Source organism: Lygodium microphyllum, chromosome 5 (genome assembly GCF_053477565.2).
Source record: "Lygodium microphyllum isolate KBCC chromosome 5, Lygodium_microphyllum_v1.1.10, whole genome shotgun sequence".
NCBI classification, from domain to species: Eukaryota; Viridiplantae; Streptophyta; class Polypodiopsida; order Schizaeales; family Lygodiaceae; genus Lygodium; species Lygodium microphyllum.
Window position 1 is genome coordinate 70,237,469 of NC_141139.1, and position 72,089 is coordinate 70,309,557.

Sequence of the window (72,089 nt, forward strand, 5' to 3'; positions counted from 1 at the left end):
TCATAAGCCAATCAATTGAATTTGAGTTTTGAGGGCATCATGGCATGTCCTTACAACCCCATTTAGAGCTTTTCATGCCTATCAAGAAAATACCTAGGGGTTTGGTGTTAACGAAAATTTAGATTAGCATAAAGGAATCAGTAGAAATCTAGAATTTTGTAGACAATGTAAAGATGTTAGAAGTTGCTTGAAACATAGATGCCAAGCACGCAAAGATCTATAGTACAAGCCAACTCACTTTCCTATCAATATTATAGCATTTTGGTATATCAATGTTATAATAAAATCATTTACTTTATTTCTATGAAGAAGATCTTATTTATTCATTTATTTTGTGGATCTGCATTTGTCTACTTGCCATATACTAGTGACTTGTTGCATGTGTGCACATGCATGTGTGACACTAGTCGCATTGTGCATAGCAAATAGATGGCAAGGAGGAAATGACTTGTTGCACGTGTGCACATGCATGTGTGACACTAGTCTCATTGTGCATAGCAAATAGATGGCAAGGAGGAAATGACTTGTTGCACGTGTGCACATGCATGTGTGACACTAGTCGCATTGTGCATAGCAAATAGATGGCAAGGAGGAAATGTGTTTGTTGTTTTTGGTGCACATACTATTAGGAAAATTTATGCAAATGTAATTCTTTTTATATTTACCAATGGAATGCATTTTGGTGTGTGAGATTATTATTACTTGGGGTGCTACTATTGCATGGATTTATATATGCACTTATGAGCTTTTTTTTGTAACCTTGGTACTCAGGCCTAAGATCATGAAAAATATTTTTGTTATATTATATTTTAGTTAAGTGTTAGAAAAATATTCGGAAAAATCATATCATTCATGAAAGGAAACAAAATGAAAAAATGATGCTTTTCAATGATGTTTGAGCTTAAAAGCTAAGAATACAAATCCATAAGTACATGCACGAGGGAGGTGCTCACTCATGCATGGGGAGAGACTATACCCATTCTCTTGTTGTGCACTCTTGTCTCTATTTTTGTTACTGTGCAATTGGCGTTTAATGAATTTTGAGCTAATATTTTCTATTGTACAGTAAAAGGGTACAAAAATTTAGAGACTAGGTCAACCACCCATAACAATGTGATGAGTGCCATGGATTCAAGCTACTTTCACATCCTCATAAGTCTACTTATTATTCTATAAACATGCCACATGGATACAAGTCATCCAAGACATTTCTATTTTATTCCTCATGACACAAGGGCATTGTACCCCACTTTATGGCGATGATCTATGAACAGTTATATCTAGGGTTTTAGGTTCATGAGTATACATATATAGACTCTCTTATGTAGTAGAATACTAAAAATATTACCTTCCTCAATGATGCAGCACTCATTGTTGAAGAGCTAGTATGACATTTTTTCATTGTGAGCAAACCTTCTTCTTAAGCTTGAGTCTTCTCTTATTCTCTTATGAGCTTTGTGTTGATATTTTGAGGTGAGTGTTTATTACTTCCATTCCATTTATCTTGTTCTTCTCTTCTTGTTCTCTCTTATCCATGGCACTAATGAGAAAGGAGTAGGTGGGGAAACTTTACATGAAACAAGTTTATGGCACAAAGGTCAAGGTGGCTTTGAGAAGCACCAAGAGGAAGCAATTGAACTCTAAGGTGAGTTCAACAATTATTTTTCTCTTATATTCATCTCTATCTCACATATGAGGTATGCTCTCAAAGAAAAGCTTGTCCAAGATGACAAACTAGGAATTTTTTGCTCCACTCTTGCTCCCCACCAGTAAAGAATTGAGGCATATGGCCTTACAAAGGCCTTGATGTTTCATGCTCTATTTAGTGGCTTAGCTTGCCTAAGGAGTGAGCTCAAAGCCTATTCCATAAAGGTGAGGAAAATTAACCAATATTTTATTCCATTCCCAACATAATTTCTTGGAGTTGAGCATCCACAAGGCTTGATTTGCACTAGTTTAGAAAATGGAATAATGAAAGGTGTGGTCAAAGTGATGGGCGGAGGTCCAAGTGGAAATGTCTCCGCATCTACAAATACAGTAGTTCAAGGGTTTGAGATAAAGTGGAGTAAAATTTACAGGTGCAAATGAGAAAAACATTTGTGTTTTCTTTTTCTTTTCTTCCTTCACATTTATTGATGCATTGAAGTGGTAATCTAGCATGCAATGGGCATGATGGTGTGAAAACTTATGGATATAAGTGATAGTTTGGGAGGTGTAAGCCTCTATGCTGAGAATTACAAGTTTGCATAGGACTTGATTAAGTAAGAATGGGAATTTCAAGGGTTCTTCTTTGAAATTTTCCTATGATGTTTTTGTAGTACAAGGTTTGAAACATGGGTAATCATAGGTTAACCTAGCATTTGAAAAGCACTCCTATTAACTTGATCAATATTACTTAGAAGTTTTACAATCCTACTCCCTTGCTCAAAAATAGGTGCAAAATCACATCTATGATTAATCTAATCACATGACCAATGATAGCATACATTAGTAGTATCAAGAGAGCAACACTTTTTTCATTCAAGACTTGGGAATCCCTAAGAAGACTAAACCTTAAGCTAACAAGCCTTCGAGAGAAACCTAAAAGAGGTTCTTCTATGAGATTCAAGGAGAACCAAATGTCACTATCTTGATAGAAATAGAGATTATAAGTGTACAAAAAAATTTCTTGGCTCAAGAGGCCAAAAGTAATGAAAACGACATATTAGGAACAAAATGGCAAGATCGTATTATGTAAAAGCTATACTTCCAACTCCAAAGGGCTCAAAAAAGCTTACCTAAGGCTACCATGACAACAAGAATAAGATTAGACAAGTCAAGTACATCACATAATGCCTTGTAGATTGATATATTCAATTTAAAAATTCCACCTAGTGGCCTTATACAAGTGACTTGCATGTACACATAGTTTACATATATGTGCACATTCTCCTATGAAAGGGTTGTTTTTTTTGTAATACAGAGGTATCAATAAATATCATCTAGTAAAAAGAGATTTCTCTTCATTAAATACTTCACATATAAGTGCTTCAATGCACATGATATGTGCTAGCATTATTTCTACAAGATTCTTTACAATCTCTATCCTTCTTTAGAAACTCTTTCTATATGATGTTATTGTTTTCACTTCCAAATGAACATCACATAGCATGCTCACCATTGGGTTGTCTTAAGATCGTGGATTTTTACACATATATCCTATCATATGAGCTAACTGATGCATGTATTTAAGTTCTATGACTTGCAAATGGATTATGCATATATGAACATTCATCTACAAAGGAGTTTGTTGAATTCAAATATAGAGATGTGTATACAATGATAAAAACACTTTTCTCACTAAGTAAATATTAAGTTACCTCAAACACATATACAAGGTTTTTGCACATAAGAGCTTGAATGCAAATGATGTGGGTTGGCATTATTACCTTGATTTTCTTTACAAAGTCTCTCTCCTTCTTAACAAGCTCATTCTATGCATGGTTCCATCCAATTGACTATGGGCTACTTTGCTATTTTATAAGAAGGTCAAAGTCACATCTAACATTGGTAAATTAGCATATTGATTAGCAATGATATGTCATGATTGTGAGAAGCTTAGCATCATAGCTTGCACCAAGAGTTGGACAAGTAGGATAGCAAACTTAACTAAAGTGCTTACAAACCAATGGATGAGCTATAGTACAAATCCCAAACGATCTACCAAAAGTGCAATTGGACTACAAGTCCATGGCTGAGTAGTTGAGGACACAAAACAATAGTGGTTGGAATTTTCAAATGTCATAGATTATGAGCAAGCCAAACTAGAACTACCAGACCTAGCCATCTCGTATCAAATAGGAGCACCCAATGTGAATTCTACTCCTAACCAAGAAGAAATTCCTCAATTGGCCAAAACTAAACAAACCAAAATATATTTACCCTACCATTTAAGGTGATAAAAGCAAAGGCAAATGAGGGATACTAGGACTTTGAGCTTGAACTAGAGAAGTAACCCCACAATCTTTTGAAATTTTTTACGAAGTTCAAGAAAAGAGATCAAGTTTTGATGATGCTAGGGGCTAAACACAATGGAGAGACCATCAAGCCACTTAAATGCCTTGCCAATATGAATAAGCTAAGCCTAGCTACAAAGGGTTAAAAATCCCAATCTACCTTCATTGACAATGTCCTCACAATAGAATAGAAAACAAAACTATTAGATCTCTTAAGGGAACATTCAAATGTATTAAATCTCCTAAGGGAATATTATCAAACCACATGTAGTAGCACCTTCCCTAGCTTCATGTTCTTTACATCATGACTAAGGTTTTTGTTGGTATGCTCAAAAATAATGTGCAAGAACATGAGGAATAATGCTACAAAAAGTCATTGTATTCAAGCTATAGCTTAACACATTATTGTTACTACCTACTGGTTATTTCTGTCAACCTTCGCAATTCTTAGAGCTAATCCATAGCACATCACAATAAGTCAAATTATACATCATCAACTTTTTATTGCATTTAATTCCAAGTCAATATATAGTATTACAAAGCTAAATTTACTACACTATAACACTTGACTAGACTATCCAACAAAGACTCTTTGACATGCTAAAAGAAGGTTGATCAACAAAGAGAGAGGGAATCCGAGCCCTTGATGGCGCATCCAAAATCTGGACAAATAACCATTCTTAACCTTAAAGGGTCCAAAGACACACGGCAATGGATTTCAAACCAAGAATAGATGAACACAAAATGCTCAAAAAGTAACAAACAAAACAACAAGAAGGTAGGAAACAAATAAAATACATAAAACATTTTCTACATACTTCATTATGACACAAATATCACAAGTACCATCAACATCACATAAACAATTGCCATATCATACTCATTAACATAAAAAAATTGCAAGTCTCTAAAAGTAAATACTTTTAAAAATGTAATTTCTTATAGACATAAATAAGGATGATCTAAGGAACATGGACGCAAATCATCTCCTTACAAAAGATGTACAATCTAGAGAATGTTGCAATGTGTATAATGGCCCTCTAAATGCCTTAAAGGTGTTGGATGAAAAGGGCACCACCAAGAACCTAGAGTATGAAGCTTGCATACAATGAGAGGCACACAACAATTGTTGGATTTAGTATCATACTAAATGCAAGTACACAACTTTGAAGAAGAAGTGTGAGAGAGCACAACAGAAGGTATATTGAGAGGTATCAATAGAGAAGATTTACAAGGCTAAGTATTCCCTAAAAGTAAATAGGTATATATGCAAGGCCAAAGGAAAGAAACATCCTAAAGAGGGGAAAAAGTGCCCCACTGATCATAAGTGTATTCTCACACATTACCACCAAAATATAGTAGCAAATACCCCTTGGAAGTGATGCAGTGAGCAAGACTTGGCACTCATGTATAGCAAAGCGCCATGCCCAATGGACTAGATCAATCCACACAAGGGGAGTAAGCCTAAATCTTTGTGGAATGTTTCAAACTTCTTAGAGGCGAAGCCTTTGTGGAAAAATCTACAAGGTTGTCCTATATTGACATATAGGCCAAGTTGATCTCTCTTATAGAGAGTCTCTCCCTAACATAATGATAATGCATCTTAATGTGCTTAATCAGTGCATGGAACACTGAATTCCATGCAACTGCCAATGCACTATCATGAAGATAGTGGTGGCAGAGACAACTGTCCAACACCCAAATCAATGAAGAGGCTTTTAAGCCAAACACAGTTAAGCATAGTTGTAAAAGCTACCCTATACTCAACTTCAAAACTAGAACTGGCCACAATGGATGTTTCTTGCTCAAACACAATATGTATGAGCTGCCAAGCATGAAGCAAAAACCACTAATGGATACATGAGTATTCTAAACATCATCCCAATTAGAAGTCAAAAAACGTATAAATTTAGTAGTAATGATCCCCCCTTAGGTAAAACAACCCAAGTACCATGTACCACTCAAGTAGAGAAAGATCCACTTCAATATCTACCAATTCTTAGTACCTAGGCTATGCATAAACCTGCTCATCTGTGAGACTGCAAATTGAATGTCAGGCCTCATAATGCATACATAAATCAAGCATCCAACTATTTGTTGATAGATGCAGACATCAAAGCTATATTTGGCATCATAAAGGCTCAATTTCAAACCTATCTCCATAGTAGTAACAATGATACAAAGCACTACCTCCATCACATTACTTAAGTTGAATGTCCAAATAACAATGTAGTAGGGCCAAATTCGACATGTCAAAAGCTGAATTCAACTCTATCTTAATTTTAGCAATATGTATCTCATTAGGACCAATGAGAAATATGTTATCAACATAAAATACAGTTATCAAATATACATCACCCTCATGTCTAACATATAATTTACTAAGCATGGAATTATTCTAAAAAGCACAGGTAGTCCAAGCATGCATGTATCTTCTTATACCAAGCCCAAGATATGTACTTTAGACCATACAAAGCTTTTTTCAATATTCACACTTTATTTTCTTATTCCTTATGCACAAAACCACGAGACTGAAAAACATATACTTCCTCATATAAATCACCATTTAGAAATGTAGTGTTGATTTGATGTAAATTCAAACCATTATGAGCTACTTAGGCACAAATGTTTTGAATAGTTGTCACATGGCAAGTGGGACACATATAATCTGATATATGAGGCACTATGTGAGCATGAAAAAGATATAGGTTGATTTGTGTTTATCATGAGAAACCTACATAGATTGAAAAACTCTCTCATTTGGCACTACATGTGGCTGCACATCGCCTAAAAGAGGAAACAAAGCATCATACATAACATGTGAGCATGCATATGTCTCTTTTGTATATGAAAGTAAAGTCTAAAAAGCATCTTCCACAAATACGTCACAATTGACCAAGATATGGTTACTTTGTGAATAGTATAACTTTATAACCTTTGATTTCATTATTGTTGTGCCCAATAAAAATACGTTTTACAGCCTTGACATTCTATTTCTTGCATTGTTGCACTAGCACCAAAGCATAATCCAAGCAATCAAAAACATGCAAGTGAGCTGCATATGGCTTTTTACTATGCCAGGTCCCAAACTAAGTGATAGATTACAAAACCTTAATAGGACACCTATTAAATACATAGCCAGTACATAAAACAACTTCAAGCCAAAAACCATATGGCAAAGCTTAACTCTTAAACACACCTCATGTCATCTCCATATGTGATTTGTTTTTTCTCTAAGCTATAACATTGTGCTATAGGATAATGGTATTGTATATTAGTATTTTATCAAATGTTTAGCTAGATATGCATTAAATTCCTTAGACATATATCTCCTCCCCTCCCCCCCTCAATTAGAATAGAGAAGTCCACTTTACATCCTGACAAATTTTCAACTATATTAACAAATTGCTTGAGGCATAAACATACTGTAGAGTTAGCTTTTAAACTATACACCCATGCATGCCTAGAGTAGTTATTGATGAAAATTATGGAGTATAAGTAGTTGCCAAAAGATATCATTTACATTGGACTATTAACATCATTGTGTACAAGCAGCAATTTGTAAATAGCTCTCACTAAACTCTCTTTTGAAAATGGAGTATACTACATTTTGCCCAATATGCAATGTTCACAAATGCATTTTCTAGGTGTCTCAAGAGTAGACAATGAAGGCACCATATCAGATTTCTACGAACACAACAAACTAGAAAAATTCAGATGACCAAAACATGTATGCCAAACTTTTGCATCTGAAATTGCTTATGAATCTACAATAACACATGCTATTTCTGCCACACATTTTCCATATTTATTGAGCTTATACAACCCACATCATAGTGAACTAGATACAATAATGGTATCAATGTAACAGAGATCATGAACTATATACATGTCATCAAGAAACTTCATAATCAAGTAGTTAGCATTATTTTTTGAACTCCTTTAATAGGATATAGGAGTTATTTGCACATGTTACAATAGTACCCTTAGGGGCAAGCTAAAGAGAAGTGAACATACTACGCAGAGAAGGAATATGCTTCATGCCATCATTATCAATGTAATATACATTTGAATCCACAACAAACATGCAAGAATCATGTAAAGAAGGGTCATAATTGCATTGCGCACTAAATGCCCATTATGTATCCTGCACGACGTTTACAAATTTTGACTTAGAAGAAGAGGCATCTACAACAACCATGCTAGCCTATTTTTTGTTAGCCCCTTTCACAACCAATTTAGAATAGTCCTTTATAACATTATATTTTGTCTTACAATACCTACAAAACAACTGACTCTCTTTTTTCTTCTCATCCTTGTTAGGCTTCTTTGTCTGATCAACATTTGTAAATTTCGGTTGAGCTTTACCATTATCATTTTTAGTAGCTACAAAAACTTGGTATGTGATAGGCATAATGGACATGTTTTGCCTAGTGTTCTTCTTGCAATAAGATAGAAATCAACTCATCAAGTGACTAAACATTTAGATTGTCTTTTATTATCAAATTAAAAGTAGATGCAAAACTCTAATAAGAATTAAAAAGACCGTTGAGAATAATCTACACAAGTGAAATATTTGGCAAAATCTCATCTACAACAATCAACTGCTCCTAAAGGTATTCGATCTTTGTTAAAAAATTGTCCATGGAGTCACCAACATCCATTTGTTCACTTTCTAACTACTTACCTACTTACACAAGCAACACAAGTCTCATTTCTTCCTTAATGCAAACATGCAAAGAGCATCTCAAGCATCCTTAGATGGCTTACATGAACAAATGTGGGATCATGGTATATTTAACAATAATACATAAGTTTGCATCTTTGCCATCCCAACAAATCTACTCAAAAGTAGGTGGTGGTGGTGGTCTAGCATCAACTGGAGCAAATTTGAAACGTATAGCATCCTCAACAACACATGTTTTTGTTGCTTTTGTTGTGATTGCAACTATTGAGACACCACCAAAATGTCTTTCAATTTCACAATATTCTAAAGCCCCTTTGCAATCAATACATGATGTATTTTATAAATCCACAAAGAATAGTTGGTTCCATCCAACTTGTCCACAACAACCAACATACATAATACATTATTATTTCCAACCATGGCCCATTAACTATACTTCGTGCAAAAGTTGCATGCATAGATAAAAATATACCTACAATCAACTTGTGTTATGTAGTATAATATAAAGGAGACTATAATGGCTCTTATCTATAGATATCAATAATGTCAAATTTTATAGATATCAATAAAGGAGACTATAATGGGTCTTATCTATAGATATCAATAATGTCAAAATTTATAATTAAAAAAATATGCAATGTATTAATAGTTATGCGAATGGAGGCCAAATTAAATCCGACCAATCTAACAAAATTAAGCAAAGGATATTGAAAACTCTGCCCAAGAGGTCGAAGCCCACTCTAATGCCAATTGTTGTATTTAGGGTTCTAATAATACAAGTACACATCTTGGACAAGAAGCAACTTAAGAGAGCACAACTTGAAGTGTATCAAGAGGCATCAATAAAGAAGATTTACAAGACCCTAAAAGTAAATAGGCATATATATAAGGCCAAGAAAAAAAAACCTCCTAAAAAGGGAAAAAAGTACCCCAACAATCCAAAGTGGGTTCACACACATCACTACCAAAATATAAGAATAACAATAATATTTTTTTAAAAGCAGCTTATAACTTCAACAAAGATATGCATAATAAGAGGTTTGGAGTAAATAACCACCCACACATTAAGCATCATGAAAGAACAACTACGAGGTTCATCTTAATACCTTGTCTAACAACATTTTGAACTTTAAAAATGAAAAATAAGTTTTCTCAACACTCAAAATCTCATAGTACTATCCTCCTTTGTTTCAATGTAGGACAAGAAACCCAACTTTCTATCCTAGCCGCCAAGAAACCAAGAATGGCATCTTCATGATCTACTCAATTATGTGTAGAGAAAATTGACAAAAATACATAGGGGCAACAAATGATCACAAAAAGAGAGTGGCAATTCATACAAGATCACCAAATACAAGGACGGGAAATGATATGGACGCCTTCAAGCCTTCCAACAAAAAATTTTAGTCACAAGATATCCATCCTACCAAAAATCAAAACAGAATTACATAGCAAGATACTACACTACATGGCCTAAAAGGCCACCCCCCATTTTGTAAAGTATATCATTTCTTAAAGGACAAAGGAAAGATAACTCACCATTGCACAATCAATAAAACGCCTAACTACTTACATGTTTTTTGTATTCTCTCACCACTCTACAATACATCAAGTACTTTCAATAATTCTTCTTCGATGTACCAACACTGCAAGTACTCAAGACATGCACCGTTTCATACAATACTTCCTTCAAATTAGAATCGACACTAAAACAATCAATTGTACATCTAATAAAATCAAGAAGGGTCAAAAGCATTAGTCAAGCAAGGCATGTTTTTACATCATATCTCTTAAAAATACATAGATTCCCTTGCGAATTGGGATTCCTTTAAGACAGCTTATATATAGAATCATTAGAAAGACTAGATCCCAAATGTGTCTAGTGATCATGAAGTTATCTATCTGAAACCTCCAAAGGGAAAATCATTTGTGTCTTATTTCACTTGTAAATATGAATTATATTCTTTATGTAATCAAAGAGTTCCTATGCCTTCAACGTCACTACAAAATTTTGGAGCTCATTAGCAACTTTGTGCGGGGGCATATCTAGGAGGATTGCTTCTGAACAGGCTTCAATGATAAATGCTCTAGATATGCCACACTTATCCAGCCCTAATTTATTCTTATACACTCACTTGGAGAATGCTATGAGTAGATTCAAGGAGACTCCACACTGCAAGAGCTAAGATAGATACCCATTCACATCTGGGAATACCAAAGCATGTTCCACAACCATTATGAGATGGCACCCCAAGGTGGAGCTATACTCAGAAAGCCTAATCACTTAGTTGCATTAGCATCTTGTTGTGTCCAGTAACTTTTATAGCTTTAGCAATTGGTTTTCTTTAGTGCTAATGGCCCCCAAAAGTGGATTTCTTTTGCAGCCAATGGCACCCCAAAGTGTATTGTAACTAAGATATCGATGTGTTTCTCTTTGTCCTAGGTGCCTTTTAAGCATCTTTAAGGATGTTAATAGAACTTTTTTCCTTCTTTATTTCCTCTTTCCCCACCCTTGAGCCCCTGCACCTTTCTACTCTATGCTCCATCTTAGCTATCAAGCCCATGTATTTGTCATACTTTTGTCATAGTAATAAAAGTAGCTACCTTCTTTCACAAAAAAGCAGTAGACTTACATTACAATTTTGCCTACTTTCCAGCAGACTGACAAGAAAATGATTCGGAGTCCTCAACCGTAAGAAAGAGAAGTATGGCTATAATGCCCGAGTGTTAAAGCAAAGCCCACTAAACATGTGATCAAAATCATCCTCCCACTGAAGTACCTGGGTAAATGGGCCAATCATCACACAGGGCCAAGAAAAATTAACACTTTGGAGCATCAGCAGAGCAAAAATACAGCATAAGTAACAACACAAGTTGATTGGTGAGATGATCATATCTTGATCTGGCCATTTCTCATGAGCGTACACGATGGCACAAAAACCACTGAGGTGCTCTTGTCTGCTATCAAATGTAACTAGCCATGGGGCCTAAATTGTCACACATATTTTGTCTCACCTAATGTGCCCCTGATTGCCTTATCACACAGGCAGACAACTGTTTTGGAGGTGTCCCTTCGCCTTGTCTTCAGGGGCGCACCTGCAAATTTACTGTGTCAGAAGATTGTATGAGTCTGTCAAGTCTTACATCATTGGCCCCATTACCCACACTGGAGAATCTGTAAGTGCTTTCCCATGATGCAAACCAGATGTGATCCAAAAGTAAATCTAACCCTGAACATACATATATGATGCCTTGATCTCATTTTTCTACCCCAAGTTCTGTATCATTACTGGACAACCAACGGCCAGAGCAGCATATATGCAATGTATATAACCATTCGCTTTGCTCAGCTATTGCCTCTGGACCAGTCTCCGCTCTTTCCTCCAGTCTTTGACTCTAACTGAATGTTGCATATCTTTACGTACTTTGAAACAGCCTTGCACATGTCATATATGGTGAGAGCTGCGATGGAAACTGCTGTCAAAGCTTCCATTTCCACACCAGTAGTACCAATTGCAGTCGCCTGCGCTGTGATGTGCACTGCATTTTCATCACTGTCAAGTTTAAGGTCAATTTGTACATTGCTCAAAAATACATTGTGACACAGGGGAATGAGATTTCCAGTCTGCTTAGCTCCCTGGATACCAGCAATTTTGGCTACCGTTAAGACATCCCCCTTAGCAATCTGATTTGCAGAGACCAGCATAAACGCAGTTTGGCCTAGCATAACTTTCCCAGATGCCACTGCTACCCTTTTGCTCATAGACTTTTCAGAAACATTCACCATCGAGGCTTTACCATGAGCATCAACATGTGTGAGACTTTCGCTTTTGCAGGTCTGCTCCTTACTAACACAGGCAGACTTCAACGTGTCTGCAAGTCATTCATCAAATAATTAAAGGGTACAACCCATCAAACAAGCAAAGGAAAAAAGCATACACAAGTTAAAACAAACACTGTAGCTCAGTTTCTCCATTGACAACAATTATGATAAAATGATGCCAATAAATGCAGTCAAAAGTGGACTCAAATTAACTTAAAAGCTTATAAACAGTAACCAACCATGAGAATGCCACTAGACAGAAAATAAGTCGGCACCTGCAGCTGACTCTCCTTATTAGTCCCAGAAAGTTCTGTTATGGATGCTACTTAATAACAAACATTACATGATCCACACCTCTTTGAGTCTCCTTGAATGTGCAGTCATTCACTAATTTCTCAGTAGGTAAAGGTGAGTCTGCACTCATGGAGCCATCACAAGGACCAAAAACAGCTTCCAATTCCTGTCGCCATATTATAAAAAACAGATCAACAGTCAGCACTCCATTACAATTAGAACTTTTAACATTCAAGTCTCCCACAATCGTATATAAAGATATGATGCAAAAAAGCAGCTCGCCTTGTTGAGGTCAAGAATCTGCTTATCAATGTGGTCCTCTCCATGAGATAAGGATGAAAACCCACAAGAATTTGAGGAATACTGAAGTCGTATGCCTCTCGCCCTTCTCCACAAAGCCCTCAAAACTGCTCCATGATGAGCCACATTTCTGATTACCAGCATTGTATACGCAGCTTTATGTGAAGAAGAATTCCAGATCTTAAGGAAGATGGATTGCTTTCATTTATAGCCTGCACCACAAGAAGAGTTTAAGAACAGTAAAATGCATGTGTCACAGTGAATTACTCTGTCAATCAGGCTTTATCTGGATGCAATTATACCATCCAACCAGTGAATTCCATGATAATCAGCAGGGTTAAAAACTGAAATTCAGATGGCAAAATTAATAGGGGACAATACACCAGACTAAAATAAGAGGGGTCATCCAGTTAGAAGTACATCTAAATGTCATTTACTGGTTGTATCCCTATCACTAGCCAGTGGTGGACGTTTTGAAGATCCAACACTTTTTAGTCTGCTTATGGCCGGTTGGGTCATTTCTGTCCATTGCAGCCAGTTGTGTTGTGGCTGGACGTCTTAGCCCACCCAGCACTTTTAGTCCACCCTTAAAAGTGTCACGTTACTTGAGCTCACTCTCGACATGATCATCATGCAGGACATTGCATTGGAAACAATCTAAGATTGCCAGAAGCTTGGAAAGTCAATTGCCAAAGGTTAGAGGTGGACAATGTAGATAACATGAGTGAAACTAGGCAAGTTCTACTTGGTGATAAGAATTGCATACATGGAAAGAGCATTCAGTGATGTTTCATTTTGATGTGAACATGACCATGATCTACCATGATAATATGGCAGTGAAGCTGTGGGAGTTGGGACATTAAGCTGATGACATGACAATATGCATGTTGATGCAGCATTGCTGATATAGCATAAATTTAAGGTTAAAAGTCAAACTCTTGATTTTGGGCCAATGTTTGGGCAACAGAACGTTAAAGCTAATATTTGGGCAGCCATTTAAGTTTTTAAGTGTGACCAGCTCATTTGAAACTTCAGATAGACAAAAGCCGTAAAATTAATCCAAAATTTAGCGAAATTTTGATGGACCAGGTTGGCAAGTGCATCTTGCCTCTCTCACTAGAACTTGCTGAGACAGAGATACTCCAGCTCGCACTAGAGTCGTCTAGGCAGCTAGCATTACAGGGGGATATGGAGTGCTGGTATGCTCAGACAAAGGCATGGTTACCGCTACATGGTTTACACATGGATTGCCTCCCACCACTACACTACAGCTTGGATTGCCCTCACTTGGAGCTCAGCCAAGAGGAGCTGAACCACATCATCAGGGTGGACATTATTTAGATACACACAGCCAAGACATGGGTGACACCCATTGAGGATCTACGGACGAAGATGGCTTTCTACCGAAAGCTGGTATGCTCAAACAAAAGCATGGTTACCGCTACATGGTTTTCACATGGATTGCCTCCCACCACTACACTACAGCTTGGATTGCCCTCACTTGGAGCTCAGCTGAGAGGAGCTGAACCACTTCATCAGGGTGGACATTATTTAGATACACACAACCAAGACATGGGTGACACCCATTGAGGATCTACGGATGAAGATGGCTTTCTACCAAAAGCATATTCTATACATACCCCCCTAATGGCTTTGTTATCCGCTCGAGATGTGAGAAATCAAAATTAGCTATGGAGAAGAGAGAAACAAGACAGTGACAGTGAGTGAGCTGATGCAAGAGAGTAGAGTGTACTTGCTGAACTAAAAAGATAAGAGTGAAGGTACAACCTAAGTTAGCTCAAGGGTTGACCTAACCAACCCTCTGCCAACTGACTAGAGTTAAGCTAGCTAACTCTAGTCCCTAGTGTCACTACTTTTAAATGTGAAGACACTAGGTACATGTCAGAGTGAAGCAATGTGGAAGCGAATGACCGTGACAAAGAGTGAATAGAGAGAGAGGAGAGAGAAGAAGAGACAGTGAAAAGCAAAAAATCTGCAGTGAAGAATGCTGTATAAGGATGCAGAATTTTATACGGGTGCAGAGGAAATATCTGTGTATGTCTCCTCCATGAGGACCTTGATCTCCGTCAGCCCCAAGTGCAGTCTCCGTCACCAGCAAGCTAAAATCCGTCAGATACAAGTATCAAAGACTGCTGGAAACTCAGCCTTATAAAGGCTGAAAAGAATGCCTCAAAAATGACCCGAAATAACCAGGTTGGCTGCATGCAGTGGACAGCAGTCGGCAGAGTCCGACTGCTGCCACGTGGTAGCTACGTGGCACTGCTGACGTGGCAGGAGATGACTCGCAACACCCCCTCTCAGATCCTGAACAAGGCAACAGATGGAGGAATCTGGAATGTCGATGAAGTAAAGCCTAGGGAAGTGCCTTCGTAAACAAATCTGCAAGATTGTCTTCAGTCTTATAGTACTCCACATCAATGGTCGCATCCAAAAGCTTCTCCCTGATGAAGTGATACTAGATCTCTATGTGCTTCATCCGGGCATGGAATACGAGATTCCGTGCCAAGGCAATGCAACTCTCATTGTCGCACCAATCACCTTCTTATGAGAGGGACGAGGCACAAGGAACCAAGTGCCATTGCGCTCAATAGCCTCCAACTCACCTTCCGTCGCCTTCCGCCGATGATTAGACTATAAAGCCTCCTTCACTGATGTAGGCTCTCTATCTTGCATAACACGGGACATCAAACAATAGTTAGAGCAAACAAGCTCCGTAGAATGTGTCCGGTGCCTCCGTGACCTCCACGGTCCATCCTACGGTTCCCACTCCTCAAGGACCCCCCTCGATCCCTGAATCTCGAAGGGTGGCACGGGCTCGACGCGGAGGAGGATGGATCTCTCCGCGTCCCTTTTTATCTACTGAAGACTCGAGTACAACCACCGGTGGAATCTCCACTGGGGGGGGGAGGGGGGGCTAGTGGAAGAGAAGACTCAGAATCTAAAGAAGAATCTCCATCAAGAGGCTCCGGCTCCAAAGAAACTGTCTCGAGAGCCCAACTCTCCCCTGGATCTCCAAGTACCGGATGTTCTTCACGCCTTCTATGGCTGAAACTTCTACGAACCACACATCACTACTCATGTAGATATCCCGCTTCACGAGATCATGCAAGCAATAACCTTGGGATTGGGAGCTATATCCAACAAATACATGTCATCGAGAAGCCACTTCAAATTTGTCACGCTACGCCTTTTCGGAATGTGCGCATAGGCATCACACCCAAAGATCCTGAAATAAGAGACATCAGGCTTAGTCCCAAAGTAAGCCTCAAAAGGTGTCATCCTGGCAATGGCCGAAGTGGGGAATCGATTTAGGATATGGACTGCCGTAGCCACTGTCTCGGCCCACAAAAATTGAGGTGTCTATCGATGCTCCATCATGATGCATGCCATCTCGATCACACTTCGGTTCTTCTGCTCCAAAATGTCATTCTCTTGAGGAGTGTTGGTATTAGCAAACTCCTGATGAATGCCTCTATTTGCACAAAAACGAATAAACTCATTAGAAACAAATTCACCACCCTTATCTGATCGCAAGGTCTTCAATTTCCGGCCTAATCAGTTCTCCTCGAATAAAAGTCAATCCTTGAAGTGGAAGAAAGCCCGACTTCAGCGCCAAGAAATAAGTCCATGTCATCCTGATGTAGTCATCTACGATCAACATGAAGTACAAGCTCCCCTTCAAGGACTCATTCCTCATCGGGCCACAAAGATCCATAGAGACAAGCTCCATAGGTGAAGTAGACCGCCTCAAAGCTTTATTGGGAATCGCATCCCTATGTTGCTTCCCGCGAATGTAGGAGACGCATGGCTTAGTGGCCAAACCAAGCATGCCAGCTCGGACTGTGTCTGAGAGGTAAGAAGAAGAGAGATAAGAGCGGAAGAAGACTTCAATTAGTAGATGCCATTCTCCTCCTACCCTAAAGAGAGAACCTTCCTTGAACCACAATCAAGGACTCGAACAGCATTACTGTCAAACTCCACCAAGAGACCAAGAGAACAAATCTTATGTACCAAAAGCAAATGATATCCTAAACCTCACACATGCAACACCTCAGAAGTGTGGATACCACCACATCCATCTCGAATCAGCTGCATCTCACCCCGTGCAGCAATAGACACAAAAGAGCTCTCTCCTATGAGAATCTGCCCATGCGAGGGTCGCAAATGGGCAACACCAACTGTCAAAGGAGTCATGTGCCATGAGGCACCACTGTCCACGATCCACTCTCGAGCCTGGGAAGCTGTCATCGCAACATCAAAAGTCTTCGATGTAGTCCTTAATGACCACTAAGTGTAGAAAAGCAACTGATGAGGGTGCAGCTACCGCTCCAGAATCCTTCGTGTCCTTCTTCTTGGTGTCCTTATCCTTGTCGGGGCAATCCTTCTTCCAATGGCCAGTCTTACCACAAATATGGCATGTCGATTCTTTCTCTTTGTCCTTCTTGGATTTGTTGTCCTCCGTCTTCTTCTTTTGGTCCTTTCCCTTCTTTTGAGAGGCTTGACCAATCAATGCCTCCGATTTGGAAGCATTCTATCCCTTCAATTGTTCCTCTTGGTCCAAGACCATAGGAACTAACTCTTTCCAACGAAGAGTCGACTTCCACCTTGAAGCAATAAGAGCGGAATAAAAGATACCGAATCGTGGTGGCAACTGGGACAATAAGATGATCGCCATGTCTTCGAAGGAAATGGGCTTCCCCGCATTTTGAACTTGTATCTGAAGCTACCGAAGCTTGTTAATGTATTCCCAAAGCGAAGAAGACTTATTCACAAAGAGGGTCCGCATCTGCACCTCCAAAGAAACCATCTTCATAAGGGTCATCCGGTTATACATCTGGTCAAGTTCCAACCATATTTCGCGAGCCACCATCAAGTGCTCACTATGGGCTATCATGGCTATTGTACAAGACAAAAAGAAAAAAACGAATCCTGGCATTCAACTTGTCCCAAAGAGGCTGGGCCTTGGTCAACTCCGCAGGAGCATTTGAAGAGAGTTTGGGCTCATCTCTCATCAAGGGCCGATTGATCTCCTCCATCACAAGCTCACCAAATCATAAGACTCCAATATGGCCAACATCATCACACGCCAGATACAGTAATTGTTGCCATTGAGCTTTTGATTCGATGGAAGAGCCGGTAAGATAGGCACCTTCCGGTCCATGATCGCCTGGAACTCCACGTCAGTCTCTGTAGACATCTTCGCCTGCAACGCCTGCACAAACGCAAAAGAAACCCCCTTTGACTATAAGAACGCAGCCTGCTAGGGCTCTTTTCTCCGCTTCCCAAACCTTCTTCAACCACCGAAGGCGATGAAAAGGTAAAATCTGCACTTAAAGGCCATAAACGCAGCCTTCTTCCTTCTCTAATAGTAGCAGCTTCAACAAATCTTCTCTTTTCTCGCACATCCACGCTCGCCTCAGCCTTGTTTTGATGCGCAGCCCACTTGCTCGCACTTGAACGTTGAAAACACAACCTTATGTCGCACTGAAAACTCCTCTTCAGATAGGTCCACCCTAGGTTGTAAACGCCCCGAACAACGTAGTATGCTTAACAATTATGATATTCGCTTGTTTTCGAGATTTAATATAAAAGAGAATGAACACTTAAAGCTGAAAATGAAAATTACTCACAAAATTACAGCCATGAAAATGTAAAAGTAATGGAGACAAGATTGAGGGTTGAAGATGGGCAAACCCCCCCCCCCCCCGAAGGAATGTATTTCTGCTCAACCCAAGTCCCTTAGGGAAGAGCTCAGTTACAATCAACCTGAGAGTAAGAAGAAGTAATTCTCACTCTCACAAGATCATGCAAAGATGTACAAACACACATGCATTATCTATTATGCAATGATAAGAACTGATTTATTTACAGTATGAGAGAAGAAAAAGGGGAATTCAGCCTTTCTCCATCGTTGATCAGCAGTACATGGATAGGGCTTGCTTCTTGTAGCTAAAATGGAAGAAAGAGCTCGAGAAGGAGGTGCTGTAATGAATTTACAGGCTTGCTGTCCTGTAAAACAGCAGTGATACAAGAGGGAATATGGAGAAATTTGATAATGGAGAAGTGGGGGATGATGATGGGGATGAATGGGGCCAGTTTCTAGCTATCTGTGGGTGCTGTACATGAGTTTACAGCAAAGAAAAATGATGTTGAATGAAGAAAAACGAGCTCTTATTTATAGGAGAGGGGAGAGCTAGTACAAAAGGGGAAAGTGGAGTAGCACAAGACAAGTGTCCAGCCACATGTCATGAGATGTGACAAGTGGTGGGACACTTGGAAACTTGTGTGACAAGTGTCTTGACACTTGTCTCTTCTCTATGGCCTTCCTTTTGGGTTAAATACTGTCAAGAATAGAAACAACCAAATTTAGTAAGCACAGTCAGAGTACAGAACTTACTATTTTTAGAATGACATCCCTATTTTTTAGGACTAGCATTTTTAGGCTAATTCGAGGCTCCTAAATTTTAGGGACCTCCTAAAATTTAGGGATCTCCTAAAATTTAGGGACCCCCCCAATATGGGTGTCATATGAAAGCTTTTTCCGTGTACATCGCAAAAATGGTATACGAATCTTCATGTGACTTTCCTATGCAAAGAAATGTGCATTTCAAGCTTTCAGCCCACACATGTACATTATACAAGCATTTCATGATCATGCCATCTTGTTGATTGTAACTGTCTGTTCTAGTGGATCTAGCCCACACTTCAAGGCATCAATCCTTTCGGTGTGTGAGTCTAACCCTGATATGCGTGAGTTCTAGTCACAGGCGCCCAATCGGGCCATATAGATGGAAGTGTGAACTATCTTTTCTCTAACCCACCGCGTGGGTCCACCATAACCTGTGACCACTCATCAGTGGCCAGCTCCAATGCACTTTTCTTTATATCTAATTAGTGCAAAGGAAATAAATTTAATAAATCATTATATAGACAAATTAATGAAAAAGGATACAAATTCTGTTTCTATAGAGTTGTGACAGCCCTCTGGCTTTTATTCAGCTGTCCTCAGCTGAAAAGCTTCTTGATATTGCTGTAGAATATTTGGGTAATCCTTCATGAATTTTTCATCTACCCACTGTGCATCTGCTGTGGGTAGATTCTTGAATTTTAGTAAGAATTTTCGTGTCACAAGGCCACTTCTCGTGGTTCGATCCTTGAGAAACAAAATCTTTTCAGGTTCCAAGAGTTGCTCTGTTTCTTCAACTTTTGGGGGATCTTCAGTAATGGGTTCCTTTGGTTCTGGTCCTATGTAAGGTTTTAGTAAACTTACATGAAAAGCATTGTGTATTTTCCAATGAGCAGAAAGCTCAAGTCGATAAGAAACTTCATTTATTTTCTCAATCACTTTGAAGGGTCCAAAGTATCTACTGGAGAGCTTTGGAAAAGATGAATTTTGACCAAAACCTTGTTTGAGCCTGCTTTTATCAAACTTTAGCAAGACATATTGACCTTTTTCAAAAGCCAAAGGTCTTCTTCGTTTATCTGCTTGCTTCTTTTGTCGCTCTTGGGAAACTTTGATAGTGGCTCGAACTTGATCCATTGCGGTTTTTAAATCTAAAGCAAACTCATCAGCAGCAAAAATCTTATCTTTAGTGCGAATAATTGGAGGAGGAATCACTTTACCCTGTACTATTTCATTTGGAGCTTTCCCTATGGATGAGTGCACTGTATTGTTGTAAGCAAACTCCAATAATGGAAGATATTTCTCCCATTGTGACTTATGTTCACTGACATAAGCTTTCAACATATCCAAAAGAGTGAGATTCATCACCTCTGTTTGGCCGTCAGTTTGAGGATAAAAAGCTGAGGAGAACTTTAAAGTGGTTCCCAAATTCTCAAATAAAGCACGCCAAAAGTTACTTGTGAATTTGGAGTCTCTATCTGAAATGATCTCAGAAGGCATACCATGTAATCTGAAGATATGTTGAATGACAAGTCTTGCAGCTTGTGCGGATTTCAATGTTTTATGACATAGAATAAAATGTGATTGTTTGCTGAATCTATCAATTATGACCCAAATCATATCATGACCTTGAGGTGTTCTTGGAATACCTGAGATGAAATCCAGTGATAGATTCCCATAGATCTTTGGGCACTGGAAGAGGTTGCAACAATCCTGGAATCTTCTGCCTATCATATTTGGATTTTTGGCATACCAGACAAGCCTCAATGAAGTTATGTGTATCTCTTCGTAATGTTGGCCAATAAAAGTAGCGCTCAATTGCACACTGAGTGGCTGCCCTCCCTCTATGCCCTGCATAAGGGGGTTCATGACTTTCTTTAAGCACCTTTTGTCGAACAGGAAGAGTGACACAAAGGCGATTGTTCATGAGAAGGTAACCGTCTTTGATGGAATAATCTGGATGAGAATCTCCTTGCTGTAAATTTGACCAAATTGCTGCAAAATCAGTATCTTCATCATAAGTATTCTTCATCGTTTGAAAATCTTCATGATGAGCCACTGTAATAGTTGCAATGCGATGCACTCTAGAAAGTGCATCAGCAACTACATTTTGTTTCCCTGGAGTGTACATAATTTGAAAATGAAACATAGACAAGAAATTTTCCCATCTTGCATGTTTCTCCTGCAAATGCTTTTGAGTCTTGAAATACTTCAAGCTTTGATGATCAGTTTTAATAAGGAATTCATTGCCTAAAAGATAATGTTTCCATATCTTTAAAGCATGAACCACTGCTAAGAGCTCCTTTTCATAAATGTCATACCTTTTCTCCACATCATTTAGACGGCGGCTTTCAAAGGCTACGGCATGGCCTTCTTGATTTAGCACTGCACCAATACAATCACCGCAAGCATCTGCTTCCACCACAAATGGTTTTACCAGATCTGGAATGATAAGAACAGGTCCAGAAGTAAGAGCTGTTTTCAGCCTTGTGAAGGCTGTTCTCTTTTTCCTTCCATTGGAAAGAGATCTTCTTCTTTGTAAGGTCATGAAGTGGAGAAGCCATATGTGCAAAATGCTTGATGAAGCGGCGGTAATAAGAACATAAGCCAAGAAACGATCGCACCTCATGTACATCATGAAGATGAGGCCATTCTTGGATTATCCTGATCTTTTCAGGATCCATCTGAATCCCTTCAGAAGAGATGACATGCCCAAGGTAATTTATTTTATGCATGAAAAATTCACTCTTTTTACCATTTACCAAGAGTTGATTTTGTTGTAGTAATTGTAGAACAATTTCCAAGTGTTGATGATGCTCCTCTTCATTCTTGCTAAAGACAAGAATATCATCAAAGAAAGTACCGACATATTGTCGATGCTCTCTAAAGATGCGCTCCATCATTCGATTAAAGGTGGCTGGTGCATTGGTTAATCCGAAAGGAACCACCAAGAATTCATAAAGACCGTATGAAGTGCGGAAAGCAGTTTTGTGTACATCTTGCGGTATTACCCTAATTTGATGATAACCACTCTTTAGATCAATGCGGCTGAAAACCTTTGAGATTCCTAGACGATCCAAAATGTCGTCAATTCTGGGAATAGGAAACCGATTCTTCACAGTGATTTTGTTGAGGGCTCGATAATCAATGCACATCCTAAATGTGCCATCTTTCTTTTGAACAAGAAGAACTGGTGAACAAAATGGTGAGCTACTTGGCCTAATTAGCCCACGGTTGAGTAGGTCTTCGACTTGCTTTCTGATTTCTTCTTGTTGAGGACGGCTCACACGGTATGGTGCTATATTAGGAGGAGAACTGCCCGGGATAATATCAATATGATGGTCTTCTGGCCTTTCTGGGGGAAGCTGATAAGGAAGATCTTCCGAAAAACAATCTTTATACTTTTCCAAGAGCTGAAGTTGCTCTTGGTTTTCAGCATTCATATTATCTTTTACATCAGTGACATAAAGCAGACAACATTGAACACAATCCTTAATTGCTCTAGAGACTTGCATATGGCTTACCATAGGTATGGTGTCTCCAGAAACTCCAGCTTGGATCTCGTACTTCTTGCCTTTGTTGGTGAGTTCTACCTTCTTTTTCTGAGAGAAGATGGTTGAATCTACTCTATGATTCCAAGGCATGCCAAGAATCACATCGCAACCATCAAGGTCTCCAATACAAAAGGTATCTTCGTCACTGTAGCCTTGAATTTGAAACTTGAGCTTGCCAATGTAGGGTATCACAGTCTTCACTGTGTCACCTTCATCAGCATTTAAAGCTTGGCGAACTTCTGCCGGAGTGTCCATCTCTTCATTCTTTAATCCAAGCTCTTTAGCTAATTGCAAGGAAATGATATTTTCATTCGCCCCAAGATCTATCAAGAATAGTGCTTGCTTACCTTGCAACTGTCCCCAAGCTTTTAATAATTTGTGCGTCTCTGGAGTGTGAGTTGTGTTTGCAACTACATCACTGATAGCATTGATTTTCACTGGCGACTTAGGCTTGTTGTCAAAAACCTTGCTTTGTCCCTTGTTTGGACATTGCTTCGCTATGTGGCCTGTTTGTCCACATTTAAAACACTTCCCTTCTTTCATGAAGCGTTGCTTTTTTTCTTCGGAAATTTGCTTTGCTTGTGGGTATAGATTGGAGTGAAATTGAGGAGCATTAGGAGGTGCATAGGGCTTCATCTTCTTTTGATTTGATCGCTGCTTTTACCTCTGTTTTTGTCCTTCATTTGGGGCTGAATACTCCTCATCGTCAGCTACTCTCTTGTTATCATTCTTTTGGAATGATTTATTGCCATTGTGCTCCATTTCCCATGTCTCAGCATGGTCAATGAGTTCCCTGAGACTAGAACAATGATAATGATTAAGAGCAGTACGAAGTTTAAAATGCAAACCTCCTTGAAACTTCCTAAGCTTTTCCGAACTGCTGATCTTCTTGAAATGTTGGACCTTCAAAAGTAGCTCCCAAAATCTCTTGGCATAGTCACCAAGTGACTCATTTTTCCTTTGCCAAAGCCGATCCCATTCCATTTTTACATCTCTTTTGAAATGAACAGGAAGAAATTGGCTTTCTATTATGCGAACAAAGGACCGCCATGATTTTGGGGCAGCATGATCATATTCCAACCCCGTCCACCAAGAATGGGCTAAGTCGGTTAAATGTAAGGCTGCAAACTTAATCTTTTCTTTTTCTTTACACTTGTCACGACCATACAAAATTTGAAATTGACGAATAAAGGATTTCGGGAACCATCATGCATACTGAACTTGATCTTCTTTTCAAGTTGAGATAGTGACTTAGTCTTCTTCTTCTTCTTATGCCTTCGTCCATGCTCGGATCTTGAGGTTGAAGATGATGAAGTGCTTGATGGGGATGAAGATGGAGACGAGGGTGAAGAATGTCGACGCCTTTGACGATGATGAGGTCTTCGACGAGAAGGGTGTGACTCTTCGTTACTAGAAGAGGATCCATCAGAGTAGGCGCCAGATGACTTTGAAGAAGAGGATGAGCTTCGACGCGATCTCTTTCTTTGTCTTGAAGTAGAATGGGACTGCCTCTTAGAAGTAGTTGAACTTCTTGATCGGCTCCTTTCATTGGTATGGCTTTGTCTCCTTGAAGTAGATGGGCTTCTTTCCTTGAATTCTTTGGGATTCTCAACTTTTTCTAGTTTGAGAAGTTGCTCACGAATTTGCTGATTCTCCTCTCTAAGACTTTGAATGGCTTGAAGGATAGCACTCGATTGATCCATTGGGACTCTTAAGAAAAAAAAATATGCTCAAGCACTCAATGCAAGGGCTGAAAACAAACAAACTTATAATTGTAAGCACTACCAGTGTTGGGGGTGAGGACCGAGCCAAAGCTCTGATACCACTGTAAACGCCCCGAACAACGTAGTATGCTTAACAATTATGATATTCGCTTGTTTTCGAGATTTAATATAAAAGAGAATGAACACTTAAAGCTGAAAATGAAAATTACTCACAAAATTACAGTCATGAAAATGTAAAAGTAATGGAGACAAGATTGAGGGTTGAAGATGGGTAAACCCCCCCTCCGAAGGAATGTATTTCTGCTCAACCCAAGTCCCTCAGGGAAGAGCTCAGTTACAATCAACCTGAGAGTGAGAAGAAGTAATTCTCACTCTCACAAGATCATGCAAAGATGTACAAACACACATGCATTATCTATTATGCAATAATAAGAACTGATTTCTTTACAATATGAGAGAAGAAAAAGGGGAATTCAGCCTTTCTCCATCGTTGATCAGCAGTACATGGATAGGGCTTGCTTCTTGTAGCTAAAATGGAAGAAAGAGCTCGAGAAGGAGGTGCTGTAATGAATTTACAGGCTTGCTGTCCTGTAAAACAGCAGTGATACAAGAGGGAATATGGAAGAATTTGATAATGGAGAAGTGGGGGATGATGATGGGGATAGATGGGACCAATTTCTGGCTATCTGTGGGTGCTGTACATGAGTTTACAGCAAAGAAAAATGATGTTGAATGAAGAAAAACGAGCTCTTATTTATAGGAGAGGGGAGAGCTAGTACAAAAGGGGAAAGTGAAGTAGCACAAGGCAAGTGTCCAGCCACATGTCATGAGATGTGACAAGTGGTGGGACACTTGGAAACTTGTGTGACAAGTGTCTTGACACGTGTCTCCTCTATGGCCTTCCTTTTTGGGTTGAATACTGTCAAGAATAGAAACAACCAAATTTAGTAAGCACAGTCAGAGTACAGAACTTACTATTTTTAGAATGACATCCCTATTTTTTAGGACTAGCATTTTTAGGCTAATTCGAGGCTCCTAAATTTTAGGGACCTCCTAAAATTTAGGGATCTCCTAAAATTTAGGGACCCCCCCAATATGGGTGTCATATGAAAGCTTTTTCCGTGTACATCGCAAAAATGGTATCCGAATCTTCATGTGACTTTCCTATGCAAAGAAATGTGCATTTCAAGCTTTCAGCCCACACATGCACATTATACAAGCATTTCATGATCATGCCATCTTGTTGATTGTAACTGTCTGTTCTGGTGGATCTAGCCCACACTTCAAGGCATCAATCCTTTCGGTGTGTGAGTCTAACCCTGATATGCGTGAGTTCTAGTCACAGGCGCCCAATCGGGCCATATAGATGGAAGTGTGAACTATCTTTTCTCTAACCCACCGCATGGGTCCACCGTAACCTGTGACCACTCAACAGTGGCCAGCTCCAATGCACTTTTCTTTATATCTAATTAGTGCAAAGGAAATAAATTTAATAAATCATTATATAGACAAATTAATGAAAAAGGATACAAATTCTGTTTTCTATAGAGTTGTGACATAGGTCAGTCCTTCAATGCTCTGATACCATGTCAAAGTGAAGCAATGCGGAAGCGAATGACCGTAACAAAGGGTGAACAAAGAGAGAAGAGAGAGAGAGAGAGAAAGAGACAGTGAAATGCAGAAAATCTGCAGTGAAGAATGTTGTATAAGGATGCAGAATTATACACAGGTGTAGAGGAAATATCTGCGTATGTCTCCTCCACGAGGACCTCAATCTCCATCAGCCTGAGTGCAGTCTCCGTCACCAGCAGGCTGAAATCTGTCAAATACAAGTATCAAAGACTACTAGAAACTCAACCTTATAAAGGCTAAAAAGAATGCCTCAAAAATGACCCGAAATAACCAGATTGGCTGCATTTAATGTAGCCGACTGCAGTTGGCGTGGACTGCAGTCGGACAGTCCAACTGCTGCCATGTGGCAGACTGCCATGTGGCACTGCTGACATGGCAAGAGATGACTCTCAACAGTACACACACACACACAACTCCGTACATCCACACACCAGCTACAGATCAAGACAAGTAGATACAGCGCAAACTCCCTTCCCCAAAGGACAGGATTTGCCAGCTCTATCAACTCGAGACAAAGACCAAGGAGAACTAACTATGCAGATGTCCAATGTATTATGAGATTAAAGGGCCCTTCCATTGCCTGTTCAAAAAGGGATTTGGGCCACTATCCAAGGTGGTGGATTTCCCTGATCAAAAGATGTCTGCAGTTCTTCTTACTGGATCTACATCGTCACAAAGAGCACCTCTTACAGACCCAAGAGCAGAGACAAGGAGCCACACACCAAAGTACACTCACAAAGTTCTATAGAGCATCAAGTGCTCCCTCCACTACATAGCCCTCATCCGGCAGACTAGCGACCCCACCATAAGAAACCAACCTAGACATAGCCACACCGAGATGCAAAGCCCGTTGCCTTGTATGCCGGCTTGGGGTGTCCAAGGGTACTTTTCAGCTTGTACACCCATTTGCATGGCAAAGCCTTCTCACCCTAAGTCAAGGAAATCAAATCCCAAGTCTAATTCTTATGCAATGAGTCAAGCTCAGACTGCATAGCCCTCTCCCAAGAGTGACAATCACCCCTGCGCATAGCCTCATCATAAGTGAGAGGCTCTCATGCATCTGTAACTAGTACATAATCCATAGAGGGTGCAAAATGGTCAAGAGGTCGTCTATCTCTAGTAGAATGCCTCAATCCAGGCTCTGTTGCCTGACCGACATCCTGTCTAACATAAGCATGTCTAGCATCTGGGCCGTGAGTATCAAGTGATGTTGCGTGCTATCTAGCTAGTCGTGGAGCAAGCTGAACGGGAGCTACACCTAACCAATCCACACCTCCGCAAAAGGCACCATTTGCAAATATAGAGAATACTACACTATCATCGAGGGACCATACCTCACCGCTTCAAACTTCTCTATGCTAGATGGACCCATGGGAGATATCTTGGGATGAGAGTGCCTCCTGAGTAGTTCCACATTGTATCTAGCTTAGATATCATTTTGTACTCATCAGCTATGTATTGTTTATTGTTTATTTTCCATTTAGTTAGTCATAGCATTAGATGACAACTATTTTGGAACTTAGAAGAATTCCCTGACTTTTCAAATGTCACATTTTGATCTCATTGACCGATTTGACCGAATCAGATATAGAACGATGAACCAAAGGGGAACATTTGGATCCGGTTTCAAATTCGCTATTATATGTTCGTCCTATTGTAGACGTTAATATAACCAACTCTCTCTCTCTCTCTCTCTCTCTCTCTCTCTCTCTCTCTCTCTCTCTCTTGTGAAGATAATTGAATTAGGTAGTGAATATTTACATCACACCATCAGGTCAACATTCTGTGTGTATCTCTTACTTTCAATCACATCAGACCATTTGGTCAGCATACTCTCTCTCTCTCACTCTCCCTGTAACTAATATTTACATGAGGCCTGCACGCTCTCAGAACAACCTATTACATGAACAGTACTAATAGATCACACAAAAGGAACAGCTGGAGTAGAGCGAACAATCGCCAGCCAAGCAGCAGCAATATCCGGAAGAACCAAGTCCACTGACATCATAGAGGAGATTTGCCATAACACTATTCCATGCACACGGGCCACATGCCCATGGATGCCCGATGTTGAATCAAAAATAAAGGCATTGCGAGTATGCCATATATCCCACAAGGCTGTCCATCTAAGGAAATGGAATAGGCAGGAAAAATCCGAACTCAAATCCTCGAACAAACTGATAGGTGGTGCAGAGTCACCAAGGACCACACACGGGAAATGAAATTCTAGATCTGTCACTCAACAGGGCAGGAGACAAAGAGGTGAAGCAATGTCTCATCACACGTAGTGCAGAAAACACAACGCCCTATAGAGATCTTTCGGGCACAGAGCACTTCTCCTGTTGGAAGACCCCCAATGAGCAGCCTCCACGTGAACACTTTTCCCTGATACGGGACCTTAGACTTCCAAAGCTGGATATATCTTTCCTACCACTTCTTTTTGCTGTCCCTAAGATGCCATAACTTATTCACTTTCCCCGTGACCCATCTCTTGGCTTCCAAGTTCCACCATATGATGATATATCTGATTAGCTGAACTTTTCTCAAAGTCATCAAGAAGCACAAACATCCAATCACGCCATGGATCCAATGGTTGTAACACAGGCAAAGGAGAGAACCTCTGAAGATTGTCCTGTATGGATGACCAAATGTCCCTATATCCACAAGACACCCTAAAGTACTGACGAATACGCCTAAAAGAATAAAGGCGGGGCTGCCCAAAAATAACACCATCACGGATTGTCTTCAACCCTAACCTGGCCATCCGATTAAACTTCTCTCGCTGCAAATCTTTTTGTGCCCAATCCAACAACCTTGAGGAAGCCAATATTTCTCCTTGCAGCGAATTTTCCTCCTTGCGAATATTTGGAGGACGCCAAACTGCAAAACAAAGCATCTCCTGCCAAGAAGCAATCAAATGAGAAAGAAGAAAAGACTAGGAGACCTTTATAGGCCTCATAGAATTAAACGCATGCCACCACGAAGCATGAATAATCGTGTTAGCAGAGTATTTGTCAGCTCATGTGTGAGTCTGAGCTTGATCTGGGCTGGGCATTTTTATTAGGTATTTTAGGTATTTTTCTGGTGTGGCATTTTATGCCATTGGGGCATTTTATGCACCAGTCAGCCAACATTAATGCTGTCCGACCAGCATTTATTGCTCCCCACTTTTTCAGCCTATTTATACTCAGTGCTCCTCCTCAGTCAGTATCATCATCTTCACCATCTGCAGACTCTGTGGAGAGAGGAGCCAGAGCCAGTGCCAGTGCCAGTGCCAGTGCCCACGCAATCAGTGACTCACTGTTGTATGCGACTGTCTCCTGTTCAAATATATGGATTCCATTTCCCGTGCATACATCTGAGTTCTCATCTGTATCGTGTTCTTTTCTTTTCTCTTTTTGTCTTGTGTTTCAGCAGTTTATTTCAACACATGTTTATGCTTCCACCGCTGCTCCACTTCTGACATGGTATCAGTTTTCAGGATTTGTGTTTCTGCTATGTTTTCTTGCTGATTTCAGGACTGTTTTGTACCCCTGCTGATCAGACGACTGCTGTCGCAGCCAGGCGACTTGTTTTGGGGCTGTTTTCAGCCTGCGTTTTTTGCAATCTTACCATCGCCTGCTGCCTACACACCCTCTACTGCCTGCGTTTTTCATCTGCAGCTGCTGGCGACAGTTTTCTACTTGTTTTTCTCCAGTTTCCAGCCTGCATTTTGCTGATTCCGCATCTCTCGTGGCTGGGTGACTGTTAATTCAGGCCGTTTTTGCTGTTTTTGGCAGTTTTCGACTGATTTTTTGACTTTCTGCAGCAGATTTTGTCTTCTATTGATCAAATTTTGGGTTATATTGCATGTGAACTCTCATTTTCTGCAGTCTGTGCTTGTGTTTTGGCTGTGTTTCCTCTCTACCTTCCATATGGCTCCTCCGTGCACTTCCACTGATGATAACTTACATGGACCTGATTATCTCACATGGAGTGCTGTCATGAAAGCTTGGTTTGTGCAGAAGCGGTTATGGTACATCGTCTGTGGAGCTATTGCTCGACCTCTCCGTCCTTTTCCTCTTCCTGAAGACTTTGATGAGGACAACCATGAGGAAGCAGTGCTCACATGGGACTCGGACGATGCCCGTGCTTACTCGGCGTTGCTTCGGTGTATTTCTAAAGCGGTCTTACCGGCGGTTACCTCCTGTAGGACATCTCCTGAAGTATGGCAGAAGTTGCAGCAGATGTACGAGGCACCTTCCACCATGCGGGCAGTCACACTTTGTGGCCAGCTCCAGCAGCTGAAGTTCGAGCCGAAAGATACCATTCAATCTTTTCTTCTTCGTGTTACGCAGGTACAGGACCAGCTTTGGCACATGCAATCTGCTCTTCCCGAGGCGCATCTCGTCGGGACGGTCCTCTACAAGCTCCCCCCGAAGTTTGATGGAGTGGCCAATGCTTTGCGGGCGCAGACATCATCGACTCCTATCAGTTTTACACATATGACCTCGATGCTTCTTGAGCATGAGACATCCTTGAGATTACAAGGGCGGCTTCCGGCACATTATGGAGGCGCGGCTTATGTAGCTTCAGAGAGGGGTGACGGGAAGAAGAAGTCGAAGGCCCAGAGTTACCACTGTGGCAAGAAGGGACATTTGCGGAAGGACTGCAAGACGTTAGCAGCTTCCAGGAAGAAGGAGCAGAAGACGAAGTGGGATGTTGACTCTCCCACTGCTTGGGTATCCATGGTTCTACTTGGTGGTTCTATGTTGTATAGTTTCTGATCCCTTTTCATTGTCCTATTGTGTTGTATCAGATCACTCATGATCTGAGAGAGGGTGTTAGCAGAGTATTTGTCAGCTCATGTGTGAGTCTGAGCTTGATCTGGGCTGGGCATTTTTATTAGGTATTTTAGGTATTTTTCTGGTGTGGCATTTTATGCCATTGGGGCATTTTATGCACCAGTCAGCCAGCATTAATGCTGTCCGACCAGCATTTATTGCTCCCTTCTTTTTCAGCCTATTTATACTCAGTGCTCCTCCTCAGTCAGTATCATCATCTTCACCATCTGCAAACTCTGTGGAGAGAGGAGCCAGAGCCAGTGCCAGTGCCCACGCAGCCAGTGACTCACTGTTGTATGCGACTGTCTCGTGTTCAGATATATGGATTCCATTTTCCGTGCATACATTTGAGTTCTCATCTGTATCGTGTTTTTTTCTTCTCTTTTTGTCTTGTGTTTCAGCAGTTTATTTCAGCACATGTTTATGCTTCCACCGCTGCTCCACTTCTGACATAATCGTGCTACCATGAGAGATGCCAGTCTTTTCTATGAAGAATTTGGCATATCTGACCAAGGATGACACTGAATACATAGACTCTGCAAAAGGGATAGTCTCAAAGCGGCCATATGCAAATTAACATCCAACAAAGCTGCACCCCCCATCCTTTTCGGAGTGGTCACATGCTGTCAGGAGATCCATACCTGCCCCAAACAATTGCCTTTCTTTTTCCACAGCATAAATCTAATAGGTTGGGGAACCAAATCCAAAAGGGACTTCTTAGTCCAAGGAAGCAATGGCAGAAAGAACGAAATCATACTAATCATAATGCATTGAGCCACTTTCAGTCTAACACGAAGAGGCCAACTCTGAGATTTCCAGTACATGAACCTGTCATGAATTCGTGAGGCCATCCAATCGAGCAAGACACGGGGAGCAACCTCCATACTAATAGGATATCCCAAGTGTCAGGTTATATTGCCCCTTGGGATCACAATTCCATTCCATCCCAAGGCCTGCAAATCATTCTCCATATAGAAGAGAAGGGTGGATTTCTGAGTATTTGTGAAGGCCTGATGCCAAAGCAAAAAGATTCCAAGCCACCATTGCCCAATTGACATTAATATGATCCGGCCTTAAGGAACATAAAAGAATCATCAAGATTGGCCCACAAGCTTATCACCGCTAGGAAGAGATAAGCCAACTATCTCACCTTGAGCTGCCAACTTATCCAATAATGAGAGCATCGAGTGAGTTACCAAAGCAAAAAGCAAAGGGCTGAGAGGACAGCATTGCCGAAGAGACTGAGATAAGGCAATTTCCTCCGTAATCCCTCCATTAAGAGCAATACGAGCCACATCACCCTAACTAATGGTATCAACTAGAGAAATCATACAGGGCTCAAAACCCATTGTAGACATTAATTGCCGCAAAAATGACCGACCAACATGATCAAATGCCTTCTCAATATACAGCTGAAGCATAACAACCTGCTACCTAGAAGCTTTGGCATAATCAATTCCCACCTGAACATTAAAAATGTTGTGCATTATATTCCGACCTTTAATGAAACTGTATTGATGTGGATGAATGAGGTGCAGAAATACTTTCTGCAATCTGTTGGCAATAATTTTGGAGAAGATTTTATATAACAATCTCATAACTAAAATGGGTCTCCATTGTTTCAAAGGGGTCGAAGAGGAAACCTTGGGCAACAACCTGATGACAACAATCTTCCAGTCTGAAGAAATCATACTTGAGTTGCACACCTACTGACACAAGCGAGTCAATGGGTCCTTAAGCAATTGCACATGGGCTGAAAACAGCTCATTAGGAAGCCCATCCCAGCCTGGACTTTTCCTTCGAGGCAAGTGAGACAGCACTTCTTCCACTTCATCTTCAAAAATATCGGCCTCCATTAAATCCACCCATTTTGGTTTGACCTAATTACTAACCAGGTCACAAATATATGTTCGAGTAGAGAGAACAACATAGGAAAGAATCTCTTGCGAACCCAACAAGGCCCTATAAAAATCAACAGTCATCCGAATAATGGAGGCAAGATCAGTCACCATATCACCTTGCCCATCCTTTAAGCGCACAATATTTTCCCGGGCGTATTTCTAATGCAGACGAGCAAAAAATTGATGAGTTTAACACTTATTATCATGTAAAGCTTCAACTCTAGCCAACAGTTTGTATTTTGCATATTCCTCTTCCTGAAGAGATTGGACCTTGCCTTCTAGCCATTCAATGCATGTGAGTAAGTCATCATTGGAATCCCTAGTTTGACACAAAGACAAGGAATGAGCTAATAAGGATTGAGCATGCTGCAATTCAGCTCGAAATGAGGAAGCATGCTGAATACCATATTGTCGGGATAACGCTCGCGCATTATCCCTAAAAACCGCCCATGCTTCTATGAGAGTGCAGCGATGCGGAAGCGTAGGACAAAGACTGAGAGAGTGAACACAGAGAGAGGAGAGGAAGAGAGAGAGAGAGAAAAGGAGATAGTGTAAACGCAGAAAATCTGCGGTCTAGTATGCTGTATAAGAGTGCAGAAATACACTAGGGGGCAGAGGAAATATCTGTGTATGTCTCCGACTTGATGACCTCGATCTCCGTCAGCCCGAGCCGGCGAGCACAGTCTGTCTCAACCAACAGATCTTCAAGATCAGAATCTGAAATCACTGAAGAGTGAATAATAAAGTGTGCCACAAGAACCAGTTATAAATAGCCAAGAAATAATAAAAAAACAGCATCAGGTCGGCTGCATTAAATGCAGCCGATAGCAGAAATCTGGCCGACTGTGCAGTCCGACTACACTTCTGACGTGGCACTGATGACGTGGCACCTCCTCTAATGTACGGTGTTGACGTGGCACTAACTGTCCAGGAAATGACTGGCTAACACCCCCTCTCAGATCCTGGACGGGTGAAAAGACTGAGGGATCTGGAATGCTGCCGAAGAAGAGCCTGGGGAAGCGCCTTCGTAAACAAATCTGCAAGATTATCCTCTGTCTTGCAATACTCCACATCAATGATCCCATCCAAAAATTTCTCCCGAATGAAGTGATACTGGATCTCAATGTGCTTCGTCCGGGCATGGAATACGGGATTCCGTACCAAGGCAATGTAGCTCTCATTGTCGCACCGCAGAAGGGTAGGACGAGTCTGGGCGCAGCTAAGCTCCTCCAACAATCTCTGAAGCCACACAACCTCACATGTGATGGAAGACGCAGCCCGATACTCCGCCTCAGTAGAAGAAAGGGCTACCGTGGGCTGCTTCTTGCTACTCCAAGAGATAACACCTGTACCCAAGATAAAATAGTAGCCTATAGTAGACCATCAGTGGTCCACATCGCCAGCCCAATCCGAGTCACTCCAACCTACAAAAACCAGATCGGAAGCATCTATACCTACGGGATAAGAAATCCCTAAGTCAGAGGTTTCTCTCAACTACCGAAGAATCCTCAGGGCAGCCTGCCAATGCACCTATTTGGGTTCTGTCCTGAACCCGACCAAAAGATCCACAGCAAAACAAAGATCAACACGAGTGTTGAGAAGCCAAATCAAGGATCCAATCAACTGACGGTAGAGTGAAGCATCCATCACAGGAGAGTCTAAGTGTGAAGTGGCCTTCCAATTCGGATCCATAGTAGTAATGGGCTGACAAGTCTCCATCTCAAAAGTCACCAAGAGCTCCTGAATGTACCTCTGCTAAGAGATGAAAATCCCCCTCTGAGACTGGTAAATCTCGTGACCCAACAAGAAATGAAGAAGCCCCAAATCCGTCATCTCGAATGCCTAATGTAAAGCTATCTTGGTCTCTCGGACCTTCTGTGCATGATCCCCTGTCAAAATCAAATCATCAACATACAACACAAACAACACACGACCAACCTCAGAAGTGTGCACATAAAGCTGCGAATCGGCCTTGGACCGCCGATATCCCAACTTCAACTAAAGAAACGAGTCAATCTTCTCGTTCCATGCACGCGGAGCCTGCTTGAGGACATACAAGGCCTTCTTCAACCTGTAAACTTTCCCATCCAAGAATCCAAAACCAGGGAGCTGCTCAACATAGATCTCCTCTTGCAAGTCACCATTCAGAAAGGCTGACTTCACATCCAACCGATAAACACGCCATCTCCTATGGCCAACCAAGGCAAGAACAGCTCGAATAGTCGCCATACGAGCAGTGGGGGCAAAAGTATCATGGAAATCAATGCCTGGGCGCTAAGCAAAACCTTTGGCAACAAGGCGAGCCTTGTGCTTGTCCAAAGAACCATCGCTAAGATACTTGGTCTTGAAGACCCACTTGACACCAATCACCTTCTTGTGAGAGGGACGAGGCACAAGAGACCAAGTGTCATTCCTCTCAACAGCCTCCAACTCGGCTTCCATGGCCTTCCGCCAATGATCAGACTGCAAAGCTTCCTACGCTGAAGTGGCCTCTCGATTCTGCATAATACGGGTCAGCAAACAATAGTTAGAGCAAACAAGCTCCGAAGAATGTGCCTGGTTCCTCCGTGACCTCCGCGGTCCATCCTGCAGTTCCCACTCCTCAGGGACCCCCTCAATCCCTAAATCTCGGAGGGTGTCACGGGCCCAACGAGGAGGAGGACGAACCTCTCCTTGTCGCTCTCCATCTGCTGAAGACTCAGGAACATCCACCGGCGAAAGCGCCTCGAGGGTGGCCGATGGAAGAGAAAACTCTGAATCCGAGGAAGAATCTCCATCAAGAGGCTCTGGCTCCAAAGAAACTGTCTCAAGAGCCCAACTCTCCCCTGGATCTCCAAGGACGGGATGCTCCTCACCCCCCTTTGTGGCCGGTACTTCCACGAACCGCACATCTCGGCTCGTGTAGACATCCTACTTAACGGGATCAAACAAACGATAACCTTGGGATTAGGAGCTATAGCCAATAAAAACCTGTCGTCGGAAAGCCGCCTCGAACTTATCACACTAAGTCTTCGGAATGTGCACATAAGCATCACGCCCAAAGATCCTGAAATAAGAGACATCAAGCTTAGTCCCGAAGTAAGCCTCAAAAGGTGTCATCCTGTCAACGGCCAAAGTGGGAGATCGATTAAGGATGAAAACTGCGGTAGCCACTGTCTCGGCCCACAGAAACTGAGGTGTCTGTAGTGCTCCATCATGGTACGTGCCATCTCGATCACACTTCGGTTCTTCCGCTCCAAAATGCCATTCTCTTGGGGAGTGTTGGTGTTAGCAAACTCCTGGCAAATGCCCCTATCTGCACAAAAACGAGCAAACTTATTAGACATAAATTCACCTCCCTTGTCTGAACACAAGGTCTTCAGTCGTCGGCCAGAACGGTTCTCCTCAAAGAGAAGCCAATCCTTGAAATGAGAGTAAAGCCTCCGACTTCAAAGTCAAGAAATAGGCCCAAGTCATCCTGCTGTAGTCATCTACGATCAACATGAAGTACAAGCTCCTCTTTAGGGACTCGATCCTCATCAGGCCACAAAGATCCGTAGATATAAGCTCCATGGGTAAAGTAGACCTCCTAGAAGCTTTGTTGGGAATCGCATCCCGATGTAGTTTCCCACGAATGCAGGAGACACATGGCTGATGGCTCACCACTATGTCCGGCAAGCCTCGAACAAAGGACCCTTGCGACGGTACTCGTAGTTCAGGTGGCCAAACCGAGCATGTCATAGCTCGGACTGTGTTTGAGAAGTAAGAAGAAGAGAAGTAAGAGCTGAAGAAGACTTCAATTTGTAGACTCCATTCTCCTCATACCCGACAAAAAGAACCTTTCTCGATCCACAATCAAAAACTCGAACAGTATCATTGTCAAACTCCACCAAGAGGCCAAGAGCACAAATCTTATGAACCGAAAGTAAATGATACCCCAATCCTGGCATATACAATACCTCAGAGGTGTGGGTACCACCATGTCCATCTGGAATAAGCTGCATCTCACCTCGCGCAGCAATAGACACAAAAGAGTTGTCTCCAATGAGAATTTGCCCACACGAAGGTCGCAAATGGGCAACACCAACGGAAGGAGTCATGTGCCATGAGGCACCACTGTCCACTGTCCACAATCCACTCTCGAGCCTGGGGAGCTATCATCGCAGTATCAGAAGTTGTCGGTGTAGAGTCCTCAATGACTGCTAAGTGTAGAAAAGCAGCTAATGAGGGTGTAGCCACCGGTCTAGAGTCCTTCGTGTCCTTCTTCTTGGTATCCTTCTTATCTTTATCGAGGCAATCCTTCTTCCAATGACCGGTCTTTCCACAAATATGGCAAGTTGATTCCTTCTCCTTGTCCTTCTTGGATTTGTTGTCCTCCTTCTTCTTCTTTTGGTCCTTCCCCTTCTGAGAGACTTGACCAACCATTGCCTCCGATTTGGAAGCATTCTGTCCCTTCAATTGTTTCTCCTAGTCCAAGACCATAGGAACCAACTCTTTTCACCGAAGAGTTGACTCCCGCCCTGAAGCAATAAGAGCGGAATAAAAAGTACCGAATCATGGTGGCAACTGGGATAGTAAAGTAATTGCCATGTCTTCGGAGGAAATAGGCTTCCCCGCATTTTGAACCTACATCTGAAGCTGACGAAGCTTGTTGATGTATTCCCGAAGTGAAGACTTATTCACAGACAAAGTCCGCATCTGCACCTCCAAAGAAACCCTCTTCATCAGGGTCATCCGGTTGTACATTTGGTCAAGCTCCAACCATATCTCACGAGCCACCGCCAAGTGCTCGATGTGAACTATCACGGCGGTGGTGCAAAACAGAAACAAAAAAGATCGAATCCTAGCATTCAGTTTGTTCCAATGAGACTAGGCCTTAGTCAACTCCGCACGAGCATTGGAAGAGAGTTTGGACTCATCCCTCACCGAGGGCTTGTTAATCTCCTCCATCACCAGTTCCGCCAAATCATAAGACTCTAAAATGGCCAACGTCATCACCTGCCAAATGCGGTAATTATCACCATCAAGCTTTTGATCCGTTGGAAAAGCCGGTAGGACAGGAACCTTCCTGTCCATGATCGCTTAGAACTCCAAATCAGTCTCTATAGACATGTTAACCTACAATACCTGCACAAACGCAAAAGCAGCCCCCTCTGACTGTGAAAACGCAGCCTTCTAGGACTGATTCCTCCGCTGCCCAAACCTTCTTCACCCGCCGGAGGCAATGAAAAGGTAAAATCTGCAATGGAAGGTCTTAAACGCAGCCTTCCTCCCCTTCGAACAGCAATAACCTGCAGCAAATTCACCAATTAGACTTCTTTTCCGCACGCCCACGCTTGCTTCAGCTTTGATCCGATACGCAGCCCTCCCGCTCATCCTCGAAGTGGAAACGCAGCCTTGTGTCGCACTGAAATCTCCTCTTCAAATAGGTTCAGCCCTCAGTCAGTCCATCTTCACCGCTCTGATACCATGTCAAAGTACAGCGATGCGGAAGCGTAGAACAAAGACAGAGAGAGTGAACATAGAGAGAAGAGAGAGAGAGGGAAAAGGAGAGTGTAAACGCAGAAAATCTGCGATGTAGTATGCTGTATAAGAGTGCAGAAATACACAAGGGGACATAGAAAATATGTGCGTATGTCTCTGACTTGATGACCTCGATCTCCGTCAGCCCGAGCACAGTCTGTCTCAGCCAACAGATCTTCAAGATCAGAATCTAAAATCACTGAAGAGTGAATAATAAAGTGTGCCATAAGAATCGGCTATAAATAGCCAAGAAATAATAAAAAATAGCATGAGGTCGACTGCATTAAATGCAGCCGACAGCAAAAATCTGGTCGACTGTGCAGTCCGACTGCACTGCTGACGTGGCACCTTCTCTGGCGTACGGTGCTGATGTGGCACTGACTGTCTAGGAAATGACTGGCTAACAGCTTCCATCCCTCTAGATAGAACTCTCAAGCTAAAAGAGGCTATCAGTTGCTGAACACCTTCCAAAAACCGAGTTTGCTGCAAAAAAGATTGATTGAACCAAAGAGGCAAATGGGCAAGGAGAGCCTTAAATGCATGAACAGGTCTTTGGCTCATTTCCAGGACCAAAGGATAATGATCTGACAAAACATGTTGCCTTTCCACCCACATATCGATGACTGCAGGAAGAAAAGTCACTTTGGCATATGTATATCCTATCCAGTCTAGCCCAAGTGTTTGGATGCTAAAAAGAACGATAAATGTATACAGCTTATGATGGATACATCCAAGACCACATGTCCCGTTTCAAAGATGCTGCTGCAAGAGTGTCCCAAGCCTGTCTCGCAGGACCATCCATAACCGAATGCAGAGAGGTTGCCCGATCTCCAGAAACACAGGCATTAAAATCACCCATAACAAATTCAATGCCAGAGGGAGGAGTCTCCAAAGATGCGCAAGGAAATCCCCCACCTCTACCCAAATAGGGCATGCCTATCTCAACACTTCCTGAAACTCAGCCATGGGCTTCCAAGGGACCACATGAACTAGCTGCCCATCCATAAACAAAGGAATGTGTTGCATAACAAGAGCCCGTACTTCGGCAGACCGAAAAAGAACCTCAAAGAACCCCTTTGGGCCATCATAAATCTCTTCAACCAGGGAAACCTGCATACACCCTGAAGCATCATCTGGGCACTATTCAAAACTAACAAGCATAGACTACATCCAAGAACGAATTCTAGAGATCAAAGGAGTCCTTCCAGCAAAATAAAATATGGCTGCCCTCTCATGGAAAGCAGCTATCTGTTGTAAGACCAGGTCGGTTCCCATGATTGCAACTACTTGATCCCCATCCGGTAATGCGTTAGCTTTATCCTCATTACAATGGACATAATCCGACATAAGATGATTGGCAGTGGCCAGCATGAACTGTAAAGGCCCATCAAGTTGTGGACACAAAGCATGAACCTCAGGCTCAGGCAAATTCAGACCTAAGGCCGATTCTTCAACCGACATCCTAGCACGTTTGCCCATCTCTTCACTATCCAGCAACGGCCCGAGTTCATCAGCCAAATCACCATCTGAGTTGGCCAAGTCTTTCTCATTCCCTTGCCCAATCTGCTAATTGAGAAAGGCCATATTGATACCATTAGATTCTTGCAGATTTGCCATAGCAGAACCAGATAAGCAGGTCAATGGTTGTTCGCAGTGGAGGGCGACGGCTGTTCGCAGGCAAGGCAGGGCTCAAGCAAAGCAGAATGGACCTTGCACAGGTCAGACGGAAGAGCTTAGGCAGCACGCGAGGCAGAAACACCCATCTGTTGGTCAGAGGAAGCACGTTCGCAAGCAGGTAAACATGTCCACAAGTCCGCCATCGCTCTCTTTCCTCTCTCTCTCTCTCTCTCTCTCTCTCTCTCTCTCTCTCTCTCTCAATGATTGGGTGTGTTTTGTTCTGACTGACAGCAATAACACCAACGAGAAAATCAGACGAAATGAAGCTCACCTTCGATACAAGATTCTGATCATAGCGAGGGTGCTATAAAGCAGACCGAAGAAAGCTTTCGGCTCTGCAGAGCGCCCAACGTTGCGTGCTACCTCGAATCAAAGCGCAGCCAAAATGTACTGACGAATGACAGAGAAACTCGCAGTGCCGCCATGGAGGGTGAAGACATTGGTAATGAGTGACTCAACAGAAAAGACTTGCATTTTGGTACCATTGCTTTTTTCCTTGCACGCGCGAGAAAGATTTTTTTCTTATTTTTCTAAAATAAATTATTTTTTTCCTTGAAAACTAGGTTGACAGGTGCAATCGAGCGGTAGTGGGATTCTTTTGATACATGTTCTTTTTCTTTAATCTTTTGATAGACTCTAATTTACTTTCCATTGCTTGAAAATAATGGGTGACTATAAAATGCATTTTTTGAAAAGCTTGAGTAGTCTAAAAAGCATTTGCAATCAAATGAAGGCCATATCTAAGCAAAATGAATGTGTGTCTTTTAAGCTATATACGAAAACTCGAAAACTCGATGTGTGTTTTTTAACTTTTTTGATTTAATTTTGGTGAATTGAATGTATTTTAAGTTATATCTAAGCAAAACAAATACATGTCTTTTAAATTATACATAAGATGAGCAACATTTACAAGCTTTTGAAACTAATCAAATTTGGCTTGAAACTTGTCGTACAACTTGATATGTCATGTTGATGAGGAATACCTTGCAAAACATAAAAACAAATGCGAGAAAGTTTCTTAGTCAAAGTCTAAGATGCCATGGCTTTTATATTTTATTATTTTTAAATTAAAAATTCACTTATAACTTTGCAAAAACTTAGAAATAACACAAAAAAACATGTGAACATGCTATATATGTAGTATGTCGAAGAGTTGGCACATGTCTCCCCGTTATTTCGTAAGTATGAGGAAAGGGGCTATTCACTCGTCTTTTGAGAAGATATACACTTTTCTTTACTCTCCTTTATTGTTACTTATGGTAGGAAAAAATGTAGATACTAACCTTACAAAAGATTGTGTGTGTGAAGATTGTAGCTATCTTTGCTAAAGTAAAGCTTGCAATAGTGAGATGGAATTGAATGAGCAGGAATCGCAATAATTTGAAGTACAAAAATTATTACTTTCATGCTAAAAATAATCAACCAAAACAAACTATTCAATAATAAATAACTAAGTAATTAAATCATTACATATTTAATGACCAATAAGTAAGTTAATTATATAAAATTTAAATCAAATATAAACTTTAAATAATAGTTGTTATGGCTATTAATTTTGATACAATGAACTAACAACCTAAATATATAATCTAAACTAGCATATATTATAAATTAGAACATATTATACTTATATTAACTTAACTAATAGATTAAACATATAATCTAAACTAGGGATGACCTAAATATATGGTCTAAACTAGCATATACTATACTTATCTCAACTATATATCATGTCATCTTTATGATGTAGTTAACTGCATCACATCAAGTAAACTATAGTGTGCTATATTAAGTATATATTACATCATCTATATCATGTAGTCTAAATTAGCATATACTACATTAGCTATATTAGATCACGTATTCGGCCAACATTGGGGCCCCATAGCCTTTCCATTGGCTTTATAAGACCTTCGCAATTGGCCACATGCCACGGCGTTGGAACTAGCTAGTTAGCCTCCTACCAAGCCAACGAAGCACAATTGCTCAAATCAAGTGCACAACCTCACAATCACTCACTTGACCACCTTAGTGGCTCAGCCACACAAGCTACACACGCCTATGTCTCTGACTAGTCATCCTTATACTTCATTGATTGGAAACGCGTGTTAAAGTAACCATTGGCCTCATGCTTGCTATAAGGCACACCCTCATGCTCATATATTCAATCGAACACCTAGTCAATCAATTAAGACCACATAGTCTACCTTCCAATCAAGCACATGTGATAATTTTATATAATCGAGCACACAAGAAATACCATGTGGTATTGATCATACACATACACATGCCATTTCAGGCAATCACATAGGTGTTGGTTACTCGTTTCATACCAGGGCATCACAATTGGCATCATGCAAGTTCACACTTGCATCGAGGCAATTTTGTACTTTGACAACGAGTCGTTAGGACTACAAGCATGACGACGCCTAGAAGTATTGCTTCAATATCAATTGATCAACTAATGGACCGGTATGTATGTATCACAAGAGCTACAAACTATGTATCACATGGTATCAATGGATATCATGCAAAGCAAAGCTTTATCTTGCATAAAAAGGCCGACACAAAACCAAGTTGTGAGGCTCAAGGAAAGAAAGCGTGTCCTAAAAACTAGAGAGGAAGACAATAGAAGATGGCTTAAAATGCTCAAATTTCTCATCATGTGAGGCACTTGTCTCTAGCTTCAGCAATCCTATAGACATCTCTGTATGATCCTTGTAAACCAATAGCAATGTCTGAACTATATTGATACCATCCACTATTCAAGTGCTAAAGTTTCAATATATAGTTAGGACCACAATTAGTCGGTTCTCGACACACATGCTATTGTTCCCCTTCTTCGGTGTGATGATGAGTGAATGTCCGCAGAGCTATGATTGGCAGGCACCTTACTAGTAAGCATGGAGAATGCGGACAAGTACTTTGTGGGCATTCTTGTTGTGTGGCACGAATGGCAACAACCTAGCCTGTAATGTGGTGGGGTCGAGGGTCCCTAGTTTGGTGGGCATCTCGGACCTCCCATAGTCGTTAGTGGTGATGGAAAAGTTCCATATCCTCAAGGGCTGGCAGATGCACTACGCTCGTGACCTTGTTCCGAGTTGACATGTCTTTCTCTTCCTCCTCCTCCTTACTCCTTCCATGGTCTTCTCAAGTCTCCTCCTCCTTGTTCTTCTTCTTCTCCTTTCTTCGTCTTGCTTCTCCTCCTTGTATTCTACTTGTACTCTAAAAGTTGATTATATGTTGCCCTTTTATAAACGATGAAAAGAAAAGAACTCACCACGAGAGAGAGAGAGAGAGAGAGAGAGAGAGAGAGAGAGAGAGAGAGAGAGAGAGAGAGAGAGAGAGAGAGAGAGAGAGAGAGAGAGAGAGAGAGGGAGAGAGGGAGAGAGAGAGAGAGAGAGAGAAAGAGAGAGAGAGAGAGAGAGAGAGAGAGAGAGAGAGAGAGAGAGAGAGAGAGAGAGAGAGAGAGAGCCTTCAATGGAATAATACAACCCAATATTATGTGCTTTTTACTTGTTCTAATCACTTGAACAAAGACCGTGTGCTAAATCTCCTCCCTAGATTGTCATGATTAATCATCCATCATTTTCAAGGCTTTTCACAAATGGCACTCTCTTTTGTTCTTACTTTTGAATTCTCACTTTGATCTATTTAAAATCGAAAAAATAAGAGAAAATTCCAATAAACAAGAAAAAAGATAAAACCAAAACTTCCTTTAGCTGCACATGTAACTAGATATCCATACATTTCAAGGCTAATTGGATCACTTAATTGAAGTTGATAGTTGATAATCTTTTCGGGACCTCCACCACCTTGTCACAACACCATCGTATAAGCATACACCCTAAAGGGCAATGCTAACAAAAAAGAAAGTGATACATAGTTCTACATAGTGGTGGGAGTTTTCTTGAAAATGTCCTTCACTTTCCTAGGTTTTGTACAACATTATCACAAAGCTTTATGTTCTCCACAATCCTTGCACTTGAGAAGAGCACTCATTTTCATGATGAGCTCAATGTTTGCAAATGTTTTACATGGATGGTTGGAGCACTCGTGTATGCATGTCTTAAAGATCTTTACTTAATTTCTCTGAGACTCTCCAACATGCTCGTCATAGCAAATACCCAAGTGAGGGACTCCCTAGAAATAGCTCAAATAGGGATTCACCTATAAGAAATCATCTATTATAACGTGTGTTCAAAGGATATTAAGAAATACCATTTCTATACATGCTATAAGACCTTAAAATTTTAGAATAGTACAATTTGGAATTTTCGTAGGATCATATTTCCTTTCCTTAGATGATATGTGTGCTTTTGGCTTTTTAAGTGCACATTTGAGAGCTATTCATGCAGGCAACAAAGGGGGGGGTGGGGGCAGGGTGGGGGTGAGGGTGAGGGTGAGGGAGATTTCTAAAAGGTTTTGACCAAATCCTGAGACCCCTCTAGGTCACATGAGGTCGTTTCCAGTGGGGGTTTTGGGGAAAACACCTCATTACTTGTTTTCCCTCCCAAAATCCTCTTCTATTTTAAGACTACTACACATGGAGTTGCTCAAAATAGGTATTATAATAGACGGTGTGGAAGCGAACATGGAGCTCATTGTGAGTGGTCTTCTTCATGCAAAGCATCGCCATTGGCCAACCCCCTAAACAAGGCATTTTCTTCCAACCCTGGTGTTGCGTTACCTCAATTTTGTTTGTTGCTCCTTTGTCTTTGCTCCCTCGTAGTGACCCCATCATTGTGGCATGCACCATCTTGTTTTAGCCCTCTCTTGATAACAATTATAATAATAACCATTGTCATATATAAAAATCCTCCATCTTTGCCATGTACGAAGCCATCTACACCATCCACGCATCTATTTACACCATGTGTTGAATGCCTCCATCTATATCATCTACACCTAGCACAATGCCATCTATGAGTCCATTGCACCGTCTTACATCCACGCCATCACAAGATTTGTGAGTATATGTCAATTTCAGAATTTCGACAAATAGCAGGTTTGCAAAGAATGGCTATTTGGGAAGTATTCCACTTATTGATAGGCTTTGAACAATAAAAAAATTAAATGGGGGTTTCAAACCCCCCCATGGGGCCCATCACTGTCACTTCATTCTTTATTCTTTGAGTGACATTTGAATAAAGGGAAGGTCGGTCACTGATTGTGACTATTGGAGTTCCCACATTGTATGTCTCTCTCTCTCTCTTGCTCTTGCTCCTTCCACCATAGCTCTTGCTTCCGCTCCCTGCTTCCACTTCAGGGCACACTCCCTTCAACTAGTATCAGAGCGAGATTGCAGAGAGCTCGACCCAACTTTCTCTCAGCATGCATTCAAATACCTACGATAGAGGTTTCACGATAGCTATGGCTTTAGCCCAATACTATATGTGTTTACCCTCCCCACTCCCGAACTTGTCTAGCATTGCTTCAGGCCATTGTTGAAGCTACTTTGAAGCCTTCTTGAGCATCATTGTGACCAGCCAACATAGCAACAGCTCAATGATTTCTCAAGTTGTTGGCTCCTAATCATTGGATGTCACAAGAGCATTCTTCAATTGCTTTGGTTGACATATGGGCTACTTGAACTCTTTGTCTTCACTCCAAGGCTTGTTTGGAGTCCACATTGGCCCCCCCTTGTGCCCTCCCTACTCTTCAACATATGCCATGACCTACTTCAGTCAATGTGAGCTGAGAAATTTGCACCTATTGTTCAGCTGATCCTCCCAGTTATATAAATTGCACCTCCTGCTCATCACTTACAGCTTGTGAAACCTTTTAGCATCGGTCACTACTCTTGGGCATTAAGTCTTGGGCTTCCGGCATTATATGCATTAACTTTGAGCTCCTGTACTTCAATACACTATTGTATGCAATAGTTATTTTGCTGAAACCTATCAGAAGCAGTACACTTCTCTGTGTTTGGAGCACATATAATGATGCCATTGCTGCCCATATACAGTTGCCTTGATGATAGGATGTTATGGTAAAGTTTTGCCAATGATGCTGGATGTTATGACAAGGCTTGGATACACTTTGAGCTTCATGTTGGGCTGGCATATGTTAGTTTGTGTAGAGATTTCTACTATTGGTCATTGCTTCCAGCCTGTCACTTACTTGGGCAGCTTTATGTATTGAAGCACTTATGCCATTTGGGGATTACATTGGATGCCATTGCTGCCACATGTTTGACTATGCTATGGCAGAAATTTGAGCTTCATATTTGGGCTACATTTGCACTTTTGGAGCTGGAATACATTGCCTTGGATGTCATGGGGGCAGTCAAATTTGCTTGGGTTATGCTTTAATGCTACATTGGTTTACACCTACGAGCTTGAGGTCTATGCTCCTATCACATATTACATGATCTTGGATGTATGGATGCCTTCCCCATGATGCTTTTAGCTTTGTTTGCTCATCTGGCATTCGACTACTGTTCCAGTAGGAGATGCTACCTCACACTTGGATATTACATTAAGCATTTGGCTATGCAATTGAGCGTGATTATTGACACATTGGGATATTCACTTTATGTGCATGCTCTCTTTACATGCTATATGTCTGCATTTATGCCTTGAGAGTTGATCTGGGTTGACACTTGTCACGGCCTTGCACCGAGACCATTGTCAGGTCTTGTCAGTTATGCATACACCTATCTTTAGCAAGTCCTCCTTAGTTACCCCAAGACCTACTACATGAATGGCTGGTTATGCCAGTTGATGTACTCTCATATTGACATATTACAATTGACAGCTTTGGGTGCTTGTCTAAAGTATGTTGGTTGCTAGCGTTTCATACATCTCCAAATTCATAACGATGTAAACCAAACAACAAAGCCACATCTCCAAATGGGCTTTCTCTAATTTCAAGTAATTGGGGTGCCCATGCTGATCCCTGGGTTTAGGCATTTTGCACAGCTTACCCTTCATTGGAAAAGTTCAGAATGAGACACATGCCTATGTCCACTATTAAGGATTGCAACCCATTGAACAAGAGTTTAACCTTGATTATTTGCAAAGGTTTTAGCTCTGATGGACTTGTATTTATTGTGAGAAGTTGCAATACTTGCAATACCTTGATTTGTTTGAGAATACATGCTGCTTACTACTATTATAACAAAAATTATAGCAATCTCGTAGTGATGACCAAGTATGTGACTCACTGATGTTAAGTATATGCAGGCAGCAATCCTAGATGCAACAACAACAACAAGTGCCAAATTCCTACTTTAAGAACTAGTGCTGAGACATGTGTGCCCAAAGTAGATCTTTTGAGATCAACATCTGAAGTACTCAAGATTGCTCTCTACATCGACCCCAAACAACAAAACTAGGACCTTACACCTGATATAATACAATTGAATCATAGCCCAAATAACAAGATGCCACATCTTGGCATATGCATTATTCAGTGCATCAATCGATGCTTCACAACTCCTTGCAACATGAAGACATATCTACCACTCTAGAACCTCCATCTCAAGCCATTCAACATGCCTCATACATGTTGATATTTGCCTTAACCACATTCTCACTGCAATATTCTCACCCTTCAAAACCACGAACTGCTTCATAATGCAGAATATTAATGAGGTGGCAAAACTTTTAGCCAAAATCTGTTAAGGAAAGCTGCATGTCTTGTCCTCACTATATGGCTAAACATCCTCATGACTAGGCAGTTCAGGATTGACTATTCTCTAAATCTGTATCTTATGACTAGGATGCATCTCATCATGTAGCTGGTTGTAAAGATGATTGTTCCAACTCGCCCTGGTTATGGGGATCCTTGCCTTATTGCAAGCCTATAATGTTGAAGATGGAAATGCTTCTTCTAGTATAGTGGAAAATTTGACCATTATTTGGCCCTTTGAGCATGAAAATGGCAACCATCACACAAACTTCCATGTATACAGCTAATATCAAAACTTCAAGCTAGTTTATGATCAAGCAACAACCAACACTAAAAAAACACTTGCCTTCAAACTTCTAGAGCATCTACTTGTCTACAGCACCTATTGTGAAAGTATTCAGCCTCCCTTTAGCCCCTTTAAAATATCTCACACACCTAGCTCAAAACAATTGTCACCTTTAGATTATGACTCAGTATTTGCCACCCCATTCAGGCCTTTGGCCACATATAAGGCTACTGTAGCCTTTTATAGTAGAATCTTTAGCAATCTTTTTGGTACCTTTGTTGCCTCTTGTAACCCTGCACCCAACTGTTCTAAAGAATTGTTGCCAGCCCCACCCCCCAAAACTGTTGGAAATTTTCACACCTCTCCTTCTAGTCAAACAAAGACAGATCCACAGGCTTCTATGGTTCAAGAAAGGCTTCATTTGATGCATATGCCTCTGTTGGCATCCTTGAACTCAAACCAATCTGGAGACCTATAAACAGAGACTTATTTTTCACTTGCTTGTGGCCTAAATGACTACTATACTGTCAAATTTCCCATTTCTTGATGTTCTTTCTTTCTAGAAACTTGAAGCAGACATGAGGGTACATAATCTACATATGGACATAGCTTCACCATACATACATAGCTTCGGCGAGCGCATAGCTTGCAAGGCACCATCAGAGTGTAAAACATTTGCAAGCTTCTCCTCAACAATACATGCTTGAAGTGATTCAGAGATGGTTCAAAAACCACATTGTTGCAAATCCTCCAAAAGCTCGTGGGATATAACCTACTCCTCTTTGTTCCACTTTGCGCGCATCTTAGTGATGTATAGTTCTAAGTTGGAGATTCGAGTAAGAATGGTGCTTAAATCTTGGCTAGACTTATTGGGTTAGTCTAGTCATTGTTGCTATATTGTGTATTTGTTAATACACAATGCTATTATATCACTTGGCATGGATGCATACATGCACATGCCTCTCTCTCTCTCTCTCTCTCTCTCCACATGCTCCTAATAAGGGGTTCAATGGAGTGAATTTCCCCTCTTGATGATAAGGTATAGAGAAACTCACAAAGCATGGACTAGACTCGTGAGGATGATGTGTAGGCAAATAAGATATACAAGGGTTGATGACACTCTTAGCCTTTTGATGACCTATAATGACTATGGAAGAAGGATATGGCAGAGTAGAGAGATTTGCAAGGATGAGTTGCTTTACAATTTTAGTAAAGAAAATGTCATAAAATAGAGCACATACATACATACATACATACATACATACATACATACATACATACATACATACATACATACATACATATATATATATATATATATATATATATATATATATATATATATATATATATATATATATATATATATAGAGAGAGAGAGAGAGAGAGAGAGAGAGAGAGAGAGAGAGAGAGAGAGAGAGAGAAAGAGAGATTGAGATTCATTGACAAATCATTTGGTGTATATTTATTTTATTGTAAACTTTCATTGGTTTGAAGGAGTTATATACAAATTGATATATGATGGGTTGCATAAGGTCAAGGGCATTGTATTTTATGTATACATGAAGGTATTTGGATGTATATACAAAGACCCTTAATGATAACACTATAATGTGCATGCACCTACTTTGCAAATAAGTTACATAGAAATCAAAATTATAAATGATGGAGAATGTGAGATGATTATGGAGAAGAGACAAGCAACAAGGTGTCGCATGTGAACACAAATACACAAGGGTATGTTTTGCATTGTTGGGGCTAATACAATGGACCGCAAGCCCGACACAACATGAGGGGTGTTAGGTAGGGCAAATAAGGTACTATCTTCTTAGCTACCTTAGACATAATAGTCATAATTTCATATATTATCTTTAAAGCACAGTTACCTAAACCAATTGGTCTCTCACCCTTTTAAAAAATCTCTCATTTTTTATAGATGGTTATAAAAGTGTCTTTTGTGGGTATTTATTTGCAATAACCCTAAAAGTAGGACATTAAGTTTAAATGACTAGGTAGCTTGAACTATGCCTTAAGACACAAAGTGTTGTAATTGTTATGAAGCATGAAAGAATATAGGCATGAAGTGCCCAGTTTATATGATTAACTATTCTCAAATAAAAAATTTCAACCCATTTCAACCTTGTCATCATGGCACATCAAGGTTGTGTAAAAAGCCTTGTGGCGCAATAGCACTTAGCAGACTCCTATTTTTAAAAACAGTTATACCATGTTAATACCAATGTGGGAGTATATTAAAGTATTCACTTAAGATAACATACTATTTCTAAATGAATAGACCCCTATTTTTTAAAAAAGTTATACCACGTTAATACCAATGTGGGAGTATATTAAAGTATTCACTTAAGATAGCATACTATTTCTAAATGAACAATGTGGATGTTAACCCCAACACGAACAAAGCAAAAGGAAATAAAAAAGACGCAGGGCAAAGGCGGAAAAAAGGTAGCTTGACTAAAGAAAGAAGAGGAGAAAAGGCCAGAAACGCAAGGGCAATCTTAAAAGTCCAAGGCAAATGCAAAAGGGGAAAGGTGCATTTTAAAATACAAAGGCGCTCCCTGAGATCTTGTAAAAGAGTGCCAGGCGGTGGAAAATCCGGAAAGCCAAAACAGAAGATAAAGACAAAGGCCAAGGCAAAGAGAAACGGAAGACAAAGATGCACGAGGAAAAGCGCAAATCAAACTATTGTAAAAGAGCGCAAGCGCATCATGGTTTAATTCAAGGAGCGCCGGGCTCTCAGCCGTGCAATTTGTAAATGTAGACGGGCGGTGGAAAGGAAGCTAGGAAGATAGAAGGACAATGAGAAAAAGGGCCTAGGCTATGGCCGGCCATGTAAAAAGGGGAAAAGGGGATGACCGCCCAAAAGGGATTTAGGGTTTTGTATATAGAGTAGCTTACTTAATACTGATATATATTTTGCAACGTCGAGGAGCATGGAACCTTGACCGATTCTACTGGCAATATGTAACTCCTCCTCAGTGAGAACCTTATCAATCAAAGGGCCCTGTAGCTGAAGTCCAGCTAAGTCCGTACCCCGAATGTCAGTCAACACTCGAAGGGAAGTTGGTGCCACGTAGGTTGGGTCTCTTTGAGACTGCCATTTGGCCAATTGCTCTTCTGAGACCGTCATGATCTGAGCCCCTAGTTTGGCCATTACAACACGGCTTTCGCACCAACGCCGCTCAAATTGACTTTGGCCTACTGACAGTCGCTTTAGTTGCTCTATGTCTACGAGATTCGGTCGGCAGAGCATTCATTGAACGTGACGGTTAAGCGCAGTTCGTCAGCCTCCTCGCCAGGGATGAGTCGCATGCGTTCATGCAAGAGCCTGTCATAGTGCCCGTTAAGATGTTCTTGTTCTTCCCATGATAGAGGAAAGGTCAAGTAATCTCCAAGCTGCTCCTTGGGGATTGTGCCCATGTCCGCAAGGACATAGACACGTGCGACCACTTTGAGCTTAGCATCCAACTCAGTTAAGCATTCTGTGACACTTCTATGTTCAACGAGGGCTTGCTCGGTTGCTATCTCATGCAAAGTTCTAAGAGTTTCCTTAGGCTTCAGCATGGCTGGGGGCTCAGGCCTAGATGAGAAAGATTGATCAGTGCTAGGATTTCTTATGCTCTTGGGGTTCTCACCTTTCTCCTGAGGTTTTGCTGCTATTTTGTCATGGTTCTTCTTAGATATGACTAGTATAGATTTGTCACCCTATTGTGACGACGTTGTATCCACTCTTGATTGGTCAATGCGAGTTCTATTGTCAGTGGATAGAGTGTTGCAATCAACTGTTGATGGCAACGGCTGCTTTGGTTTTTCAGAGCACACTGATGCGTTTGAGGTTTCACCACTATTAGGAGAGGCATCAGTGGGCTCATTGGTGGATGGACTCGATGCCTTATCCATCAGCTCTCCAGTACTCTTCGTCCCAATGTCCTTGGGGTCCACAACCACCTGTGATTGTTGTTGCCTTCGTTGTCTTCTCCTCTTTTTCTTGGTCAATGAAGGTGCATCGCTCGACGACTTGGAACCCTGAACTAGATCATCCGTTGATGTGCTTGGTTGGGCCTCAGCATTTTCTTCCTCTAGTGTGTTCGTACGGGACATGGCCGTGGCCTGCTGAATAGCCTTGCTAGGTTGTGAGAGCACAATTACCTCCCTTTTCGGAGAGTCTAGCTCTTCAGCCAACTCCCTTGAGCTTAACTCCTCCAGCTTAGGCTTTAGGCATTCTGAAAGTGATGGAGTTTTCAAGGAAGTTGGTTGCGACACCTCTTCCATAGGTAAACTACTAAGGACATGTTCCACAAGGGGCATTGTCACGGCCAAGGGCTGTGACTGTTGTGATCCCTGATTGGAAGTAGTAGCAACTGGTTTAGTGGGCTGGCTACCCTTGGTGGATTGCGGTATCAAGTCCCTAGGGCGATCAGAAGTGGTTGTGTCTTTTGTTGGCCTTTGAGCACTCATATGTGTAGATCGAACATGAGTTGATCTAGTCACATTAGGTGGCTCAGGCATATCCTTGGGTCGAGAGCTACAGATGGTGTCATGTCCCACCTCTTGGACGGTTGGAAGCTTAGATGGAGATAGTGATTGGAATTGAGCAGTTGCCCTTGACAACTGTTGTAGTGCTTCCTGTGTCTGTTTGGGAGAAGAGGGCATAGGAGATCTAGGACTCATAGGTGGGTGTGGCACTAGCTGAATGATTTTCTCAAGGCTATTAGAAGATTGTGCCATTTGCTTTGTTGATCGAGTAGCCTTGCCATGAGCAATGTTGTGCCTATGATGTTTGTTCTCCCCTTGGGAAATCAAAAGCTCCTTGGGCACTAGCGGCTTCTGCATATCCTCGATGATTACATTTGGCATCTGCTTGTCAAGCACGCTAGGCCAAGGATCTACCCTCCGATTGGTCCTGTTTGGTTTCTTGATTTCGGCCATGAGGGGCTCGGTCACTCCACTGTTGCTGACTCGAGACTTGTTTTTTCGCTTAGATCTCCCCATAAGCTTCTTTGCTCTTGATACGATCTGGCCTTCAGTCGACCACGGACGGAGGTTTAGCAAGGGGTTTTGGCACCCAAATCCATCGGTTGCCTGCATAATACCCTTGAGCCCGAAGCCACGCCTTGGATATCCATCGTGGCGTTGTGCTAGCTCTCCGCCATCGATGCTTGCGTCTATAGGGCTTGGGCTTCTTTTGGGGTCTTCTACGATATTTATAAGTCCAAAGCCTGTCCTTGGCATTGTCTCTTGACCTTCTTGGTTCAGGCATGGCCTCACTCACTGGCTCTCGTTGTTTGACCTGTGCTTGTATCAACTCTTCCAACAAGTCCTTGCTCTTGTTAATGGGCTTGACTATTACGTCAGCGCCTTCCTTGCCTTTCCCTTGAGGTTTGCTGAGGTCACCCTTGCTAAAGGTCGTGACTATCCTCACACCTGGTAATGTCAAGTGTATCTTCTGAGCTACGTAGTCCGCCTCACACTTGGTAGCCTTTTTGAAGGGCCTTCCTAGGAGGATTTCCTTTCCACCATTCTCGCTATTGGGAGGGACATAGAACAGGAGTGGCAAGCTTTCTGTTTCAATTGTTACAAGGATTCTGCACTTCCCTAGAAGTGCTTGTGGGTGTTCCCCGTAAGGATTAAGAGTTGCATCCGTCGGTGTGAGCTCTGGTTGGCCTAGTAGGGTCCATGATTCATAGGTCAAGATATTAAAATCTGCTCCTTCATCAATTAGAGCATCAATAGTATGCTCTCTTTTCGTGGTGAGTTTGACCCTAAGATAAGCAAGTGGCACTATGTCTTCATCTTCCGGGTCTTGGCTTGTAAATTTAAGCCTTCTGACAGATGCCCTTGAGTTCTCGACTACACGACCGGATGTGGATTCTCCACTACTGTCCTAGATCGTCAGTGCAGTGCTATTCAAGGTACATCTCTCGTCAAGAGTGTCGTGTCTAGTCGTCTTCGCATTTGTAGCTTGCTGAAGTTGCATTTTGCTCTGACTAGACACGGTTTGAACACAATGTCTTTGTGTTCCCGTGGTGTGGCCTTTTTGCCCTAGATGGCTAGATTGGCCCATTGATGTTCTAGGGTCTCTGTTTCTCTCTGTCCGGGTATGGGCTTTTGGTTGCTCTATTGCAAGTGAGACTCCATGCTCGTGTAGAGCCATTGTTACGTTAGGGTCCAATTTGGAGGGCCTGTCACAGCGCGCGTTTTCTCTCCAACCTACTCGGGGGAGGCACGGAGGGGGCAGAGCCCCCCGACCCATAGGGCCGTTACGGTAAAAGCCATGCACAAGTTGGGGGACCGTTTGTAGCCAAATTTGAACCACTTACTCTCAGTTTCAGCCCAGTGTGATCGATCTATGATATGGTTCGGCTCTGTATGGTTTCTCGGTTAATTTCACTGTCTTCAAGTTAAAATTTGAGAAAATCTAAATTCGGCCTAACAGGTCTGAATTGCAGGGTCCGAGTGGGTCACTCGGACGGTCCGAGGCACATGGGCCGAGGGCGAAGTTCGGACAATTCGGACGGGATCACTCGGCTGGGCCGAGACCCTTGGGCCGAGGGCCGAATGTGGGACGTGGCCGAGGGCCGAATTTGAGTCTCGGATGGGTAGACTCAGACGGGTCTGAGGCCGACCAGGGTTTGGTCGAGTGGGCCAGGTGGTCCGAGGGCCGAGTCTGGGCCTCGGACCAGAGTGGACGTGACTCGGATGCGCCAAACGCCGCGCGTGTTTTTGCCGCAGCTCGCAAAATTCGATGTGCAGGGCACTGGGGGTCTTCCCCCTTATTGTGCAACTCTAGATTGGTCCTACTACTGTAGGGGAAGATGTAGAATTACCTGGGCTAGCCGACGATCTCCTTGATGCTAAGATCGAAGCGGATTTCCTCGCCAAGCTTTCCTATTCTCTCCTGCTCTCCTGAAACCCTGCAATGCACAATGTGGCCTTTCTTGCCACTTCTGGCCCTTATGCCCTCTTCTAGGTATGGTATTGGCACCCCCAATAACTCATTCACCAACCTTAGGCATCACAAGCAAGTTCTTTACCACTTTTGCACGATTCTTGCCCTGTTTCTGCCCTGTTTTGCAACAATAACCCTAATGCTTATTTTCTTGTTTTTCTTTGTTTTCTCCTACTCTAATGCATCCAAATCACAAAGTAAATACCTACACTACTCCTTCTCACAACATAAATCTCAAGAAAAACAACAAACCTACTTGCCAAGGAGATCGAATACCATCTTCAACCCTCTCGCTTCCTACCTATCTCAAGCACCAGTTTGGGGAAACCCTTACTTTGATGCTCGATTCGAAGCGCACAAGCGCTCAAGGCTTGAATCCGTTTGTCCTGGCAACGGAACCAAAATGTGGGAGCTTTCACTCAACCGCCAAGACGGGTGTAGTGAGCTTACCTCTGTGCCATTCGAGTTACCTCCTCTCCCGTGCACTCCGGTAGCTCCACGATCCAAGTGCAAGCTTCAAGCAAGCTCGATCCTCCCGCTCCAAGCTCCAAGCTCCATTGCCGCGAGCAAGACAAGAGAAGAGAAGAGAAGAGAAGAAGAGAGGAGAAGATGGAGAGCTTCTCCTCCTCGGTCCCTCACCCTCACACACTCACTCCCTCACACTCTCACACTCCCTCTCTCAAGCACAAGCTCAAGCAAGCAAGAAGAAGAAGAGGAGAAGAGCTACTTTTGGCTACACACAAGATTGAGCTTCTCATTCACTTTTCAACAAGCTCTATAGTTGGCTCACGGCGGTCGTTACCTCAATTGTGCCAACATCGCATGTGTCGCAAGGAGGTTTGCAATATCTCAAGTGTATCTCCCCATTTCGCCAACTGCTTCTCTAACAATGAGACTAGGGTGCAATCATCATTGTACTATCCATTTTCTACGCCTTCGAAGCTTGACATTGTCCAACCCATTGAAAGGCTGATAGCCTCAACATATTGTAATGGTTGTACTCAGGCAAGTCCCAAAAAAAAAAAGCACCCACAATCACAGCACAGCACCTAGGGGTCCTCAATTTAGGTACGTCTAGTGACCTTGGTCGACTCGCTTCGTCCCTAGTCCCCTAGCCCCTTACCGTCACCCACAATTGTTCAGGGCACATCAAGGGCAGGACATACCTGGGAAGCTTGTCTCACCTATGGTTAGACTTGTCACCCTGACCCACTTGCACAACTCTCTCTTGCTCTCTGCCTTAGTACCATTGCAATCAGTGGTGATACGGCGCACGATTGGCCATGAAAAGTATACCGTACTCACCAACCAAGTCCAATAGTTTCCAGCTATGAAAGTGCGGTGTCCTTGTATTCAATTATGCTCCGTCGTGCAGTCACAATGCAAAGGATGTCTCATATACCTTCACGTATACTTCTTCTCAACATCGACAACTTTGCTTCATCCACGCATTGTTACGAGAAACTAGCCCGCGGTCTTCTAACTACGTAATATCTAAGTATGCACGAGCACTCACATAATATCTGCACCAAAGTATATACATAGTTTGGGTCCTCAAGTGCAGACAATACTCCAGGCTTGCTTAGAGTTCGACCCGTCTCCCAAACTAATCAAAATATGTCTTGTGCACAATAAGAAGACTAGCACTACCCCTTAAGGAGAGACCACATGAGAGGTTTTCCAATTGCAAGTATTGAAGACTCCAACGAAGGTGTTGTTCGCTCTTCATCAACACTCAACTCTGAATTCCTATCCTTATCACCCTGTAAGCCTGCCAAGAATCATCATGTACAGAATCCCTAAACAAACCGCCACTTGTACTCCATCAATGCAACCCCCTCAAAGAACAGCCCTACCACCAACTCCCATTGCCCTACCCCCTACCACTTACCCACCAACGTGCCCCCAACGACCTTCCTCCCCACCACTAGTAACACTCCATCATGGCAACCACAGGCGTCCTTGTCACCCACGTCTTCGGTGCATGCTATAGCCTGCTACCTACGAGACGGTGAGTGCCATGGGACTGGCACTCGTCTAGGAGGGGGGTAATGTTAACCCCAACACGAAGAAAGCAAAAGGAAATAAAAAAGATGCAGGGCAAAGGCGGAAAAAAGGTAGCTCGACTAAAGAAAGAAGAGGAGAAAAGGCCAGAAGCACAAGGGCAACCTTAAAAGTCCAAGGCAAATGCAAAAGGGGAAAGGTGCATTTTAAAATACAAAGGCGCTCCCTGAGATCTTGTAAAAGAGTGCCAGTAGGCGGTGGAAAATCCGGAAAGCCAAAACAGAAGATAAAGACAAAGGCCAAGGTAAAGAGAAACGAAAGACAAAGGCGCACGAGGAAAAGCGCAAATCAAACTATTGTAAAAGAGCGCAAGCGCATCATGGTTTAATTCAAGGAGCGCCGGGCTCTCACCCGTGCAATTTGTAAATGTAGACGGGCAGTGGAAAGGAAGCTAGGAAGATAGAAGGACAATGGGAAAAAGGGCCTAGGCTATGGCCGGCCATGTAAAAAAGGGAAAAGGGGATGACAGCCCAAAAGGGATTTAGGGTTTTGTATATAAAGTTGAAAAGTGAATGAGGAGCTCATTCTTGTGTGTGGCCAAAAGTAGCTCTCCTCTTCTTCTTCTTCTTCTTGTTCTTGCTTGCTTGAGCTTGTGCTTGAGAGAGGGAGTGTGAGAGTGTGAGGGAGTGAGTGTGTGAGGGTGAGGGACCGAGGAGGAGAAGCTCTCCATCTTCTCCTCTCTTCTTCTCTTCTCTTCTCTTCTCTTGTCTTGCTCGCGACAATGGAGCTTGGAGCTTGGAGCGGGAGGATCGAGCTTGCTTGAAGCTTGCACTTGGATCGTGGAGCTACTGGAGTGCGCGGGAGAGGAGGTAACTCGAACGGCACGGAGGTAAGCTCACTACACTCGTAGATATGGATGGCGTGTCGGTTATGTGAGAGGTAGCCATTAGTGCTCGGCTTGGAACGCTTGAAACAATAAGCGGTCCGTGGGTCTTGGCGATTGAGTGAAAGCTCCCACAGTGGATTATTAAATGTTTATACTATGATTTAATGCTTGCCATTATGATTATGTTTTCTATTTGCAAATCAGGTTTAAACAAAAGGAGCAAATGCACCCAACTTATGCATTGGCCAAGTCAAACGCATTCTACTTCTTTACTTCTTCTTACGGTATAGCAAATGCACCCAACTTATACATTGGCTAAGTCAAATACATTCTACTTATTTAGTTCTTATTATCTTTGCAAATAAGCTTTCAACAAAAGGATCAAATGCACCCAACTTATGCATTGGCTAAGTCAAACACATTCTACTTCTTCATTTCTTCTTATAATACAACACAATACATTACAATGGGGAATGACATTGTTCCCATTGATTATGAAATCTTAGGGAGCACTTGTGCCAACTCTTTGCCATACTATGTAACTATGTAAGGAGCATTTAATGCCTATGTATGTCGTAATCCCATATGCAATTGCATGTCTTGTCATTATACTTTTCAACATTTAACTTGGATGTATTTTGTGCTATGCAATATGTTTTCGAAGATCATGGTGCTAATGCCATTATAGCAAAATCTTGTAATCAATCACCATAGAAACCTTGAAAACTATAAGATTGTATATTATCTTTCTTCTAGACCCAAAAGACATAATGAGTTATCAATTTAATACACATACAAAATACATAGAGAAGATTTTCTTGATCAAGATAAATGTCTTAATGGTGAGTTTTTATCATCTTTGTTTTAATAATATGATATTTGATTTAATATAAGAACAACAAATTTAGCATGCACAAAGTGCCAATATATGGCTATTTCAAAAGGGAGGTCCTTGGACATTTTTTAAGATTTCTAGAATCTAAATGAAGGAGCAAGTTGATTGGCTCGCCCACAAGGTCAAAGAAAAAGTGGACAAATGGAAAGGAGTCCATGTGAGTTGGTTGGGTGGAGCTGTAATAATAAAGGGTATGCTTGCCTCTTTAATCACCTTTCGACTATGATTTTGAACCTGAAGTCAAATCTCCTAGAATGCAATAGAGAGGGAGTTTGCCGATTTCTTATGGGGGACAAGCCTTTAGGGAGAAGAGGTTGGAGATCTATCTCTTAGTCTTTAGTCAGGACTCCAGAAGCAAAAGGAGGTTTTGGGAACCCTTCAAGTAGCTAACAAAGTTAAGGCCTTCATTTGTCCGCTTGGTATTGGAATCACAATGAAGCATAGAGGTGACTAGCTCACACACAAGGTCAAATAAAAAGCGGAAAAATCGAAAGGAGTCCCTATGAATTGGTCAGGGAGAGCTGTAATAATAAAGGTTATGCTTGCCTCTTTGATCGCCTTTATAGGTGATGATTTTGAATCTAAGTCAAAAATCTTGGAATGTGTTGGAGAGGGATTTTGTGGACTTCCTCTGGGCAAGCCTTTAGGGAGAAGAGGCTAGACATTTATATCTTGGGCTTTGGCCTCATAACTCAGTGGAAGGAGGTTTGGGAATCCCTCAAGTGGCTAGTAGATCTAAGGCCTTGATCTTCGAGTTGATTAAGAGGATGGAGGAGAACCATCCTTGGACTGTCCTATTAAGACATTGGCTCAATTTAGTTAAGATGAGAGGCTTGCCTCAAGAGGATGCATGTTGGATGGACCTCATTCTTTTTTGGTAGAAAATCAAGTTGTCTCTATCTATGGAACAACATATTGTCAATGTGTGATAGAAAGTTATGAAAGAGGCTAGTTGGGCTACATCCAAGATAGGAGCGGGGATTCCTCTGTAATGCATGTGATTTGTACCAGTTGCTTTTCCTTTGAACCCCCCTTTATTCCTATGAAGGACAAGCTAGGAGCATCACGGCCAAAGGACTTCTTAGGTGGAAGAACATCTAGGACAATAGAAATCTCTCCTTTCTAGGGTTCTAAAGAATTCAAAACCTCTTCAATCTAAATGTGGGGAGGTAGAATTTATGCAAGGATTCAAAATCAAGCCCCCTTGGCCCACCTCTACGGTTATTAACAATGCTAATCCTACCAAGTTCTTGAAGGTTCCTTATGGCAAGATTCTATGGAGATATAGGAACTCCGAAGACATAAGGTGTAGGTCAAAGGAACATATGATGAAAGCAGCTTCATATTGGAGGAGATGGAAACCAAGATCGAGGACCAAATTTTGGGAAAAGATAATGAAGAGAGTTTTGAGTTCAACTCTCTCTAAGAAACTAAATTTTTAACTCTGGAGGGTAGTAATGAATAAGTTTTCTACTAGAAAGAAGCTACATAAGGTCTTTGGAACCTCCCCCATGTGTTTAATTTGTGGATGAGAGTCAAAATCACTCTAGCACCTATTTTGGGAGTGCATGGAGGTCCACTGATTGTGGAGGAAGCTTAAAGACTAGATTGGCAAGGCTAATTTTGATGATGGGATGGATTACAAGTTGGTATTCTTTGGAGATAAAGGCAAAAAGAATGAGGAATCCACTAAGTTGTAGAACACCGAATGTGTAGTGGTGGTATTTGGCAATTCAAAAATGAAAGGGCATTTGATGGATGCCCCAAAAAGGTGGCAACTCCCATAAATAAATGGATGTCAATTAGGATTGACATCCTTGCCTTTTGTAGAGCCTTTGCAAGCAAGGATAGGGTCTTCAAAGTTTTGAGTTTTTATCATCTCTCCTCTAATCCCAAATAACATAATGAGAGATCATTTAGATTACTATGTAGACAAAACTAATAATGTACTAGTTTCATTGTATAAGTTCACTACTAATACTCAATCTAAAGTTGCTTTATATTTGCAAATGCTACACGTGTTTTACACTCAATCTAACATTACTTTATTTGTGCAAATACTATACGTGTTTTCCGCATTCCACAAAGTATGACTTTTTGGCTAGGATTTTTATCCTTCTCTTAGATCTTAAAGTGCAAGAACTATTTTCTCTACATGTAAAGAAGCTTAAAATTGCCAATGTTAAAAAAAGACATGTCACTTATTTTTCATTAGGTGTTTATTAACATGACTACATAGTGTTTTTAAATATTGCATTATATGCATGATAATATGAATCCCTATAGATTTACTAGATAGACACTATGTTTGCTGGTTATAGTTTCATGTGTACCTAATAAAATTAAAAAACTAGCTTAAATCTAAAATTCCCTATATGATAACTAGAAATATTTATGCTTTTACTAGATATGGCTCATTTTACTATGTAGTTTAGTGTCTAAAGTTCCTTGTGGTGTCATGTCAATCAAAGGCTGTTGCGATGTTGGTTGTCTCAAGCCACAAAGGCCTCGTGGTGCCATTGATGCTGTTGATGCCTCAAGATGAAATGCTATGCCTTACTTCGAGCCGACAAAGGCATGAACTTGGCTCAAGTTGGTGAAATCATGAGCTTACCTTGAACCAATCAAGTGCTTGCCTCAACATATGTTGAGTCAAGAGGAGACTCGACCCAAGAGTTGGTGAAATCATGAGCTTATCTCAAACCAATCAAGTTCTTGCCTCAACATATGTTGAGTCAAGAGGAGACTCGACCCAAGAGTTAGATGTATAGTTCAATATGGTTGCAGAGGTACCTTGCTACTTATAGTGATAACAACTCAAGTCGCTACTTATGGTGGTAGTTTGCTATTGAAAATTAGTAGATGGTGGACTCCGCCCCAGTTGTGGTGCTGTCGGGGACACGATGAAGGACTACCGGAGATGCTTCTACATATCCCCCTATTACAACAAGCCACATGTTCTTTAAAAAAGAGTGAAATACACTAATAATAAAACAATAACCTCACCGTTGTGACAAGAAAGAAGAAAATAGAAGGGTCAACAAGCCCTTGTTTCCATGCATGGATGTGTCTCTTGAAGATGAAATTGATGATTAGCTAGACACTAATCTTGATGCCATTTTTGGATAGAACCACTCAAAAATTCTTTGTTGGTTCTCCAAATATAAGGGGGACTCTACTCCTAGGCCCAAAAAGTTGCATGTAATTCAACTCTTAGGCTAAGAAAGTTGGATATCCTAGCCTTGCAAGAAGCAAAATCAATAGATGATGACATGAAGAGTGGCTGTAATATTTCCACGCAATAAAAGTTAGTTGGTTAGTACGAAAGTTAGTTAGTCAATTAATAAGTTAGTAAGATTACTAATTAAAGACTAACTAAGGTAAAAACTAACTAACGTTAATAACTAACAATTTTGATTTAATTAAAAATATATATTAAAAGAAAAACCACGAGTTGTAATCTGACATTTTTCTCAAATTAACAAGGGCCATAGCCACCCTTTACAAAAGTTACAATGTGAACGAGACTTATGAGCTATATTAATCACTAGTATTAATGAGTATAGTTTGGATGGTCCAAAAATATTAGATTTTGGGCAAAACTAGCATATTCTAGATATTTTAGATATTATCCTAAAAATATAGAACTGAAAGTCATTTAAAAGAAAAGACAAGTGATGTTTTAGTTAGTTTTGGAGATTTTATAAAAAGAAAAAAATAATGAAAAATATTTGGCAAAATCGCGTGCACCACGATCGCAGTCTACAGGCAGTAGACAGTACTTCAAATAGAGAAAAGAAGGAGGAGTAAACTGAAAGATTTCTAACCAAGTGTCTTTGCGTTTACTCCCCTTTTGGAGCCAATGCAATCATCAGACTTATGATCTGAGCTTCAAATCATTGAGTCTTCCAAGAGCACCTCCACTCTTGTTCTCAGCCTTATCCCCTCCTCTCTAATTCATTATAAATATGAGGCATGGGGAGGCACAAGGAAGCATAAGGAGACCCCAAGAGGCTACGAGCGAGAGGTAGAGAGACAGATACCCCCTCCAAGAGATTGTGAGAGAGAGCTTCACAGAGAGAGAGAGAGAGAGAGAGAGAGAGAGAGAGAGAGAGAGAGAGAGAGAGAGAGAGAGAGAGAGAGAGAGAGAGAGAGAGAGAGAGAAGAGTTACCTTGAGAGGTTGCACAATTCCATGTATCTCGATCCTCGACTTAGCCATCTTCTTTTATTCTCTCCCATCTCGAATCTATTCTGCCTTCTTAATCTCTTGAGTCTACTTGCGGACGATGGCCTCCAAGCGAAGAATGTCGCATGCAGATGGCAATCCTACAACTAGCAACGAAGCTTCGGGTGAAGGCATCATTGTCAATTCAATTGCGGTATTGGTCGTAAGTAATGTATTTTCAAATTGATAAATGCTTGTTTTGATTCTCGCATGAGATACATTAGGCTCCATACTATGATGGACGAGAATAGGTCATGAGAAGGGATGAGCCTCTTCTCACATATCTGAAAGATGGAATTTGCAAAATGCATGTATCAAGGGAAGTTAATTGCACTTAGTTGCTTATGGCTTATTCATTGATAGAGCAATTGGTCAGGGGTTATGAATAGCATAATCATAAAAAGAATGACATTAATAATTTTGCATACAAATATTGAGAAAATTTTGCATAGAATCGCTCTTTGATCCCAAGGGGGAGAGCAAGTATGCGATGGGATTATTATCGCGTCTATTCTTGTATTGTTTGGGAAAAATACAATTAGTTTTGTTGGTTGATTGAACAACACCCTAAATGTTTTTCTTTCAGTCAATTGATTGTTGCATTGTGATTTGGATAAATATTCCAAGGCTTGTGTTGATGGCAAATGCATGGCATGGATCTGTAATGACAAGTTGCCATGGGAATAAAGGGATGTTTTCCTAGAAGATGATATTAGGGCTAATTACCTTGATTATGCTTGATTCTTAATTGGTTAATTAAGGAAGGATATTTGCACGGGTGGATCGTCTCCAAGACCACACTGTGGATTATCCCAAGAGGGCACTGCTCGATTATGCGAACGAACCATGTTTCCTAAAAAGTCTTAATTAATGGAGTTGATTTTAAATGTCACACATAAATGTGGTAGGACCTAATTAGAAAACTAAAGCTATCAAGGGAAGCAGGTGGGCGGAATCCCTGATGGGTCCGTCCTATGGCTGGGTGGTCCCAAAGAATTGGGAGGCTTCTCACAAGAATTTATCATCATTCAACTTTAGGTATTGTTAAGTTAGAACCCGATTCATGCCGTTTTAGGGAACCGGAATGGGACTATGCCCTACTAACGGGCAGAGAGGTTGAGTAGCACATCCCTCTTGTTTCCCATTCTCTTTGAACAAAGTGCGGTATGGATCTGCTTTGGATTGGGTATTTCTGCGTAAAGTAGGATGCCAAAACCCGAAGCTAGAATGATGTCAAGAGACCTTGACGTTCCGTTGCGAGGCGGACTCGGGAAACCCTAGGTGACAAACCCTTGAACATTCCATGGGAGTGGCGGATGGCAATGCTTAGATTCGGGACCGCCAAAACGTGCTTGAACAGTCGATAGAGGGGCACGTTACAATGGCTTCTTCCTAAAGTACTATTGCTTGTGGCTTCTTACAAGGGAAAAGAGCACAATTTCGCTTATCAAAGAGGTTTTTCATGCTAATCTAAGGTGGAAAGGTGAAGGAGCTAGGCATGCAGTAGTTCCTATCATGACTAGTAGATCTACACTCATCATCATATTGATTCATGGACAATCAGCCTCTCGAAACAATGTGCACCTATGGATAGATTGGCCAAAGTAATCACTTAGGATTGCACCACATTGATTGGTGATTGGAATATAACTACATGTAGAGATGATAGGTCACACATCTATAATACCATGTTGGTGTAGCATAAAGGGAAAGGTAGAACAATTTGTGTAGATGCCATGATTTAGTATACATGATACACATTTCCTTGATCAATGAGAGACACACTCACCTTGCATAATAGCACAAGGAGGATTGATGGAGAGTTGAATAAAGACTCGACCTCTCAATTTGGTAATCATACTACAGAGTCAAATGATTGCCCCATATATATTACCTTTTGAATGACCATCCCCACGAAATCAAATAATTGACCACCAATCTTTCTATTCAATGCTATCTTTCTAAATGATAAGACATTTTTGGATTAGTTGAAAGCATGCTCAAAGGAGTTAAGTGTCCAAATAGAGGAACCAATTAAGAGGTAAAGAAATGTATCTCACCAATAACTAATCTCACCAAAAAGCATGGCAATAAGAGAGATTTACTTAGGAGGAAGTATATGGATGACACTACTACATAATTTTTCCCACCATCGATAACTAATCTCACCAAAAAGCATGGCAAAGATAGAGCTTTACTTGGGAGGAAGTCCATGGATGGCACTATTGCATAATGTAGAAGTGCTTTGCTTAATGCTCTTTTTGTTCATTCCAATCACGATGTTCTAATTTGGCTCTCATAGATGAATATTACATTATAGATCATGAGTAGACCAAAGTTGAAACTATTAAAATGCTACTTAAAGAAAAGTGGCTTGATAATGGGGACACAACTTCATCATCCTTTTTTAAAGCACTAAAGTCAAAGCAGAGAAGAGAGCTTATTGCCGTGGTTGAAGATTAAGAAGGAGAGCAACACCATGATGACCTCTCCATTATCAAAGAAGATCCATCATGTAATTCTCAACCTAATGGTCCCAGTAGAGTGTGCCACTTGAAAGGAGAGGTTAGATATGGATTTAAATAAACCATATGATATGATCAAATGAGATTTCATCATTGTAGTCTTGTACAAGATGGGGTTTAGACTAATAGGGGGGTTAATGTTCTATTCACCAATGCCATTATATTGGCTAGTGTTAATGGGATAATTTCTTCTCCCTTAAATCCAAGGAGATCATATAGAGCAAGGTTTCCCACTAGCCCCCATGTTGTTTTACATGGCTGCAGACCCACTTTTGAAAAGAGTCAACTTTATCATACAAATAAACACTACACATGGCCTCCCTATTCTTGTTGGGAATCAAATCTATGCCTAATTATTTGTCAACAATAACATGTTGTTGGTGGCTAATATGGACAATGTAGAGAAACTTTTGGATATATATGATTAGCTTGCTTTGGTTTCAAGTTCTGTGGTAAGCAAGGCTAAGATTCAAATCCTCTTTCTTGGCCTCAGAGATTTTCTTGATTAGATATTCCAAGTAAGCTTTAGAGTACTAAAGGCACATATGATTTTCTACTACCTTGACTACCTATTAGGGCCAGGGGTATCACAGTACAAGTTTCAATAGATCCTTGAGAAGCTCAAAAGAACGATTAAAATTTTAGTTATTTTCCTCTTAGCTTTGGGGAAAAATGCTATTCATCAACAAGATGCTTTCAATAACTATCACAACAGCCTACCTGTAGAGGAGACGTAGCTCTTCTCCAAGTGATTTGGTTATTCCAGGTGCTTTCCAAGAGCAATTCATTCCATTGACTTAGAACCCGTGCCAATCTAAGGGCATATATGGCAAATATGTGATGAGGTGGTGGACATATGTGATTATCAAATGAAGCAACTAGTAGAGCATGAAGGGATAGATACTAAGTTCAAGTTGAAAGAAAACAAGATAGAAAAAAGAGTGATAAACCTAGTGACTTAGCTATGTAAGCCAATTTTTGTGAAATTGTGTCAAACCAATCTACATCCAAGTAGACAAGCTTAAACTTGTTTTAAACATTTTTCTCTTAAATATTTTTGTCTAAGATGTGATGATTCGCACAAAAATTCTAGTAGTTATCAAGCTTCTTCAAGATCGATTTTTGTAAATAGATAGCCTTGAGGACTACTCAGAGCATTAGTAGTAGGGTTTCCTATAATCAAACTTGTGAATCCTTAAAAGCCCATTTTTTGACTCAACCATTTATGAAACTTGGCCATTGATAAAATTTAGAGTCAAGCTACTAGTAGCTATGAGTCCTTGCCATATCATTGAGAGGTAGTGTGAGTGAGTTCAATGCGATGTGTGTGTGTGTGTGTGTACGCGCGTGTGCGTGTGTGTGTGTGTGTGACAAGCACAAACGTGTGTGCATGTAGGTTGAGAGAGAGAGAGAGAGAGAGAGAGAGAGAGAGAGAGAGAGAGAGAGAGAGAGAGAGAGAGAGAGAGAGAGAGAGAGAGAGAGAGAGAGAGAGAGAGAGAGATTATATGCATTTATTGTTAGCATACTTGTGCATGTTAACATTGCGTGTCTATGTTGTGTTTGCGTGCTTAATATAAACACGTATGCATATATACACATGCATATTAGCACCACATACACATGCATGCATACTTGGAGAAGAAAAGCTTCTCCATGGTCCCTCACTCTCACACAGTCACACTCACACTCTCCCTCTCACCCTCTCTTATGCACAAAAGGAAGTAAGAGTAAGAATAAGAAGAGAGCTACTTTGCATACAAACCAAGAATGAGCTTATCCATTCACTTTTTGGCTTTTATACCCAAGCTCTTTTGAACTTACATTCACCTCTTTCCAAGGCTAGAAAACTTTCCCAAAGTCTCACATACATTCCACAGAACACTTACATATGCATATAAAACAGAACAGAACAAGAACAGAGGCTCTACAGAAGCTCAACAGAGGGTTACGAAAGGTCAACAGAAAACATCATAATCACATAACTCATACTAAAATCATTCCAAACTATCAAAAATAATTCAATGACCTTTCAACCAATCTCAATCTTCATTAATCATTACTCCATGCTTCATACAGAAGATAAACAGAACAAAACATAAGCTATCAGAACTAATCAGAACATCATAGAGCCTCATATCTCTACTGAAAATCATCATGAGCTTCCAAAACATAACCAAAATCATCCAAAACACTCTCAAACACTTCCAAAACAATAAGTCATAATGTAAAATTCTTTAAAAATAAACCATTTAGACCTCAAAAATAATAAAAATCAAGTCATTTCAGCATTCAACATATCCCCACGCCTAATAAGGGAGCATTCTAGGGTCGCAACCTAAGAAAAAGGGAATATAAGTTCATCAAAGAGCTCAACTCAATCTTCTTTAGCATCTTCAAAAAACCATGCAACCACGACCCCAACTTATAACCTATATTTAATAAAGAATATAATGAAAGGAAAACCCTTTATTTATTAACATCTCTTATAAACAATAGCAAACTATAACAAATTCGTAAAGGATATAAGAGGGCCTGCAACTTTGCTTCTTAAGCTTTCCATCCACCATCTCCATCACTATGAATCTTCAAAAATATAGCTCTCGCAACAAATTCAATATTAAACTACCACAAACTTATCACATATAAATTAACACAACACAAACATAAAACAACCATCTGAATGGCACCTCCAAAAGAGAGATATATCATTATGAATCATAAAAGATACATCCAGAGGTATTATTGAAGATGATCTCGCTTGAAGGCTTGATGATTACGAAAATGATCCATGGATAAGGATTCATCTAGAAAAGTTTTTGAAGGATTCTGGAAGAATTGAAGGCAGCACATCCTTTCTAACAAAACAAGGTATTTGCTAGGCAGACAAAGGGCATGAAAATACAATACATCCAGTTGTTGGAAATCAATGTTCACATAGGCATTCATGCGTAACTTTAGAATGGCCTTTGGATCATTATGTGAATACCTATGCATAAATGCTAAGTACCCAGTGAAGTGAGTCGTCAATCTCACTGAAGAGTCTGGAGATTATGAATATTGTTGAGAAAAATGGAGATAATTTTGATACCCTTGACTGGCAGTCATCCACTCTCCTAGAATTAATGGCCAATGAATTTGCGGTCTAGTAAGAGAATCAGCTAAGCTCCATCCTCTTCTTCTTGGAATCTTCTGATCAAACCCTTCATACCCATTAACCAACTAAGGGGGCTGAGAAATGAAAGTGGTAGGAGATGGAAGAGGAATTAGTACAAGAGGATGAAGAGATGGGTAGGCAAAATCATAAAATGAAGAATGAGCTAAAGAAGGATTAGCTGAGAATTTACACGAATATATTAAGAATGGTGTTAACTGATAAGTAGGAAAAGTGGAAGGAACATGTATGGATGGGAAAGGACAAGACAGAGAAGGGGAAATACTCGATCTTCAATGAAAGAACTATAAGTAAAGATCAAAATTTGAGGGGCACCTTGAGGTTGGAAAATGAGAGGCAAAATGACTATTGAGTTGGATTTATAAAGGAAAAAATAAGCATCATATTGATGGGCCATTTGTTGATAATAAGATAAGCTAGGAAACGGATGGACCTAAAATAGATCGTTGATCGTAAGCATCAAAGAAAGATGAATCAAATAGATATTGTTTGGAAAGATAGGCTAAAATATCCATCCTCTGTTGGTTAATGTTTTGCACATAAATAGAGGCTTTATTCTGTTTTTGGTTCAGGATTATAGAATCAATCATTGGATGCCATGAAGTGTCAGGGCAAGCAGCCACTTTGGAAGAATAACAGTGAAACATTTCATCCATCAGTAACTCCAAATGTTTGACATATAAGGTAGCTTGTAAGAGCACACCTCCAACATACCAAGCTAGATCATCATCGTCTGGAATCAACAGATCACCAATTCTGCAGGGGACAAAGAAGGAACTGGATGTCCAATAGGACTCTATGAAGAAGAACGTGATTGAAACAACTGATCATTAAGTTGTTGAATTTGGATGTTGCTCTATTCTAGGGTGGTATTTGCTATTTTAAGCTCCTCTGTCTGGGCAGCCTATCAAAGCTTGAAGCTCTTGAGATTTCTTCAACAATCTATCCCTCTCCTTAGTCACATTAACCGCTTGGGTTTTAGTGTTAGCCAATTGAGTGTGGAAACTAGAAATTTCCATTTTCTGAGTATCAATGATCTTAGTTTGCTGCTCCATTTGGGTACAAAGATTAGAAAATTGTTCATGAGCAGAAGCTAGCTCCTCATTTGCTCTTGTCAGCTCTTCTTTGGTCTGTTGAACTTCGTCATAGCAAGAAGAATAGAGCTACTGGATACAGGCAGTCACCGAGAGCTCAATAGAACTTTGGATGTATTGACATAGGAAGGGAGTTGCATCTCCTACTGCCAAGATTTGTACAGAAGGAATAGAAATCTCTAGAGTACCATCACAATGTGGTCTGAAAAGATTCGGTGTTGTGAGGAAAGTTGGTAGTTGACTGCTAAATTGAACAGGAATGGAGTTTGAAAGAACTGGGGTTGATTTGGCCACTCATTTAAGACGTTCCTCTAAACTACCATAGGTGGGATAGGATCAAGATCCTCAATGACAACATCAGTGTATTCAGTCAACTATCAACATACAAACTTCCTTCGGAGGGGCGGCATATGCCAAGAAGAAAGAAAGGTAGGAACCAAATGTAACATTAGTTACATTACCTCTTGTGTCTCTAACAAAGTGTTGATCTATCACCATTCGGGAAGCTGTAAACAACTCCTTTGAAAGGTAATTAGAGGGTGTCTTGGTAGGAATAAACCTATTCTAAAGAAATTGGCATAGGTGCTTCCACATGGGATTAGAGATCATGGAGACACTGATGCCTAAAGTAGTAAGAACCTTCTTGGGATCCAACACATCTTGTGTCTGCTTTTGCAACAACTTAAGAATATCCTCATTCGAGAATAATTGTCTAGCAGTAGGGAAAGAGTCTCCCCGATAGGATAAAGACAGAGCCTTACCCAAGCTTTTAGGCATCAGTTGGATAACTATTTCTCTTATAGGGCAAGACCTCTTACTATAAGAGGCTAGAAACTGATCACAAGTATCAATATCCTCCGGGATAAGTGGCAATGAGAGTGCTACGAACTTAGCTAAATCTGCTTTGTTGATAAGATTAGAATCCAGTAATAAAGAATCATCATGAGACACCAATGGGACGTACTGAACTGGAGGAGGAGTACAAGGCGTCATTCAGATAGATCACACACACACCACACACATAGACAATCACAACAAATGCCTACAAAACAATAGTATATGAATAAGACATCAATTTGAAGAAACTGACACAGACTCAACTGACTTACTGACCACCCCAAGCAATCCACATCCTAGAAAAAAAATTCGGCATGACCTCCACACACGTGCGACTGAAAGCTTCATGAGATGCAATATAATCAGACACCCTAAATCCCCGTATCACGCAAAAAAGAAAAATAACAAGACATACCATATCCTTGAAATGTCCATATAACCAAGACAAAAAGGAAAATCGCAAAGGAACTAATCACGTTGATATGACACTAGAATTATTAACCACCATTAATGACAATAGACACTAGACAAGACTCTATCGTGACCCATCCCCACACGAATCACGCTTATTAAAAAGGAGATGTGCAATGTAGGGAAATTAAATATAATGAAGATTTCATTTTAATAATGTTATTAATAATGGGTGATATTTTATTAGGTTATAAACCTTTTAAAAAAATGACGGTTCTTTCTTATCCTTTAGTTAAAAATTATTAAGTATGAAATGATGGTTTTTCTTTCGTAATCCTGACTTCGAACCTCGACTATGGTCTCTAAATGTAAATTCATTGATTAAAAATTAAGTGTGTGTTTAGCACTTTTTATTTAGTGCGTACACTTGTGACAATGGGTTCATTTTTAAATAAACTTAGATGTGTCTGTAGCTCACAAAGCATGTGCTAAGTGAACAACGGGTTCATTTTTAATTTAGAAATTTGTGTTTAGCGTGAATGGGCATGAAAACATGTGTGGGTTAAAGTTCCTTTTAGTAATTAATTGTGGTTTTGGGAGGAACAAAAAATAACAAAAATAGAAAAAGAAATATCTGGCAGGGGTGTGTATGCAACTAAAACTTTGGCGCACTTGTCTACTGTGATGCAAACACGAACTGAATGCAATCACAACGAAATCCAACAAGCAAGTCGATTGGCTAGAAAGTTGAGCACATGAGCTAAAAATAAAACATCATGTAGAAATTTCCAAAATGTGTTTAATGTGATAATTAG

At 41.0% G+C, this 72,089-nt stretch overlaps 1 protein-coding gene across 1 annotated transcript; it reads right to left on the reverse strand.

Moving 5' to 3' along the window:
- Nucleotides 1-11,495: 11,495 nt before the first annotated feature.
- Nucleotides 11,496-40,806, reverse strand: CNX3 (cofactor of nitrate reductase and xanthine dehydrogenase 3). The gene is made up of 4 exons (XM_087677938.1): nucleotides 40,608-40,806; nucleotides 13,082-13,311; nucleotides 12,860-12,965; nucleotides 11,496-12,555 (listed from the first exon to the last, which is right to left on the reverse strand). Exons 2-4 carry the CDS (start codon nucleotides 13,241-13,243, stop codon nucleotides 12,029-12,031), a joined length of 795 nt encoding a protein of 264 aa, XP_087534064.1. The 5' UTR covers nucleotides 13,244-13,311; nucleotides 40,608-40,806; the 3' UTR covers nucleotides 11,496-12,028.
- Between the last annotated feature and the right edge of the window lie 31,283 nt (nucleotides 40,807-72,089).

Bases quoted from the DNA above. Each gene is read 5' to 3' on its own strand.
- CNX3 (XM_087677938.1), bottom strand. From the start codon at position 13,243: ATGCTGGTAATCAGAAATGTGGCTCATCATGGAGCAGTTTTGAGGGCT. The intron at 12,966-13,081 runs GCGAGCTGCTTT...ATATGGCGACAG, and splicing joins AGATTCTTGACCTCAACAAG to GAATTGGAAGCTGTTTTTGG. The intron at 12,556-12,859 runs GTGTGGATCATG...AATGACTTGCAG, and splicing joins ATTCAAGGAGACTCAAAGAG to ACACGTTGAAGTCTGCCTGT.